The 60,948-nt window shown below is 35.9% G+C and overlaps 1 protein-coding gene across 2 annotated transcripts; it reads right to left on the minus strand.

Moving 5' to 3' along the window:
• Positions 1–30,192: 30,192 nt before the first annotated feature.
• Positions 30,193–58,336, minus strand: LOC128225104 (calcyphosin-like protein). 2 transcript variants are annotated; one of them, XM_052935136.1, is made up of 4 exons: positions 58,299–58,336; positions 43,695–43,763; positions 42,711–43,092; positions 30,193–30,749 (listed from the first exon to the last, which is right to left on the minus strand). In XM_052935136.1, exons 3-4 carry the CDS (start codon positions 43,069–43,071, stop codon positions 30,505–30,507), a joined length of 606 nt encoding a protein of 201 aa, XP_052791096.1. In that variant the 5' UTR covers positions 43,072–43,092; positions 43,695–43,763; positions 58,299–58,336; the 3' UTR covers positions 30,193–30,504. The 2 variants fall into 2 exon arrangements, with proteins under 2 accessions (XP_052791096.1, XP_052791095.1); XM_052935135.1 differs by lacking the exons at positions 42,711–43,092; positions 43,695–43,763; positions 58,299–58,336 and adding an exon at positions 34,623–35,029.
• Positions 58,337–60,948: the final 2,612 nt, after the last annotated feature.

Genomic DNA, 60,948 nt, shown 5'->3' on the forward strand with positions numbered 1-60,948 from the left:
CTCCATTAAATATATCACACATCCTTTTCAACAGGCAATAAATCGTTTAGGATGGGTAGTAACTAACTAACTTATCACAGTGATGTATACGGTTAGGTAATCTAGCCAGGCATTGTAACGATAAAGATCAATAATTTTTGTCTGTGAGACTTAGTAACTGTAAGTTACAATCGATGTCCTTTGGGTGTCCGAAAATTAGGTACCTAAAATAAATTATTTTTGAAAATAATAATGGATGTCCGAATTTTTAGATTGTCCGAACTCAAAAGTGAATAACGGGAAGTTTGTGCTTGTGTGGCAGGTATATTTCAATTCTTGAACTAAATTTTCTTGTCAGATACAAATGTGTCAGATACTGACTTTTGGATTGATATGTCAGACTTAAGTGTGCAATTTTGGCAATAAAACCTGCATGTTACTTGTTCTTCAAACCTGAACCCCAGGTCCTCTTGACAGCATTGAGGTTTCCTTGGCTGATGGCTTATATGGTAAATTTGCTGTCCCACTCTTCATGTAATTATGTTACAGGGAGGTTAGCTTTCTACAGAGGGTGATTAACAGCAAAAGGGTGCATAAGGAAAAGTAAAACCGTTCCTGGAAAGTCTTAAATAATAGCAGAGTGATGTACCATAACTTAGTTGAAATCCAACCATTATTGTCAAAGTATTTAACCAGACAAATAAAGAATGTTTCCTTTGAAGCATGGAACATGTTTAAAAACTACTGATGAACCTGAAAATTGATGACTTTTATTTTTGTTACTTTCTGAGTCAACAGTTACTGAAATCAATTTATAAAAAAAAATATAAAAATATTCCGACCTACCTACCCTATTTTTTTTAGCAGCGTTACCTGAAATGCACCTATTTTTTATTTGGCCTAAAGAGACCGGAAATATGTTTAGACAAATAAAATGCATAGAAAGATCTATACCTCTGACACATGGTAATGCTTTAGTCCTCTCATTGTCTGTTTATGGTTAAGACTGAGACTTACAGTATCTTTTATAGTGAAGACTTAAATTTGTATGGCAACTTAAAGCCATATATATATATATATATGGAGATTAAATGCCAGAAACATTGTGAAGTCTCCCAAAATACTCAATGCACTTAAAAGGGCTTGGCACAGAAATGAAAGTAAAAATGGGAGCAATCAATAATTTTACATTGGATTGCATACAGATGGCTCTGTTATTGCTTGACTAATATTAAAAATAAAATTAAGGGACATGTTGATCAAAATTGTAATTATTCTTGTTTGCATTTTATGGAGTTGGACATTTAAGAGTCATTGTGTGAAGGATGATCTAAAGGCTAATTATTCGAAATAGATTAAGTATTAATGAAAAAAGGTCTGGTATACACTGCCGAAAAGCTTAGTAACAAGGCTAAATATTTGGTCAAAAAAATCAATTGAGTATCTTATCAGTTACTGTTTTGGTGTTGTTGTTTTTAATAAAAAATGACAATTTACTCAACGATATTGAGACTTATAATTATTGATAAAGACATATAGAATGTGTAAAGAAACTTTTAATGAGTGGGTTTCTCCAAAGCCTAGGAGGTAAAGTGGAGCATGAGACCTGCCGTGAACAAATACTATTTGAAGACAAGTTTTGTCAACTTAGTGCACCAGTCAATTGTACCCCCCCCCCCGGACCCCATGTCCGGGGGTATACTGGGGTTAAACGAGGAAATGGGCCGTGTTTTTACCTATCAGGTGGCCCTGTAGTGCTGGGTGAATGCGGTGGTTTTGTCTTCGCTTAAAATATAGAGGAGAATAGGCCTTAACTAGTGTCCCTGGGGTGTGGGGGCATTTTGCAGGGATTTTACCATTTTATCATCCGCCCATGGCGGCGATTTTAGCCGGGGTTGGCTGTACTGAAAGTCAAAGTCCCCGCTATTCCCCGGACCGAAGGGGGGGAGGCCATGGTTACAATTGACTGGTGCATTGCCACATGACCGTTGTATGGTACTACCAATTGAGCTTACTGGGTGGCTAGTCACCGCCCAACCCCAACCTCACACTGGCCACAGAACTGTTTAGACAAAAACATTCACTTTGCAGCCCAAACACAATACTGCTGAAGTAATGGCATGCATGGCTATCAGCTGGTAAACCTGACTGGGTGCCAAGCTCACACCCACCCATAATCCACAACACTCAATGATTATACAGAATAGTAATGTTGTTAGAATGGCAAAGCATGGTGTGAAAAATAGCACAAGCAAAGTATGACTTAAAACTTAGATTTTAGAGGGTAATCGTATGGCTGTTGAGAAAATGCAGACATTTAGTCCATGCATGCATTTAATCCGATGTAATGATTCATGCATGCCATGAACCGTATGATCATTTCAATTACTGTCAAGTACATTTTCTGTGTGCTCATGATTTTTCTAGAGGAAACAGAGTGCTTCATGTATAAGGAAACATCTAAATATTCATAAAACGAACATTGTTTGAGGTTGCAATAAATATTTTCTCTTAAACAAGCACATTTAATTAAACACAATCCATTTCCTTGTTGTTACAATGGGCCTTCTTTACGCGGATTGAAAACTGTGTTAATCGCCGGTAGCCGCATCGCACTTTCGTATATCCTAACTACTATTTACGACGTCTATCTCGAAGCTTGCCGGAGATGGCCGAGTTGTTACGATTGGGCTTTGGAGTGAAAAACGCTCCCAAGTATTTATACTGGGATACAACTTCCAATTGAGTACCACGATAGTACCATTTTTCATAATGTCTTAAAATACCACCGTTTCGGAAAACCATAACTTTCGATTTGTCAGTATTAACTTCCATTTCAGTATCTGCACAGAATGATTCAATAAGTGTGATTTGTCTTTTTAAGTTTATAGCTGTGTCTGCGAAACTCGATACATCGTCGGCAAACATTAGAGCGTATAAATTACCTATTTTGTCGGTTACAAATATCCCATATATATAATTAGCCGTAAGGTAGTGAACTAAGTCATTCATAAACAATGAGAATATTACTGGTGATGACACACAGCCCTGCTTTGCCCCAATGGAGCACCGGATGTAGTCCGTAAAGCCGCCTGTTGCTGTGGACTGGATACCAGCGGTAGATAAACGAGCCTGGACGTTGGAACCTGGTATTTTCACGCAAGATTTTAATTGTTCGTACATAGATTGTAATATAACTAGAAGTTTACCACGGACTCCATTTCTGTACAGACATTGCCATAGTTTTTTATGTTGACGGCTATCAAACGCCTTTTTGAAGTCCACTTACAAGATGTAAAATCTCCCTCGTTGTCGTGAGATATGATTTTGAATCAATGATTGCAACGTGAATATATTGTCGAGCATTTACTTCTAAACCCTGCCTGAGCCTCATCTATGATCCCATTTTCTTCACACCATTTAGTGAGACGCTTTGTCATTATATTAACAAATATTTTGCTTATACTATTTGTAAGCAAAATTGCTCTATAACTATTGGTGTCCTTTAATGAGCCCTTTTTGTGAATAGGGGTGATAACATTTTCACTCTATCCAGATGGAAAGTTACCCGTGTTAAATATGTTATTAAATAGATTAGTCATTTACGGGGTAATCAATTGGAAGGTACTTTTGAACATTTCGATACAAATGCCATCAGTTCCGGGTGAACAGTTCCCTCGTAAGTGTGCTATACTGTCCCGTACTTCACTCTCTGTTATTACTTCATTCAATATGTCGGCGTTTACAGGTCGTGTAATATCATCAAAAACTGATCGATTATCCCAATTATCGTAATTATTGTGGTCGCAAAATAACTGTTTGAACCATTCGAACCATTCACTGTCTGATATACAATTGATACTCGGTTGTTTATTGTCCTTTATGCTTTTCAACGTACTCAAAAAGAGCTTTGGGTATTTTCTACAGCTAATGAGATCGTTTCGGCGCCTTTTTTGAAGTTCATATTGTTTTGATCTACACGCAGCTTTAAAAGCATTTTTTGCTATTAAATATTGCTCAAAATCCGCTTGGTTATTTCTAATACGAAACTTTCGCAGCCTGCTATATTTTTCATATTTCAACTGTGAACAATCAACGTCCCACCATTCAGGTTGTTCATTTACTTTTGTACGATAACTTTTGCAACGTTGCCTTTTCATAAGTGTCCCAGCTTCTTCATATACATGTATAAAATCAAATAGACTTTGATTTACGTTTAATAATGGTGAAGTACGTTCGAAAACACGAAAAAGGTCACCGAAAGTATTCACAAAGTCACCTCTCATCGACTCCTTCCATTTGTAATAGTACGCAGGATTTAATTTCTTGTATCTAAATCTGACTTTTTGAGTGTCATTTAGGGGCCACTTAATGGTACACATTAATGGAAAATGGTCTGAGAACAATTCGCAGCCAGCTGTAAAGTTAGAAACGTTGGCGAATAGTGACGTCGATGCAAGTATATAGTCTACAACGCTTCGCCCATTGTTTGCGGTACATGTGAATTCTCCGTTATTATCATGAAACAGACGTCCGTTCATTGTGTGAATATCAGGCGTGCAGCACAAATCTATCAGCGATGTCCCAAATGTATTCACTATTGTGTCTTTATTGGCGCCGCACTGAAGTGCGCGCCTATTATGGAATGGGAATTTATTTTAGTTAGTGGTAGGAGCGGTTTTTAAGTTGATTGACAGTTGGGTTTTACTGTTATTTTATTATGATTAAAAAATGCAAATGGATGGCGATTGCATGGATGTTAAAAATGCAATTTATGGTTGAATAGATTGTCTTCAATTTATCTTCAAAACATTATATCGGGAGAACGACAAATAAGTTTAATAACTGTTCCCGATTCGTTTACGTTTGGTTACCTGTAATATCATGTGCCGAAATGTAAACATTCGGAGGAGTTCCGAATGAAATGAAAAATGTGTGGACCGGTAATTATGTGAATGGGAATAATTATGTTTTATGTTGTTTTGTTATGTTTAATGCATTAATAAACCATGAGGTAAGCTGTTTTCTTTAATTTAATCGATATTGGGATTAAATGTTCACCTAACTTTATTTGTTAATGTGTTGAAGGTGACATTAGTAAAATTTTATTACGATAGCCCCCGAGTTGTTTTATTTTTAGAACACTACACATATCCGGATGTTGCTATTTTTAGAACCAGAAGGTATTTCCCCGCTATTCATAGGTCAATAATGGAATTTCTACATCGTCGATTAATAGATGGAAACTCGGTGAAGTTTTCTCATGAATGAATATACGTTTAAAATAAGTAAACACTAAAAGTGCACACTGACAGCTGATTACGATACATCTAACAATTTGAGTCATTACAGTATAACATGGATTATAAGGGAATTATACGCTTAAGAGAAGATTTTCTGTCGAAAAAAACTAATGTCAACAATCAGCATGGAACTGGGATATACGTATCAAAGGGTTATTCATGTAAGTATCCTTGAGTAGTTGTGTACGTTTATGTGTTCAAAAATGTTTGTTTTTTAATTTATTTTTGGAATTCTTAAATCATTATTATTTGCTTAATGTTAAGACAGCGTTTTAATATTTCTACATATACTATAAATAATAAAATATACATGTTACATACTTTACATCTACTTATAATGCACCAGTCAATTGTAACCACGCCCCCCCCCCCCCCAGGTCCGAGGAATAGCTGGGACTTTGACTATCGGTCAAGCCAACCCCGGGTAAAATCCTCGTCCTGCGGGGACAAACTGATGGTCAAATCCTCACCATATGCCCCCGTATCTCAGGGAGCCTAGGTAAGGCATATTCCCTGCTATATTTTGCTCAAAGACAAAACCACCGCATTCACCCAGCACTGCGAGGCCACCTGAAAGGTAAAAACACAGCCCATTTCCCCGGCTATCCCCGGCATATCCCCAGACCTGGGGGGGGGGACGTGGTTACAATTGACTGGTGCATTATGGACATGTTACATATTTTTAAATGTACTTATGTACATCAATTATGTATATGATATGAGTATGTAATCTTTTATTCGATTGTTTTATCTTAGAAAAATATTAGACTTAAAAATACCCATTATTTGTTTACAAACTGCATATTTTCAAAATAATCCTGTATTAAAAGATGTACATGGTTTCGGGCTGGAAGCCACGACAGCTTGGACACAAGCGACATTCATTTGCTTGGTGTAGGTCTCGTTGAACGCCATACTCTTGTGAATCATTATCAACCATATGCCAAATAACTACATATTTGTGCCTACCAACCCTTACTCTTGGCTAAAACGGATATTAGTGCAGAATGTATAATTAATACATGTGCATTTGTATTTTACGGTTGTAGTTTCTGTTGGTTGATAATCAGAAGTCTAATTTCTTTCAGGCAGGAGAATGACTGAATATTACTATTATATGAAGAATTCCAGCCTGCATTAAATACTTTGTTGGATCATTGAGACAGATTTGACATCCATGTCTATCCACAAGGCAGTCACATCTGATAGAGATGATGTGAGTATTTCATATAAAACATATTTAAGTTGGTGTTTGTTGCTTTATAAACTCACTGTATTCAATAATCCAGTGGTGGTGGTGGTGGTGGTGGTGGTGGTGATGGTTCCGGTGTTGATGAATTTTATTGATAAATTTAGTAATTTTCTTTATATTATATACATGTATGTATCAGCTTATTGTTGTTGTTTTTAAATAATGTTGAGAAATATTAAACTGTTTATATTTTATTTCGTATATGTATGGCAGTATTATTATCTATACAAATTTATTAGAAAGTACTTTGTTTTCTTTTACAGCACTAAACATTCTAGATGGGTAAAGAACCTGAAGGGGCATGAAAACTAAATCAGCATTAACTCAGCATTGAGTAATTATCATCTGTGCACACACAACAAGTACAAACGCATGGGAACAAACCAAACTTCAAATGTTCAAGAGTGAAGAATTGTTGTGAAAAAATCTAATTGTTAGAATACCATTGACTAAATAAAACAAAAAGACATCGATTACCAACAGAGACTGTTTACATGTTATAATAATAAAAGACATTAGTTGAGAACTTTCACTCTGACATTTTTGGAGGGGCATTACCGCTTACTTAGTGTTCTTGTTTCTTTACATATTTTAATTTAAAAGTACATTCACTGTTTTTAAATCTGAATTCTGAGTTAGTATCATAAGTAAAATTCATTTATTTGAAAGATTACATTTTATGAATAAGTCCAAGTCCAAGCTTTATCAATTTTTACAAGAAAAAGGTTGATTTTTAAGCATTTTATTATTTATAAAAATGTATAGTTACATGACATTATGTATATTTTCTTTAAAACTGAACGGTAAACTATCATAAATTGTCTTTTAAACTGTTCATTAGACATCATAGAAAATATTTAAAATGATTTCAGCAGGCTGTCTTATTATTAACTATTTTTTATGATTTTATAAAACTGCTATATATTTTCAAACATTGCAATACTGCTCTGTTTCGAAGACTCACAAGATCAATCAAAATGATTGTGTATCGATAATATGTTCGGTTGAACTTAATTTTTCTGTTAACTGAAGTTTATTTTACCAGAAACTGTTGTGTTTATTTCATAGTCTCTAATAATGTGAAAAAAAAATATAATATATAAAAGTACAAGGACTGGTAGAATGTTATGATAAATGTGGAAAACTCATAATATGGATTCGAAGCGCGTGCTATTATTGCAATGTTATGTTGACTTTTTTTAAGCGAAAGAAATTCTTGAAAAAATGGATATTGTTTTTCAAAAAATTTGTCTCGGTTGTCAAAGTGATAGTTTATCACAAACGGACCATACCTGCGTATACATGACTAAAAACAACAGCTTGACTTATACTTTGAGGAGGTTCTCGCAGAAGTGGATGTATTTAACATTCTGATTAAATGGAACGATGCGGTGTCCGTCCTCGATATACCTCGTTAAGAAGTCGATATGCATAAACTGAAAATTTACTGTCGACATTGGCGTGATTCGCACATGAAAACGTTAGAGTGGAAAACAAAAATGAAAAATATGGTTATTCAGTTGACGTTGTTGGAAAATAGATTTAGTTAACTTTGAACATCACATTGTGTTGTTTACGATAAATATGTATATTCATTTATGAACTGTATGCTGATTCTTTTTCTATATTTGATATTATGTTCTTTATATAAACTTGTATTGATGTAATATTTAGTTGGTGTTGGTATGAATAAACTGCTTTAAACGTTCATTGAATTGTTTTTACCCGTTTCCAAAATACTTAGAGGTATACTTTAAGCGTTGTCAGTTTTATTTGCCTGTTGTTACGGTATATAGTCAAGCATTACCCCCCCCCCCCCCTCAATGCAGGGGTATAAATTCAAAGATTATCCGTTAATAGAGATCATATTGATATATATCACAATATGGACAGTGTCGTTCAACTTGAAACGGATTCTACGGCGCAAGTTATTGGTTAGTAAATAAAACAATTAAAACATGTTTATGTATTGTTTGTTAAACAACTGGTTAGATTATTTTTGTTAAATAAATTCATGAATAAATAATATAACAAAAATATATACTCTCCGTATGAGCTACGTATAAAAAATGTTACCTTTGTAAATGACAATGGGTGTTTAATTGTTTTTAGGACCTAGCAATGTTGGAAAGAGTAGTTTCGTGTTTCAACTACTAAAGCAGGCAAATGGGGCGTTTACTAAACCGATAAAAGCTATCTACTTTTGCTATAGCGTTGATCAGCCGCTGTTCGCGGAAATCAAATCAACCATTCCCACCGTGAACTTTGTCGAAGGGCTGCCTACAAAGGCTGACTTAGAAACCTGCCATATGAATGAACCGGCGGAAAAAGTGTTAGTCATTGATGATATGATGACCTAAAGCGCTAAAAGCAAAGCTGTGGTGGACATTTATTGCAAATACGCTCACCATTTAAAAAAATTCTGCATTCTCATTTGTCAAAATGCGTTTTGTCCCAGTCGGGAATTCCGCACCATTAGTTTGAATACGCATTACTTCCTTTTGTTTTAAAAACCGTGATGAACAACAAATACAAACGTTAGGTCGACAGATTTTCCCGGGTCAAGTGAAGTTTTTTATGGACGCGTATAAAAAGGCTACTGAGGGAAAATACAACTATCTTCTGGTTGATTTATCCCCTCATTCTGATCCTAAATATAAGCTTAGAACCGACGTATTACCCGATCAGTTGATGAAAGTGTACCTTCCTGATAAAGCAGCATGAACCATTTAATTAAGACACAATCGGATTTTTTGCGTTTGATTCTCAGTGCGTCTGATAAGCTTAAGAAGATTTTAATACAAAATATCAAAAAACAACAGCTTACTGCTATCGTGCAGATTGTTTACAATGTGATGTTAGGTAATCGTGTATTGACAGAAACGATAAAATAACAGGAAAAGTGTCATTCGTCAATTTATAAGCAAAGGCATTTCGCTGAAAAAAAAGGAAAGAATTGCTCATGAAATATTTCAAATACATGTTACCTTTTATCGAAACCATCAAAAACGAACTTTATTAAATATGGCACGCGAACTGGTACTCGTGCCGAAAATCAAATATGAACATTTACTGAAAAGTAAGGACATTTCCGAGCAAAGAGAGCATAGTGTGCAAGTGGGTGGCGAGCAAGTAGAAAAGTACAAAACCCCGACAACATCCGATCATACCATTCAGGGACAAAGTATTTCAGATGAGGAATACCTCAAAACTGTTAGCAATGGTGGTAATAAAAATAACAGTATTGTCGATATTAAAAACAGTGATGACAATACAGACAAACCGCGTCTGAACGTAGATAAACCATTATCAAAAATGCATTTTGAAAGAGTTAAACCGACATCGTCAAGAAGTAAACGGAAAAAAAGGACTCCGAGACCAAAAGAAATCAACGGACAAAGAAAGGCGCCATGTTACAATGGATTAATTTCACTATTTAACAGGTCAGTTTATCATATGTTTTCCTCTTAAATACGTTTAAACATACTGTCATTTATCATTGCTTAACCATTATAATTATGAACCATTTTAATATATGAGCATAATAAATAAACATTCATGGGTTTAATTACGTGAATGTTATCTGATATGTTTTATGATGAGCGTAAAATAGCATAACATATCCGATACAATTATACTCTTAAATATTCAAAGAACAAACAATCACCCGAGTTGATAAAGATTAAAGATGTACGTGATAAAACAGCCTACGCAAATTGATATCATTAAACATTTTTTCATCACCACACAAAGGAATAACCCGCCCTCGGAGTTTATCCGCAAAAATGCGCTGATGTATAGAAATACCTGAATCACCTTAGGCGTGCCTTATCAATCGCGCATGCGCAAACTATGCAAAAGCGGTATACTTAACCGTCAGTATGAGTTTAGAAGTGAAACGGTGTTAAAGCTTATGAAATGTGAATATCATAAAGTTTCAAAGCTATTTTTTGGATGTAGCGTTTGTTAATACGTATTAATGCAGGGATTAGAGTGTTGAGAGTATAATGAAGAGGAAACGTGATAAATCAAGCGATAAAAGCGAAGATGAAGAGGAATTAAATAATGGGGACAAAAAAGGAAATGGTTCATCATGGAAATGCGACAATTGTTCTAATGAATACACGACCAAGAACATCCTACAACGCCATATGAAAAGTCATATATCTCGATTTGTATGCGATGTCTGCGGGATATTTTACGTAGGCATAAAATTAAAGTTCACAGCTATAATGATAAAAGAAAAGAAAAATCGACTTCTTTTACGTGTGCAGGATGTAACAAATCGTATAGTAGAATATATCATCTACATCGACATCAGGCAAAAGTTCATAATACTTCGACCACGAACCGGGAGCGAACTCAGTTTTCGTGTAGACACTGCTATTGTATTTTCCCTGGATATACCGAACTATTTGCTCATATAGCTGAAAACCATCCGCTAAATCAACAAGGCGGACGCAAGGCAGTAAAAGAACGCACTTCATTACAAGGAAGAACCGCTTCAGTTGCTCCATCATCGAACGATGTAAGTGATAAACCAGACGATACTGTTGTTGAAGATGATGAAGATACACGGGACAAAAATAGGGTTGTTGAAGATAATGTTGATATACGAGACAACAATAGAATTGTTGAAGGCAGTGTCGATATACGAGACGATATTGAGACTGCTGAAGATGATGATCGTAATGATCAGCGGTTGTCCCAGAACAATGAGACCAACGCTAACGACGAATCAGCATTAAGGCGGGGTGTAGTAAACAGAAATATATATCCCACAGATGGCGAACAATACGATGTGTTGGCATTCTTTGGAAACGTAAGGGATCAAGTGAGAGCCTTTTTACGGTCTCGTTTGAACGAAATACCAGGAATAAAATGGAACCTTTGTGTACAGGTAGAAATGCATAGAGACGATGGAGAAGTAGCAATCGCAGAGCCATATTTCAGGAGTCGAACTTACATTTTACTTTCCGAAGATGATACGCTAGAACACGATTTGAATGAGGCCATGCAAAAAAATGTTTGCGAGTTTAGAAGAGTTCTTGCGAGAAGGTACAGGGTGGTATGTGAAAAAAGTGCTGAAGCTCGAAATGCATACGGTGGTGTACACACCTACGTCAGGATCGATGTACATCCCCTTACCGATAACGCTGACACGTTCAAACAGTATCCTTAATATCGAAAATCGAGATGATAAATGTTTCCTTTACTGTTTGCTAGCGTCTCTACACCCTATTGATGAGGGATCGGAACTGGTAGATCACTACCAACAGTACGAAAACGAAATCAACATGACCGGCATCTGCTACCCAGTCGCATTATCTCAGATTCGTAAAGTAGAACATCAAAACGAAATCATTTACATCAACGTGTTTACGTATGAAGATGGTTCGATTCTTCCATTGAGAATCACTGAACAACGTCATCGCCAGCATCATATCAATTTGCTCTGGTTGAAATAGGGAGATATTTCCCACTACTGCCTTATTACGAACCTAAATCGTTTCTTATCTCGGATCAAATTTCATCGCTCGCAGATGCATTTCTGCTCTTATTGTTTGCACGCATTTGTCAAAGAAAATTTATTGCTCGAACATCAGCAGTACTGCTCGCCTCATGGTGCGCAACGAGTAGAACTTCCGGAAGTCGGTCAAAATGACATCTTGGAGTTTAAGGATTACCAAAAGACGTTGAAAGTACCGTTTGTTATATACGCCGACTTTGAGACGGTCAACAGGAAACATGCGAACATTTGGGTGACTTCAAAGACCGCAAGCTACAATGTATAGCTTCAGATGCGGAGCGTTTTGTCAGTTTTTCTTTAGATGAAGATTTATTGATAGCTTTCAATTTCTCCCCGCTTCATTGGAGGCTTTGGTAGATAATTTAGCTCAAGAGGGATTGAGAGGTTTCTCGCAATTACTATCTGAAAGCGCATCGAGCGAAGAAGCCCTGCTCCTACTCCGCAAAGGCGTTTATCCGTACGAGTACATGGATTCCTTCGATAAATTTGAGAAAAGAGAATTACCCTCGAAAGAACAATTGTATTCTACCATCAAGAAGGAGCACATTTCGAATGAAGATTATCAACACGCGCAGACCGTTTTTCGAACGTTTGAAATATTTTCGATGGCAGATTATCACGATCTATTCCTGAAAACGGATGTTTTATTACTTAGCGACATTTTCGAGTCCTTTCGAAATTTATGTCTTCAGCAGTATGAATTAGACCCGTGTCATTTTTACACTTCACCGGGTCTCTCTTGGTCTGCTAGCATGAAAATGACGCGTGTCCGATTGGAGTTGCTGACAGATATTGATAAAATAGTAAAATACTGATGGTTGAATCTGGTATTCGTGGAGGCGTGTCACAGATCTCTCATCGTTATCTAAAAGCAAACAATCCGTACTTGATCAATCCCAACCGAGAACATTTCTACAATATCTAGACGCGAATAATCTTTACGGATGGGCCATGGTTCAACCCCTACCGATAAGTGACTTTGCATTTATGAAAGAGATAGAGATTGAAACTTTCGATGTTATGTCGATCCCGGAAAATGGAGACAGCGGTTTAGAGTATCCCGAAGACCTCCATAATGAGCATAACTGCCTTCCCCTAGCTCCCGAGCAGAAAACCATTTCCGACGAACAACTGTCACCGTACGCCCGACAACTACTGAGAAAATTAAATGGACTGTCTGAAAATGAGCCCGTTCCTAATCGAGGCGAGGTGGAGAAACTGCTGACCACTCTGGACAATAAAGACCATAATGCCTTACATTATAGAAACTTACAACTTTATCTCAGTTTGGGCATGAAATTGAAAAAAGTACACAGAATACTAAAAATCAGACAAGAGCCGTGGATGAAAACGTATATCGATCTTAACACGGAAATGCGAAAAGAGGCCACTTCAACTTTTCAGAGCTAATGAACGTCTCTGTATTTGGCAAAGTGAGTCGATCGAATTTGTAAAGAATTATTTCCTACCATCTAGACTTATTTCATTCTACACACATAACATTGTTTTTGTTTTTTGTTGTAATCGCTCGTGTGTTTGTGTGTGTGTATGTGCATGCGTGCGTGCGTGCGTATGTGTGTGTGTGTGTGTGTGTTTCTTTTTTTTAAATTGGAAAATATATTGCAGACCATGGAGAACGTCAGACTTTGAACTGGTTCATACAGAAAAGAGACTACAAAAGGTTACTGCCAAAGCTACCTATAAGCACACCATCATCTTCAGCGAGAATCTAGTCGCGGTAGAGCTACATAAGGAAAAGGTTGCCTTATTTAAACCGATTTACTCAGGTTTTTGCATACTTGGTACGTGTTCCCTCTGAATATTTAGTTTACATAAACATCTTTTTTTTCAAATTTTAACTTAAAAGTCGATAGGCTTTTATGAAGACGATTATTTTTATATATATTGAACTTTTTCTTTTTTTCAGACCTGAGCAAAAGCCTGATGTACGACTTTTGGTATAATTATATCAAACGAAGGTATGGGAACGCGAAATTATGTTTAAACGACACAGACAGCCTTTTATTCTCATGCCAAACGGAAGACCTATATCATGACATGAAGACGTCGGCGGAGTATTTCGACACTTCGGACTATCCCGAGGAGCATTTCCTCCATAGTGATCGTAATAAAAAAGCCTTAGGAAAAATGAAGGACGAGACGAATGGGAAACCTATTGCGGAATTTGTCGGACTTCGATCTAAGATGTATAGTTTCACATGTGATGGAGATGAATTGAAAAGAGCGAAGGGTATTTCCAAAGTGACAGTGAAAATGGACTTAAAACACGAATTTTATAAGAATACTCTTTTCAATGAAACGTCAATGATCTCTTCCATGACTGCTCTTAGGAGCCATAAACATAAACTGTTTGGTGAGACGATTCAGAAAAAGGGACTTTCCGCTTTCGATGATAAACGGTATCTATTAAACGCGATAGACAGTTACGCCTTACAAAATTAAGCACGATACATCGAACGATAACAATAGTGCTAGTGCGGAGGATGAATGCGAACAGATATTTAATATTGCTGAGGAAATCGAACACGAGTTCTGCGATAATTTTAATGTATTGTCTGAACGTGCATTCACGCTTAATGACATGAAAATTACACCCTTTCGTAAAAAGTAATGTCTACACATTTATTAAAGTGGTACAATTATCCGTAAACAGTCTTTAAATAACTAAACACAATGGTTGAATTTATAAATGTTACGTTTAACAAGGGATTTCGTACTTTTTTTTAAAAATCAATCATGGGCGCATTTAATAAAAAGTTAAGGTTTTACAGATAAACTTTTGGTGTGTTATGTTAATGAATGCGTATCAATTAAATTGTAATAGATGTATATACCGTAATAAATTGTATTAAAATAACTTTTTTTCTGTTTACACTCCCCCATGCTTAAATACAACGAGTCAATGTTGTTTTCAATTTATTATTAAATAATATGTTAACATATTGTTATGAAGTTCATATACAATATCATCTACTTAAAAAACATTGAATAGCGGAAACACACATCTGATTACAGCATAGTTCATTACTGGTACACTGATCATAGGCTTTAGTCATACTAACCACTACAAAGTGATCATTCGAATCCAAATTGATAGAATCAAATACATTTAGAAATTCGTGAAACGAATAGCCTTGAAGTCTTCGATGAAGAAACAAAATACAATAGAGACCGACTTTGGCCGAGCTATCACTTTGAATGTGATTACGATTTATCCGTAAATCAACATTACGATTGGATAACCAACGTCGGAAATATTCGCTATTCTGATCCGGTGATTTACCATAACTATCAAAAAAATCCAACTGTCCACTTTTGCCACTGAAAAAAGCGCACCAATGTCGTCCTTGTTTAGAGTGGATGTCAGTGTTAGCTATAAATCCAAACGGTGATTGAGGAATGTCTCTAGGAAGTCTGTCGGCGGCGTAACACCAATGATCCTCCCATTTAAAACAGAATCGCACTGTATCATACACTTGAGCTGCGATGTATCCATTATGGGATGATAATATCTCGCTCTCTGTTGATTTCAAAATACCCCGGACCTTCGCTGTATGCAATGCAGCTCATCGGTTCTGTATAAGCAGTTAATAAATAACAACTCAATAAAATTATATATTCGTCATAAAAGAGTCTTTAAAATACCAATATATGTGCATTTAATGTAAAGACAATACATTGTATAAGTATAATAAATAAAACTCACCACTGAACGGAGTCACAAGGGACAAATACTCCCCGTGGTGGGAAAAGTCGGGTTCAATCTGGAATACGAACAATGCTGAACCGCATTCAAAATGCTCTCTGCTTAATTGATTACCCTCATCGTGTCTCCACTTTCCGTTTGAAAGTAGTAAGTTGTCATAGGCACGTATGAACGACGCTCCTTTCGTGAGGTCAAAGTTTAACTTAAGCGGATTTCCTCCTACGGGTAAACCATCGCAATACACGGCTATTTGCTGAATAGAACAGTTCTCAAAATTGAACGGATTAGTCTTATAATCCCCGCTCACCGCCTTACTCTTCACAAACCCTATGATCAGCTTGTTTGGACGTCTCCATTGAAACATGCTATCCCAGCTGTACGTGGTAGATCCGGTTGCGATGCTTACGCTTTTTACTTCAACCTTATCATCTGGATAAAGCGCATTTTGATTCTCAAGAATCTTAGAGTGGCCGTATATAACGGTGGGATTCACCCTTATCTTTCTGGCGAGAATGCAAATGTCTTCTACCGACACGCGATATTCCGTAGCATCTCCGGCCACTATACAGAAATTATTAGAACTTCTGTATAGCTTAATTTTTACGTCTACCTGGTTTATTAGACATTTCGACATGGAAAATATGTCGTGGAATATAGGCCCTTGTAGATCGACAGACTTGGAAGACACGGTCAGCGTGGCTCTTTCAAAAGGTCCGGGGTTGAACCCTTTCGGGATCTGTGACATCGGCAAACTGAATAATATATCTTACATGAATATTGTATAGAATGGAAAAATTATTATTTAGCATGAAGTCGTTATAATATAATTTCAAATAGATACTATAAAAAACACTTGCTAACCTTGGCAGTGTCCATCGCGAAAAATTGCGAAGTGAGCTGACTCGTTGCAGTGTCTGATCCATAATTTGTTATTGTTTGTATGTACGCTCTGTAGGGATTATAGTTGCAAGTAAACGTGGCTTTGTTTTGAAGAGTTACTTCTACCGTCGAAAACAGCGCTTGAAGAAACAAATTGGCGGGTCCCACTTTATCTACCGTGAGCTCCCCGGTGGACGTCCCGTCTAACTTCTCTAGCTTAAAATTCACATAGATCTGCGAATTTTTCAGGTCAAGATAATCCATAGAACTTTGCCCGCTGATTCTAAACTCAAAGGGGCTATCGCCGGGGGTCTGTGACATAGGCCGAATTTCATCATTATTAACATTTGTTACGCTTGTTTGCGTGCTTGCGAGATCAAATAAGGACAATACCGACTCGTCTCGTCCTTCATTTTTCCTTCTCTAAATTTCTCTTCATTAAACACAGACATTCTCAATTTATTTCAAATATATCCTTTCCGCCAAATCGACGCTTTGATCCCTTCTTTGATAATTTCTTTCTCGAATGCGACTTTGTTTTGCCTGTCTTACGTCGTTGACGTTTGGCTCCTTTATGAGCTTTTTTACTTGTTTTCTTGCGCTTAAGCCCGCGACGTCGTGACCCCGCTGAAGACTGAATCATTTCTGCCACACTCGCCGGATTTTTATCCTCCCTCTCAAGCTCGGACTTAGCCTGTGCTGTGCTTTGCTCTGCCGGTAATACCGCTTTAATAGTATACGGTTCACGGCTTTTCGTTTTCGATTCGTCTATAGGAATAACTGATGCACTCCTTCCATCCCCTATCTGATTCAATGATGCTTTCCCACTACTCACACGATTAAAAAAATCCAACCACTTTTGCGGATTTGGAACGTATAATTTCATTATGAGCGCTATTGTTTCATAAAAACGGATACTGCTTTAAATGAAGCGTTAGGTGTAACGGCGATGCTATGTCAGTCGCATGCGATCCATCTCCTAGCTTTATGTAGATTTGAAATTCTCTCAATTCCGTTCGAGATACATATAAATAATACGGCGCATCAAACGTATATTCCCATCCGTTCTTCACGTTTTTTTCTAGCCGCCTCAACAGGGGTTGCTCCGCACCAAAAACAATACTTTCTTTGCAAATATCGGAGTAAACGTAAATCGCTTTCGCTAGCTACCTTTCAAAGATAAAGGTAAATTCAAATGAACTTTGAATCGATATGCCTGGTTATCCGAAAAGTATGTATCACTATCATTACTTTGTATGTATAAATATCGCTCCATGATGTTTATGTCGTATCAGCGGTGACGTCTTTAACATCATCCGCATCTACCCAGCTGTTAAATGTTTTTGGGAAACCTTGCCACTCTACAAAATACTGGTTTCCTGTTCTTTTTTTTTTCTGGATACGTTCAATGAACAACAAACTGTTTTCGTTTTTGTTTACCTTTAGAAGTTCGCTAGTGTAAAACAATCCTTTAATACTATCATCTTTCAAGTCTTTTAGCCTATACATGGGGATACCTTGTTTAAGAATCGCTCCGGTGACTTTAAACACCTCTGATGTGTACTGCTCCTGATAGGCTCGTTGAAAAGGTTGTTTGGTAAAACTAATTCGCACGAGTTCTCCTTTTTTCAGCTGAAAACTAAGTTTCGGTATTGGCTTGCGCGACTTTTTCAAATAGATACGCGCCCACACATCAGCCTCGTCGTCTTTGTTAACATCATTCGGCGATAAACCCTTCAATCCACGATGGGGGTAGTATTATAACTCGCGACAACATTCTTCAAATCATCAATGTATCTATAGGATCTGTTATGTCTCATCATCCGATACAATTTTTCTTTTAACGTCCGTTGGACCCTCTCTACATTACTTTTGGGAGGGTTATTTGTGGTAAAAAGGTATATGTTTTCCTTTTTCATGGCCTTTCCAAACCATTGGTTAAAAAACTCACTCCCTTTGTCCGCGCGAGTCTTTCCAATTTTAGCTGGAGAAATATCCTTCAAAATTTCCTCCATAGCGCTTAAAACCTCTTTTGCAGTCTTCCTTTTTAGCGGTTGCGATAAAAGCCTTCTCGATAGTATGTCAATTGCACAAAGCAGATATCGAACGTCATCATTCTGCTCGGCTAGGTTAAACACCGACAAAAAATCTATATCTAACTGCTCATCGATGGCTGACACACGTACATTTGCTGTCTTAAATTGATGACGTCTCGGCCTCTGGAGAGAATAGGCGTCCTGATCATTTTAACCATTGTTTAACGTACTTCTTCGTAAAAATTCCAGGATGCTTTTGCTCAACCGCATCAAACAGCTTCTGAGGTCCAGCAAATGCGGCAGGGTTTCTACTGTTAAAATAATACCGTCGTAAAATATCACTCCTTTCTGTGTCACCCATGTTCAACGGTACAATGATGATATTGCTGACTTATATCTCAGTTATATACAGAATCAATGACCAGCAGAGCTCGTAAGGTATGTATCTAAGATAAGCGACTCTATCGCGCATAAAGCGAAATCGGAGTACGCAGTTGCCTCCCCTGGTATAGCGCTCGTCATGTATGACAATATACACCCCACCTCAAGGGTTAAGGTCGAGGTTAAGGACTCCAGTAAAATGTTGAAAATTGCTTCAAAGTAGGGATGGAAGCGAATATCCGAGTATCCGGATATCACGCAAGTATTCGGATACCAAAATGGGTATTCGAATATTCGTTAAGAATTAAAATTTCAATGAAATAGCTTAGCAGAGACATAGCAATTGCTACAAAAAAATTCAGATGAAATATTTCAGGTGATCAACAGTGTCTGTCGCGAAGTGGGTATGTGTCACAAATCGTCTGCTAATTTGGTATTTGTACAAAGCGTGATATTGTGTCCTTGTCCAGCACCCTGTGAAGTTCTATGACCTTGTTTACAATGGCAAGTGTTGTTTTATGATATCAGATGTGCTTAATTGACACTAATTGGCACTAGTTGATATTAAACGGATTGATCATTAATCCGCAGGAATTGATCGTCCAACCACAAGATAAGGGTCGTGCAATAAAAGCTATTAATGACCAATCGTATTTTTGATGAATATGCATGAAGAAATTATTGCTATCTGAACAATAAATATAAAAACAAATTTGTTTATCTTTTCACTTTTCAATCAAATTTCGATCATTTTGCATCTTGTAATTGTGTTTTGAATTATTAATCGTTATTCCTGTATCATGACAACGGAAATATGCCTCCAACATTGACTTCAAGTTTTTGGAAGTATTTCACAAAATCCGAGGATGGTAAAAGTGTTGTGTGTCAACTGTGTAATGTTAAACTGGTATATTGTGGTGGAACTTCAAATCTTAGAAATCACATGAAAAAACACCCCGTATGCAGTCCACCGACTACGCCTTCAAAGTCCACCATGAGGCAGAAAACTCTTGACGTCACCAAGTCCACTATTTTTTTTTATACGATATGTAAACATGTTTAGTTTATTGATAAATAAAAAAGTACACGCATGTAAATAAAGAAAAATCAGATCGTCTTTTTATCTTCTTATCTTTTCCGCAATTATATCCTTCATCAAAAAACACCGCAGAAATTGTAGGTATTGCATTAAATCAAACAATATAATGAAATAAAATTACAATCGACCAATCAAATAATCAAAGCGTCATTTAACATGAAACCTGCTGATAAATAACAAACTCGAAAGCACGTGGCAGTAACCAAGCAACCACCTCGGCCGAAGTGACTATCAAATTCGCGAGGTGTTTATGTGGTATTCATCATGAGTTTTATGACGTAAAATGAGTTGTTTAGCTTTGATTAATACATTATAAATTATTAAGACTGAGAAAGAATGAATGAAAAAGTGAAATTGCAATATGACGAATTATAAATTAAGTGGACACTTGTGTCAAATAACAGAAGGTGGGTGACATATAATAGGAAATTTACATATTATGAAAACAATTTGATACGAGTATCCGGATAGTATTCGAATACGTGATACGAATATCCGGATACCGATTTGGTATCCGGTTTCCATCCCTACTTCAGAGTGATAATTTGTGCATTTAAACAGTTAAAATATCATTGTTTTAGAGAAATGCATGTATACATGCTTTGAAATAGAAAACCATTTTAGGCCGCTAGGCCGCCAGGCCGCTAACTTCACGCCGCTAGGCCGCTAGGCCGCTGAAGTGCTTGATCGACTTTTTGGGGAAAAAAGTTGAAAGACGCTTCATAGTGATAATTTGTGCATCAAATAAGTAAATATATCATTGTTTTAGAAGAACAGGCATGCTTTGAATTAGCTGACTGCTTGATCGACTTTTTGGGAAAAAAATGTTGATAATCGCTTTAAAGTGTTAATTTTTGCATAAAAACAGTTAATATGTCATTGTTTTAGAAGAAATGCATGTATACATGCTTTGAAATAGGATTCAATTTTAGGCCGCTAGGCCGCCAGGCCGCTAACTTCACGCTGCTAGGCCGCTAGGCCGCTGAAGTGTTTGATCGACTTTTTTGGAAAACAAAGTCGAAAAACGTTTCAGAGTGAAAAATTGTGCATAACAACAGTAAATATGTCATTGTTTTAGAAAAACAGGCATGTTAACATGCTTTGAAATAGCTGACTGCTTGATCGCCAGGCAGCTAGGCCGCTTACTTCACGCCGCTAGGCCGCCAGGCCGCTAACTTCACGCCGCTAGGCCGCTAACTTGACGTACATCTTTATACTGGCAAAGAAGACTTAAGGTTACGAAATAGTAGGAATACGTCAAATACGATTTTGTATTTAATTTCTATATCTCAAATAGATATGAAAAATTAAGTGGAAGTTATTTAGCATGCATGCTGAAACATTTGACGGCCTTGTTGCAACAATCGTCTATCGAAACCAAACAAAACAATATTCATTTGTTTAGGAGTCGTGGAAGGCAACAGCTAAAAAGCATTCAGTTTAATATTATAGTTCACTTTAAATTGTATATGCAAATAATTCCCAGGACTATAACTTTCATATATGAAATAGGGATTTAGGTTTTTGCTACATACAAGACGATCTTATCCCGTATTTCGAAAGTAATAAGTCTATTTTGTTGTTCACGTTATTAGAATGCCTAAGCGATAATATTTCCTGCGTTTGCTCGTACCATGGGTCGTTAGAATACAACATGTACAGCCAATGAAATTGCAGGTATGCAATCATGAAGTATCAGGCTTTATAATCATTAATAATTTCAACTGTCGCGGGTGTTTAAAGGTTCGCCCACTGCAACTCATCCGATACAAATCCCTGCGTCCGATTTTGCAATGACAATGTGTTAGCCAATAGGGTTGTTTTCTAAGTAAGTTAGATGACCTGAATTAAAATCTTTATGATTAATAAGTGCTCGTTCGCTACGCTCAGTCTGCCCATTTTTAATAATTAATATTTAATTTCATGTCATCTTAAAATTAATTATCGCCTCCGGTGTATTAACATATACGGGATTATTATTTTGCATAGGCCATGATAAAAAATGTTTGTTTTAGTTTGCAGACGTACCCTCAAAAATTTCCCCGACCATTAAATCGTAACACCAACACATAAGTTGTCAGTTTAGTAGTTCAAAGGAATAATGATATTCATATATTGAAAAGAATTGACTTTATTTTACAAGAATTGATTTTATGATGTCGGTTTTTTTTTCTTTCAAGACCGAAGTCTGGGTTGCAGGGACGAGTTAAATCGAGGATGACATCAAAAACGACGACACACATACGGTGGAAAAGGGCATGGTCGCGGACGTTAACTATTCCATTGTGACTACGGGGTTGAAGGTAGAAGTGAAATCCAGGATGTCAGCAACAACAACAATAATAATAACAACAACAATGAGAATCAAACATTGTATAAGAGCTTTAACGTTATTGTAACTTGTTCCATTTGTGAATCGGTATGTTCTTATAATATAATAATAATAACGACTTTATTCAACGAAGGTTAAATGCTAAGTGTACAATCATTACAGACATACTACTTATTTCCAGCATGGCCTTCACACAAAAAGTATTACAAAAACACATATACTAACTTACATATTAAGCAACATACAAAACATACAATCACACTATCACTATCATACTTTTCTCATGTAATTCAACATAATTATACATGTATTCATCATTTCCTCGACAAACACAACTCAGTTTAATAATTTATGATGATTATAGATTACAATAATTTCATCCTGTAAATAATGTAGATAAATTCAGTAAAACCACATTCAATCAATATATTTTCAACATTTACACATTTGGTAGTATCCATTACAAGTTGTTGCAAGAATGTCATATACGTCTATTAACTCAATTCATGCAAACAATGAACTATTTATTATAATGAGAATTAAATAAAGTGTCAAGATTTTTTTTCATAAGTGATAATATTATTCTGCCAATACGTAGCCTTTTAATGCATGTTTAAAGGCTGGTAGCTTATCTTGACATTTAATGTATGTAGGAAGAGAATTCTTCGAAGAGAGCATTTGGACGACATGTAAATACTCATTCTAAAGGCCAAAATTGCCGCTTTTCTTTGAAAACATTTTCGATAAGTACGAACTGAAACAACATGAAGACACACTTTCAAGAGAAACCATTCATGTGTTCATGTGATATATCGCTCAAGACACGAGGGAGTTTAAAAACGCACAAAAAGGAACTACATGGACAGTTTAAGTACATTTGTGAAAACTGTGGTAAATGTTTCAACTATAAATCACATTTTAAAGGGAATAAAGCATCCCATTCAAAGAAAAATACATTCAACTGTAATTCCTGCGACCGTGCTTTTTCATATCAAACTAATCTCGCAAGACATAAGTGCGGTCAAACTGTTGACCGAGTTTCGTGTGAACATTGTGGAAAGAACTTTAAAACCCAGCGCTATTTGAAGGAGCATGAAATGGGACATACTGAACCCGGAACGCTACCAGTGTGCAATATCCGGTACACTTTAAAAATATAGAGGGTCATTTTACAAGCATATGAAAAAGGACATAACTAATTGACAGGAGTTTGACTTAATTTTCAAGAGTATTTTGTTATGACCAATCGAATTAAACGCTGTGGTTTAGGTTACATGCTGAAAAAAAGGGCTAGGGAGTGAAATCAAATTATTTTAGGAATTCATTTTCATTGTGTTATAAGTACATTATGTTTTGTTTGCGTCCATGCAATGATCATACCGATGGTGGGTGGGGTAACTGGAACCACAACATTAATTATGTTACGCCTAGGCGAACCAGTAAGGAAACGGAAACAAATCCTTCATCTATTGCAGCAATCTTATATGTTTCCCTTTATTATTTCCCTTTAGAGAAGTGCCTCGGTGGTATCATGTAAAAAGATTTTGAGTTAATGTTGATTCCTCTTTTCACTGTTAAATTATGTTTGTTTTTAGATACATTTTGAAACCACATGATGTGTGAAACGTTTTATACGTATGTTTTTATGTGTTTACTTATGTTTTTAGAACATAACATTGACACATACATGTACTTGTAAATGCACGACTATTTGTTCAACAAGAATGATATCTTTGAATTATATTTTCAAATACAGTAAAGTCGGTTAAACCGAAATGAAAATTAAGAACTATAAATTGTTTAATTTTTATCTCATCAAAAGAGACGGACTATGGCACAGCTTTGGCATCGTTGGTTTCTGTGCTGTGCAAAAATTTTAACCTTGGCATAATAAAAAACAGTGAGAGACAATCAAATTAAACTTAGTTCACATATTGCCACATAAATTGAAATGGACTGGTTTAATTTTACATTGGGCAAAACTTCAAAACTATTTACATACAACTTGGTACACACGTTTCTAGAGACAATACCCACATGAAAAGCCATACTATTGACATTACAAGTTACCATATTATTGTATATATTTATTTTCCAGCTAGATGAAAAAAAACAATCGTTTGAGGTATAAATTGTATTAGTTAAGGTAAAGTTTCAAACTTTCACTTTAAATATGATCACATTGGAATAGTTTTCAGACGCAACCTCGGGTGGTGTCTGTGATAAACGCAACTTCGGGTGGTGTCTGTGATAAATGCAACTTCGGGTGGTTAGTTGCGTGGTGTCTGTGATAGACGCAACTTCGGGTGGTGTCTGTGATAATCGCAACTTCGGATGGTGTCTGTGATAATCGCAACTTCGGATGATGTCTGTGATAGACGCAACTTCGGGTGGTGTCTGTGATAAACGCAACTTCGGGTGGTGTCTGAGATAAACGCAACTTCGGGTGGTTTCTGTGATAGACGCAACTTCGGGTGGTGTCTGTGATAAACGCAACTCCGGGTGGTGTCTGTGATAAACGCAACTTTGGGTGGTGTCTGTGATAGACACAACTTCGAGTGGTGTCTGTGATAGACGCAACTTCGGATGATGTCTGTGATAGACGCAACTTCGGGTGGTGTCTGTGATAAACGCAACTTCGGGTGGTGTCTGAGATAAACGCAACTTCGGGTGGTTTCTGTGATAGACGCAACTTCGGGTGGTGTCTGTGATAATCGCAACTTCGGGTGGTGTCTGTGATAAACGCAACTTTGGGTGGTGTCTGTGATAAACGCAACTTCGGGTGGTGTCTGTGATAGACGCAACTTCGGGTGGTGTCTGTGATAAACGCAACTTCGGGTGGTGTCTGTGATAAACGCAACTTCGGGTGGTTAGTTGCGTGGTGCCTGTGATAGACGCAACTTCGGGTGGTGTCTGTGATAATCGCAACTTCGGGTGGTGTCTGTGATAATCGCAACTTCGGATGGTGTCTGTGATTAACGCAACTTCGGGTGGTGTCTGTGATAATCGCACCTTCGGGTGGTGTCTGTTATAGACGCAACTTCGAGTGGTGTCTGTGATAAACGCAACTTCGAGTGGTGTCTGAGATAGACGCAACTTCGGGTGGTGTCTGTGATAATCGCAACTTCGGGTGGTGTCTGAGATAAACGCAACTTCGAGTGGTGACTGTGATAGACGCAACTTCGAGTGGTGTCTGTGATAGACGCAACTTCGGGTGGTATCTGTGATAAACCCAACTTCGGGTGGTGTTTGTGATTAACGCAACTTCGGGTGGTGTCTGTGATAAACGCAACTTCGGGTGGTGTCTGTGATAAACGCAACTTCGGGTGGTTAGTTGCGTGGTGCCTGTGATAGACGCAACTTCGGGTGGTGTCTGTGATAATCGCAACTTCGGGTGGTGTCTGTGATAATCGCAACTTCGGGTGGTGTCTGTGATAAACGCAACTTCGGGTGGTGTCTGTGATAATCGCACCTTCGGGTGGTGTCTGTTATAGACGCAACTTCGAGTGGTGTCTGTGATAAACGCAACTTCGAGTGGTGTCTGAGATAGACGCAACTTCGGGTGGTGTCTGTGATAATCGCAACTTCGGGTGGTGTCTGAGATAAACGCAACTTCGAGTGGTGACTGTGATAGACGCAACTTCGAGTGGTGTCTGTGATAGACGCAACTTCGGGTGGTATCTGTGATAAACCCAACTTCGGGTGGTGTTTGTGATTAACGCAACTTCGGGTGGTGTCTGTGATAAACGCAACTTCGGGTGGTGTCTGTGATAGACGCAACTTTGGGTGGTATCTGCGATAAACCCAACTTCGGGTGGTATCTGTGATTAACGCAACTTCGGGTGGTGTCTGTGATAAACGCAACTTCGGGTGGTGTCTTTGATAAATGCAACTTCGGGTGGTGTCTGTGATAATCGCAACTTCGGGTGGTGTCTGTGATAATCGCAACTTCGGGTGGTGTCTGTGATAATCGCAACTTCGGGTGGTGTCTGTGATAAATGCAACTTCGGTTGGTAAGTTGCGTGGTGTCTGTGATGGACGCAACTTCGGGTGGTGTCTGCGATAATCGCAACTTCGGGTGGTGTCTGCGATAATCGCAACTTCGGTTGGTGTCTGTGATAGACGCAACGTCTGTTGGTGTCTGTGATAAACGCAGCTTCGGGTGGTGTCTACGTTAATATTATGTAAAATAATATTGCAAAACGGGTTTTAATTGGGCTCATGGCAAGAAGAAGAGAGGTCGGCAATTGTTCCTCCAAAAACTGCTTTTCGTTATAATCAAATAGTTTTTACTTTTCGTCATAACATAATAAAAACATTTAATATTTCTGTGTAGTGTGTGCCTCATTTGTAGGTATGAATGTATCCTATAGATAGACTATGCATTCCGACACTTCCGTTTTAAGGCAAACATGGTGAATATATATATAAACAACTTTTGGACCAAAAACGTAATTTACTTTTCGTCATAACAAACACTATTTTGTACATTATCAGCATTTGCCAACGATTTTTGAAAAAAAACTATAAAGTGCTCAACATATCGCTCAGTTACCGAGGGTAGTGTACATTTTTCCGCTTAGCCTCCGCTATGTTTTATAAAAATTGATATGAAAATAACAAACTTACAGCGATAATCAGTTCCGAATCGGGCCGTATTTAGCTTCACGTTCACAATGTGACGTCACAAACCACGTGGTATGTCCACACTGCGTTTCATCGTTTTATTTCTTATACTTGTTTCAAAGGGAAAAATGAGCGGACATTTTAGATTTGATAAAGTACACGGACGTTTTCCAACCTTTTCCAACCTTCAGTGCATATCCTTACTATTTCACAGACTGGTGCTAAAATGTATTATTATAAAGTTATTACTACTCTGCACAACTCGTAAATGAACGTTGGTCTCTGTTCGAAGCAGACCCATTGTAATGGAGTGGCAATCAAAGAATGGACGCGTTTAAACATTCAGATCGACAGAGTCATGAACACTTGATGAGCTATTTTCCTGAATCAATGAAAAATGTGTTATCACAGTAAAACCCAGTCGTGTATTTCAACAATATAATCGCAATGAATTTAGGTAAGGCTTTTAATTTGTTGTGATGTATGTTCCACGTGCCCGTCGTTTGAATATCCCAATGTCGTCGTATGTATCTCCGACACAGTAAGGACACTGGTACCGTGATTTTAATCTGAAAGCAAAAGCGTTTTGGAAGTTGACACTTTACGATACAATCATTTATAATACATTTCGAAGAAAAAAATTGATTCGTGAAAAAACTTCCATAGTGGGGTACCTAAATATCCTTGATAAACATACCTAGATTTTTGTATATACATGTAGTATATATATGCGCTGTGCTGTTTGTGGAGTTTTGTGCTGTTGTTTCTTGTTTCTAGTTTGTGATTTTTTTGTTTTTGTGTTCTATGTCTTTGGTGTTTACCCTGTGCCATTAAATGGGGTTTTTGTTTAAACTTTTGGCTACTGAGCTTGTTTCTGTAGTTTTTCACATAAGTATTCAACCTTTCATTTGATGACCTGACTCAGAGTGACTTATTCTAAACAATTCCGTGGATTTTTATTTACATCCCAGAAAAAGCAGTTATACATGTCACACAGCCTGAACGAAAAAGTGGACAATCAGGCAAACGGACGGGCAATGCATTATATATTTTTGATTCAATTGGGAAAGCTGTCAGTCGCATGCATTGAAACCGAGAACAGCACTGGCTATGGAGCCCAGGTAGACTCTGTAAGGACTGACAACGCCCTTTATTGACTTATATTAACCTGCGCTAAGTCAATAAACCTAGTATCCAAAACAATACAAAAGGTACATTTTTGCTTTCCATTTGAGGAATGAAATACTTGATAGTAAATGAATCATATATTACAAGATCCGTTTAATGAAGTTATTTTTATGGACCTCTTTTTTGCTTACATTAGAATATGTTAATGCCTGACACAATCAATATACTTCTTTCTATTTTACACTATTTTCTATTAAACGGATATACCCAGTACTCAATTTTTATACCCAGTATATTTAATGTGAACAAATCTTTACAGACAAAATATGGAATATAATCCACTTTTGAGAATATTAATTATTCGTAAATTAAGAAATTTATGTAAGTGTACAGTTCGATATGTTGAACACGTGTGTAACTTTGAACGAGCGGTTTGGTGTCAAAACGACTTTTAGCTTTCACCCAAATCTCGGAGCTATCGCATGTTTACTGGTTGGGTAAAACATCTGACGATTATAATCAATATTTATTATCAATAAAAATAACAATAAGCAGAAATATCATGTTACATTTTACCTGTTGTATGCATTAAACATGGCCATATCGCGTGTCTTATTTCACGCTAGTTTTGTGCCGTGTGGACGACTCTTAATGACTCCTTCCCGAGATCTAAAAAGGATCAAGAATTGTGTCTATTTCCTCGTTTTATTATGAGATGAAACACTTCGAAGTCAACAGTAAAAGTGTCTCGAGCGAGGAAAGACACAACTTTTAGAGAATTGCCTAAACTATCATCATCCAATGACAAAGGATGTTACAAAAAGTCATGCCAAATACATGGCCAATGAAATTGAGACAATTAATCCAGACGCAGGGGACACTAGGGGCTGGGCCCTAAAAATGTCATTGTCTGACTTAATCTCAATTATCAGTTAAGCCGGGCATTCTGTTTATATTACAATCTAAAGTTTCGCAACAATCTTTAGACTTAGTGATAGGTTGTCAAGAAAAATAATTACACAGCGCTATACGCTGTGTATACTATAATATAAAGTTTGACAACTATGTTTGAATAGAGTAATAAATGTCATGAAATAATTTGGCTATTATCAAAAATTCTGTTTTACTTTAAGCACCAAAAATGTATGTTTCTTACAGACAAAATATTCTAAAATTATGAAACATGAAAAGTACTAATGACATTTCGTAAAACTTCATTACACAAAAGTACTCGAAATTTTACAGCATAACACTAGGGCTACTATATCCGGTGTACAGTGATCCTCTGGGAAAATGCTACATGAAATCGCTTAGTTGTAACCCCTCCTTCTTACAATCGTCGTAAACCGTCAAAGTAATCTGCCTTTGGCATATGTTAAAAGAGACTACTAGATATATTTCCTGCATATTCTATAGTCAATTGACCAATTTGAACGCAAAATAAGACTGGTTGCTGGTGTTTAACGGCGCCTACATAATTATTGGGTGAGTTCAACTTGTGTACATAACATTTAACAACGTTTAAAAAAACTTGACGAACAAAAGCAATATGGTCATCATGTTATATCACCATCGATAACTTTTTTAGACATTGATATTGACGGGGTAATACTTGCCAATGGGTATTTCTATCCCGCTGAGATTGCAATAACACCCATAACACATATTCTAATGCTAATGAATTTTACCAAGTAGAGGCATTGATTTTAAACATTTGTTCTAGAAGGACCAACCACTATTATAATTATAACCAATGAAAGATGGAGAGCGTGTGCCTACTGTGCCGTTGAAAGATTAGCGATCGAAAATAACATAAAAAAAACGCAGAGCAAATTGTAAACCGGCAATGGTCATATCGATTTAACGCTTTGTTATTTTTTCCTTCTCTTATTCATCAGCGGATATTTATATTCAATCAAATGGGTGTTGGTGTATTTATTAAAGAACAATACAACTGCACATTATATCCGTGATGTATAGACATAAATATATAATTATTTACTACTTAAACTAGTTTAATGTACTAATATGCAATTTGCTTTCAGATAAAAGTATATTTTGTCATACAAGCTACACTTTGCTAAACATCGAATGAAGAAGTTCAATGAAAACTAGAGCACATCCTTTTTCACTGTCATTGTAGGAATTATACCCATAATGTTACAGGAACAATGTTTTACATTGAAACATAAACAGGTGCGCGATCGGTTATCAAAATGTATTTTGCGAGCACTATTTTGTTTTTTCGCCTTTGTTTGGAAGACCATAACATGCTCTCATCATGAGGTCAAAGTAGCTGTCATCGTCGACTGTAGCACTGACTCCGGCGTAGTAATTCAAGAACTCCTCGCGCGTGACCTTTCCATCCGGGTTACCGGGAGTATCGATACTGTCCAAAAAGTTCCGAAGTACTTGCTCCTCCGTCCATTCACCGGACATATATTTCGGATGTTTCCTCGCGTTTGAAGAATATACAACTGAAAAGTACACAAATATATTAATACTTTAAGTGTTTATTATAATACTGTTGTTGTTGGTGGTGGTGGTGGTGGTGGTGGTGGTGGTTGTTGTTGTTATTGTTGTTGCTTAGTTCAGTTTTTAAACTGGAAATATGTCGAGTATTGCATAAAATACGCAATAAAATACGCAATAAATATGCTTTTTTTTCTAAATAAACCTTGCTTACATAAGTTTTGTATCGATTGATGAACGCAATTGCCGAAAGGCAGTTCATTTAAGGAATGGAAGTTGAGGTGTAAATATTAGAGCGTAAAACGTTTGTTTCAATAAATAATGGAAATTTACGTTATTATTTCGTTTGATTACGCCATCATATACGTTGTACAGAATACGTATAAAATTTAATTACATTTTCTATGGTGAAAAAGTCCACATTTCAGACGGTTAACGATATTATTTTTTGTTGATAACTATAAATAAGCACCCTCTTCTCAGTGCCATCGCGGCCGTCTTATGCGAGTCAATTTGGTAATGCATAAACGTGAAGAGGCATTTCATAAATGGCACAATTAACGACCGTGTCCGCCTCATATCATACCAGAGATACATAAAAATCCTTTCAAGCTAGTGAATTACATTGTATGCAGCGACTTAACCACTATATACGTATTCTTTTGTAAAAATATTTTAAATTTATTGTGCATTTTTCCCCTAGCACAATGCATTATTTCACAATTATTGTCTTCCTATTCAATCGAGAAATTACACCAGCTAAAACTAGAATTCGATATTACTTTTCAGATCATCCGTCTCAAGCACATTGTTGTCATTTGCATCCAATTTGTCAAACACCTCATTGGCAACATGGTTTCGTGCAGTATTCATAGGTGGGCGCAGCTTGGCGACAAACTCAAAAAAGTATATTTCCCCTTCATGATCAGTGTCAAAGGCATGGAAGTGCAAGCACATGTTATAACCGAGACTCTTGAAGTCAACATGCCTTAAGTCCTTCCTGGTAACACAAACGCTTATTAAAATCCAAGTCCATGTGTCTAAATGCTACACTCATCTCCTTGATTCCTCCGACTCCATGATACTTATTTCTCAGAGCCAACACCAACTCTGCAACTGCGTTGTTCCATCATTGTAGCATGTTTTTATGCTGTTTTAAGGAAACCTCTACATTTTCAAGATAGTATTCTTTAAGAGCTATGCATCGATATCATAATCTCGTTCATAACTGCAATACAGGAAATAATAGAAATACTGATGAATAATATATCATATGTAGAGTTTGCTAAGACGTGTTAATGGATTCTTTGTATGAAACCGTGTCTGCTCTGTTATCAAGATTTTTCTTTGTTTGTTAACCCGCGCGTTTCTCCTGCGCTTATTTAAACATAAATTGGAAACATTAAACAGATGAAGAGTAAATGTTAGCTAAGTTTATTCTTATTATTGTACCTTTATTATAAGAAAAATAAAGACCAAAATGGTATCTGGGTTTGCAACAAATAAGAAATTAAATGCGATAGATATTATTTTTAGACCTTACTTCTTTTGTCATAGTTGTTTTAAAATATATTTCAAATCAAAGTTTACGACTTTGCGTCAAGACCAAATATTTTAAAGGTTGGCAAACCGTAGGCTGTGGTTAATGTTAAAATGTGATAGAACGCCCCCACATTCTTAACTTTATGGGTTGTGATCCATTAAAACATCTGCTTTGATTACGAAAAATTAAAAAAAATCTAACAAAACTAATTGTTTACACTCCGCTAACATGTTAACATTTGTTTACGGTTTACCGTGGATATTGTGTCCTGCGTTTTACTGTCACGTACACTTCTTAAAGACTGTTTTGATGTCATATAAAAACAAATGTCAATGTGATTATTTAAAGATATAAAAAAAAATTATATAAAATAAAGAAAAACACATTATAAAATAATAGTGGTGTCGCCAGTAGCAGAAATCGAGCCCGGATCAACTAGGTCTGCAAGCGGGGGCTATGATATCCATTACATTATTGTAGAAAGATAGTATATGAGGGTTCTATTTAAACTTTACATTATAAACAAACTTTTCATTTTGGGCTGCAATGGACTTACTTTAGGACAAAGCTAACACTTCTGTTTTGGAAGTAGGGTAATAAGAATTTTAAGTCGCTTTTTCAACCTGCTATTTATTTCTTAATTGGTTTAAGACAATAAACAATTGTGCTCGCCGAACTACAGTAAGCACATACTTGCAACACTTAAGAGTTACAAGAACACAACTTATTCATGCCACTGTTTTACAAAGTCAAGGGGCATAACACCTGTTAGTGCGATGAAAATGTCAGACAAGTCGAAGAAGCACAACAGCCCGTGCTAACCAACAGTCCTATGAAGTCATATAAGTGTAGGTGCAATATTTGTTGGAGCTACATGCAACACACTTTTTATATAACCCCTAGTAATTTCTTTCTGTGCGTATAATGATAATTTAATGGGAAAACTAATACCACACTTCTTAATTGGCAGTGTGGTAAAAAACGAAAGCAGAATCAAAAGCTTCTATGTATAAAAATAAAATACAAAACGTTTGGATTGATACAATGTTAGATAATAAGCTAGCCTCAACTATGTTAACAACAAATCAATGTTATTATGGATTTTATGCCACGACAAACGTTATTTTAAGGGCCTGTCACACCTAGCCAATTTGGTATCACGTCGCTAAGAACGGCAGTACATCGACAGAACATCGGCGAAAAAAGAGCCAAGGCATACGACGGTATAAATTTTTGTTTGAACATGCTCAAAATGTTCTGTCCTTGCGCTACCGGTCGGGTCTTCGATTAACGGAATGAGTTAGAATTAACTTCTGTAAGATTTTCTTAAATGAAATGAAGTATTTTAAACAAAGAAATAATGAGCTATTGGTGTAAATATAAGTAAAGAATAACGAGATTGATGTCATTACCGTGGATATGAACGCAAATGGGCTGGTTGAAGTACACGTGGACTCCACACACTTTAACCAGTCCAACTGCAGTCATTACCCTGATACTGACATCAACCTCACAATTCGCTCCTTTATTAATGCAATTATATTTCTATAAGTACAATCTATGGCACATGAATTGCTTTAAATAAAAATCAACCCAAGCGAAGTGACTTTAGTCTGGCTCTAAAACATCTTAAACATAACAAGGTTTAGTATCTTATTTTATTTAATAAATGTACTTGCTTATACTTCATTTTACAAAGTAATCTTTAAAAATTTCAGAACTCTTTGAATAAACAAATTTACCCCCCTCCCCCCCCCCCCCAAAAAAAAAAAAATAAAAAAAAATAAAAAAAATAGTAAGCTTAGCTTGATCCTGTCATAAGGGACTTACGTGTGTTCGAACAATTAGGGGCTTGTCAGCCATCTTCGTTTGAATTTGATTATAATACTTCAAGCAGTGTACTTGTTGTGTTTATGTATGGATGTGTTTGCACTTAGATTCAGACAGCAGGAGTAGGATTTACAGCAATATGTAAAAACATAGTTCTTTATGGTTACTCAATACGTTCCAGCAAGCATCGAACACATATTTGAACGTGTAATTGTTCGTTAGTTTAGTTTAAACCAATTTATTATAACCCGATTGTGATGAACGCTTATATAATTATACTCGAGTCCATTTCATTGGTAGAGACCTTCATTGGTGTCCGTTTTGAGAGGTCATGAAAAATGTCTCTATTACTGGGTGCGAGCTTATAACCACGTGGGTGAATGGCTGACACCTATACCAACAGACCATCCTTACCATCAAATGTGCTTGACCTGCATTCTCAATATTCGGATTCCATGTTTAGTTTAATTAATGACTATTTACGAACAACATATGCATCTCTTACTCTTGAGGTCTTCCAGTTCCAGAATGCCATTTTGATTGGCGTCTAGTCTATCAAAGGACTGGTTGACAACATTCTTCCTCGCCTGGCACATAGGTGGTCGCAGTTTGGCAACCAACTCCAAAAAGTCAATTTGCCGGTTTTTATTTGTATCAAACGTATTGAACAGTAAATCAATATCTTCGTTTGTCATTATCAGCTCGTAGGCTTTCACGCCTTCCTCGAACTCTTGGTAACACAGCCGCTTAGAAAAGTCAACATCCATCCGTCTAAATACCACACTAAGTTCCCTAATGCCGCCGACTCCTCTTTTTAAACATTGACCCCTTAGGTTATCGATCAGGCTGCGTACTTTATCCTCCATTGTGGCTTTCTCTGTTGAAAATCCGCGGTACATGGTACTATCGTTATTTCCAGTTAGATGTTTTCACTGGTGGAAGGCAAAATACGATGTCAATGTCGTAAGTTCAACCCTTCCAATATTCAAATCGTAAAATGCTGTCGCTTCAGCTTGTATCTTGCGGAACAGTTATTGATTGGTGAGCATCATTAATTCCAAGGAAACAGTAAGGGAGCAATCGATGTGAATTATGAAACGGTAAAAGACACCGCGATTCCCTGGCCTGTTAAACTATGCTCATTAAGCCACATGGTTGTATAAGTCTAGAATATTTAATAAAATTCGCTCCCTTCATATCATCGAGTTCACTATTTGCGCTTTTTATTAGCTTTTTGAAAAGCCAATATAAACAGTTGTTCCACTGTTTACACTCGTGTTTAATTACATACAGTAAACAGTGTTTGAATAATTACATACAGTAAACAGTGTTTGAATAATTACATACAGTAAACAGTGTTTGAATAATTACATACAGTAAACAGTGTTTGAATAATTACATACAGTAAACAGTGTTTGAATAATTACATACAGTAAACAGTGTTTGAATAATTACATACAGTAAACAGTGTTTGAATAATTACATACAGTAAACAGTGTTTGAATAATGAAACGTTAACAAAACAACCATACTATCTATCAGCAACTAGAAATATTTCCACATGTATTGATATTTTACCGCAGTACGTACTGATCCCCGGGTACCTGGAAAACATTTACCTTGTATTTTAGCAGTGCGAATAACTTTCTAGAAAGGTGCGGCGGGCAGCCGACAATGGCTTTTATATGACTGCTGAAATCGGTTTATGTTCGCAGTGCACAATTACCTCTCTGTCGTTGGTTATAATTGATGGAACCTCTTTCATGCAAATGAGATCCCGAATAGTTCCTTTTCTATGACAGCGTAACCTATTTCAGTCTGCGTTAATGACTTACTTGTGTACGCGATGGTTTTTTCGTCTTGCATGAGACAACAACATAGCCCATTATCTGCTTGCATCAGTTTCGACAACAAGCGGCTTTTAGGGGTCATGATAACCTATCACTGGGGCCTGTGTTATTATTTATCTTGACCTTTGAGAATGCTTACCCTATGGGGCGTCCGACAGAAACTCTACGTCCTTTTAAGAAGGTCTCTTATGGGCGCGGTAGCCTCGGGGATTATACCTACGACCTTGAATACGTCACTGTATTCGGACATTTTTTGTTAATTGGTTGGCCATGTTCTCGGTAAATTGCGAAAGTCTGCTTTATCAAAAATAAATCTACATATTTCGGTAGCCCATTCAAACTGCTAACAAAGATGGATTTCACTAAGACCATGGCTGACTGAACAACTCATGAATTATTTAGTGGGGGCAAGAACGCTCTGCTGCTGATAAGCCCCCAGTAGTAAATTCAATACATTGGTGTTTGTATGGTCAGTTTATACATGTTTTCTGTTAGTAAAATTTGTGAAATGGTAAATAGTGTATTTGTTGTTGGGTGTGCAAATAGACAAAACAAAGAAAAGGGAATATCTTTGCACAGATTTCCTAAATAGCCATTGAGTACACACATTGAATACATATGTAGGCTGTTGCAGACAATACAGAAAAAAAAAGATTCTGAAGTAACATATGACAATATAGACAACACCAAGGTGACATTTTTTACAGGTATATCCCGTGATTTTGTGGATACATACTCCGATAGAACCCTATGTATTTAAAGTTGCACTCTCTCTCCCAAATAAGATTTACCAGAATTAGTATAAATGTTTTGATATAAAAAAGGAGATAAATGCATGTCGAAAACAATGGTTCTTATGAAGAATACCGAGTTGAGTTTGAAAGAAAGGTGCAGAAAACACGGGATTTCTACCTATTTAGACAAAAGAAGATCGCAGTGAATCTTTCAGCACTCACAAATCATTTATCTTGCGTTTTCAGATATTAAATACACGATTACAATCTTGTTATCAGTTATGAATAGTTTTCATAAAGCATGATTAAGTTACAAGTTAAAGGTTAATCACTCAAAATTTAAGTTTGTTATACATGTGCATGTATTGATTTTGAATCAGAGTGTCACTTTAAAAAAAGACTGGCAAGACTTTCATTTAAAGACCACCTCTTGATTGTCCTAATGAAAATTGGATTATGTCTCAAAGACATATCATATAGATTAACACTTTCGGGGGCAACAGTTCCTCGAATTTGGAACACATGGGTACCAATTTTAGCTAAATGTTTGAAACAATTAATTGTTTGGCCAGAGAGGGATGTGGCACGATCAAATATACATGAGGCATTTGAACCTGGTTACAACAAAGTTATTTCAATAATCTATTATTTTGTATTTTTTATTAAACGCCCGCATAATCTTACTCCGGCACTGTACTTAGGATTCCTTCATTCACCGGGCAAAAAAACAACTTTCTTGCAATGAACCGTCCAGAAAATTTTCACACGTGAGAATACATGTTAAGCGTGTCATAGGGAGAATGAGGAAGTTTCTTATACTGGACTCAAGTATTCCTGTTAATCAACTTACTTTATTGAATAACAATTTGATGCCTTCAATCATTACATAGAACTAGGTGTTTACATCTAACAAGAAACGCAAAGCAATTTGTGGTCTTAATTGTTTATTTTATGTTTATCGCTATAAACTGCCAAAATTATTATTATTTTCACTCTTTTCTGTTTATATACTGTATGAAAATACAAATACTGAAAATAGTTTAAGTTTGACTCAATTTTCTTTATTATCTCTGGGATAATATCTGACACAAACACTTTTAGTAGTTTTATTGTTAATCTTTTCAAGAAAGTCTCTCTGAACATGAACTGTTAAACTGTTTGATTTACTCCCTAATACTTGCAGTTATTTTGTAAGGATCAGGTAAAGATCCTGCTCCAACAGAATATATATTGGCATTGCTACATTACTGAAGGATAATTTCCTTGCATAATCTGATAAATCAACTTGTTTAAATAACTCAATTCATTGATGTCTGACATAACGTTCTATCATGTAAACTAGACCATTGAACTATATTGTACTATAACATGTATTAACCTGGAGGGGCTTATCAGTAATGTTTTGCCCCCAGCTTGTACACGTGGTCAGTTAATGATATGCAGAATCTATTTTTAGGTTATCTGAAATCCATCTGTTTCCACTGTTTCGGAAAGACGCGAAACACGCGAGGCTGATTTTACCGTCGACTTGTATATTATATCCAGAGTATGACGTTAGGTTGGAGTCGGGGCCTCCATTTGCCATTGACCTTTTCAAATTGGCGTTTGGGTAAAGTATTCACGCTGCCTCCTTTTTCGAGTTTTAAACTAATGTTTTGAAAAGGTTAACCAATTCCTAAATTTACAAAATGCGCGATCAGGGGCGGCCGTTTTCAGGTGATTCAATGCATATATATATTACAAACCAAACAATAAAATTAAACTAAAGATCTAATAAGCATAAACATCAACTGCATAAGGTAAGTAAATTAAAATATTTCATAATGCTATCTATTACTTAAATTAACATGTGAATAACTGTATATGTATAATCACTCAAGTGGAAATAAAGAGTACATCTGTAACTGCCTACATAGGACATACACCTATACAAAGCGAAACTATATGTAGCCGGCCTAAGCGAAATCACTAAAATCCTGAATCAGGTTAGATTAGTTTAAAAACTGTTTTGGTGATACACTACATAGGTTCATAGTGTATATAAAGACTTTAATTATAGGTGTTGGTGAATGCCCTGATTTGTGAGACTTTTAAATCAATGATTTTAATTAGTTGTTCAAAACTTCATGGTTGACACGTCGAGACTTTGTGCATTGTTTTACATATTATTTTTGTTCAGTTTGATTAAACTGTGAAAATATTGAGATGTTTAGGGTGTTTTTGAGCAAATAGAGTTATCATAATCAGTATTGAAACTGAAAGACGTATAGATATATTTTTTAAATGATTCGCCCATCTTGCAACCTTCAAGAAGATGAGTTCCACTTCTTTTTGAATGTAACATGCATTTTACTAAGATACTTCCTTGATATTAGTGTCGGTATCCTCGCTGTAACTTTAAAATAAATCAGAAAACAACGTAAAGATGGTATTGTTCTATTGGACTTGTGTAAATCGTTCTGATTTTATATAAATCCGAAATCAAAATAAGTGTTGAATGTCGTTTGAATACGTTATAGTTATTGACATATCAAGGTTGTATTTTACATGTATATGTTTTATCTAATTTGTCCACATTTATGTTCCCGTTTAAAAAAGCCATATTGTGCTCGTTTCTGAAACAGCAAATATTAACATCATGGAAAACTGACTATCTGACTATCAGAAATACGTATTAAACTAACCGTAATTCTACGTACTTATTTTATATGTAAGTGTTATGAACAGACATACAATAGAAGGAACAGACCATTATTTATCAGTTGTGCCGAATTCTAGCTGAAAGTGGCAGACTAAAGATAAATCAAAGTGCTGAAAGCACTGATGGACTAGGGCTTCATTTAGGGGAATGTTGACAACCATGTTCTAAGCATTAAAAAAATCGGCTCACATCACAAGGGATCACTGTTTAATGGGCTTGCTTAAACTTTTGACTTAAATTGCTTGCAAGCTGCAAAGGAAATTTGAAAAATCTCGTTAAGTGTGTGTAGAGTGAGGGGGGCGGGGTGTGGGGCTAAACCGTTAAATCAGATAAAGTCATAGTTCTTTTGAATTTCTCAAAGTCGTTTAATCAGACTTGTACAAATTAATGTACGTTTTTGTCGTATGTTAACCAAAGTACACATACTTCTTTAATTTGATCAAATCTTTTATATCAAAGGTCTGTTATTTGCAGTTTCAGAGAAGATTTTCAATGATGTAATTATTTTCTATATAGCGAACTTGTAAAGTATGCACCTGTCAATTGTAACCACGCCCCCCCCCCACCGGTGGTAAAATTCCGTGAATAACCCCGCACCCCGGAGATCTAAGGGGTAAGTGCAATTCCCTGATATAATTTGCGGGAAGACAAAACCACCGCAATCTCCCGGCATTGCGAGGACACTAGTTCCGGCTTCCATACTTTTAATGTTGATATTTTTTTATGTTTACAACACATTGAACAAGTCCAAAATGTAATATATAATGTGTTCGGTGAAGTTCTTTAGCTACGAGGATACCTGAAAGGTTAAAACACAGCCCTTCCCCCTGGTATATCCCCAAGGGGCCGTGATAACAATTGACTGGTGCATTATACGAGAGGAAATCAAAATTGAGCAGGCAAGATTGTTTTACCTACGGCGATGGTTTATCACAATGTCATTGAACAAAATGTACTTACACTGAGAGTGGCTCCAAGACTTTTCTATGCACATAGGTTAACAATCGTCTTATTTATAAGCCAGATGATGTGCACATATTCATACATTTGGCTTCATTTAGAATGAAACTTCATAAATAAGTATGCGCATATTTGATATTTTTTATCTCCATTTTGCAAAATTGAAATCACATGATTTTATCAAACGAACTTGTATTGCTTGAAAATTTACGTGTCAAATTAAAAATGCTAACCACGGTAAGATGAAAATAAATCCGTTTGATGGTGGTAATCATTCAATGGCGGCTTTATTGATAAATTTCTTCAATAAAACACGTATGAAATTCACATCATCAGCATCCGGAAGTAGTGATAACATACATGTCTGAATCATTCGGCCGCTCTGATCAGAGTTAAAGAGGTCAATACAGTAGACTGGTACCCTGATTTACTTTTCCTCAAAAATATAAAGTTATACAGGTACGCGGCATATGGGTTTTAGTTAACATTAATAGTATTTGAACAATAAATACCAAAAATCATTTTGTGTTTGAAAAAGTGCTTAGTGCCATGCAATGATTAGTTAAAAAATAAACTTTGTATCGAAAAGAAAATATCACGGAAACATGCAAATTATGTCGAAAAAAAGAACAGGGACCGACTTCGGATTTTTTTTATTAACATTGATATCGTGTTTATAAATAAATACCAACATTCTATACAAAGGATATTAACAATACTATTTTTAAACAAACTTTCCTGGTTGTTTTCTATTTAGACCGCACACTTTAGTCGCTTTACGTATGAATTCACAAGACATTTCGAATGCGCGATGGGCACCGCGGTTATCTGATACTGGTTTCTTTTCGGATAAAGGGTACTAGTCTATCAATACAGAGCATTGAACGGGAAAATTTGGATGCGTACTTTTCCAATATGTTCATATTCTTATTGCATGTAATCTGACCGTATGCAAGAACATTCATGTAGTTAACCCGATTAACTCACTCGCTACGTATGAAATTCTTTTGCTTCATTAAAAGAACATACGGTTAGCTTGAATTGTTAGGAGAACTATTTTTATTGGATTTTTTCATTGTAATCAGTTCTGGTACTACTTTGATTATTCAAATTCGCTAACGGCAATCCAATCAAAATACAGCGTATGAATACATTACGTCAGTGAACCCCCAGATGCGGCTTGAGAATTCAGATTTCGCGAGTATCGCTATGAACTAGGCCACAAGTGCCCTAGTCCAAAAAATATAGATACAGTGCATTTGACTTAACTCTTGTACAGACGTTTGAATATATTGTTCGTATGCCTTGATTATCATATTATCTACCTCTAATTCCGACTTTATAGTTTGGACAAATGAGATTTCATATCCTTTAGTAACTACAGACAGAATAAAGTTTTGTTTGATATATATCTCATATAATTTACCTTTATGACATCAGTAACAGTTGTGAGTAAGTCAGCTTTACAAGTATACATCATCGTTAAGATACCCTTATAGTAAAGTGCCATGTGGGCTCAAGTCGGGAGATAGAGCTGGCCTATCATAATCTGTCTGAAATGAAATTAAGTGATGAGGAGGTGTTGTAATCAATAAATGACATCCTTGTCTGTATGGGCCCGCTCAGTCTTGCTGTTTGTACATAAATAGATTTCCTTCCTAATCCTGGTAAGAATGTATTCTTCAAAACACTTAGGTAACGACATGTATAATTGGTGTCCACGTCGCCATTGTCATCCTCTAAAAAAGAAAGGTCCAATAAATCCTTTAAAACTCATTTCACACGGACCATGTACACCCAGTTTTGTTGTGTCGCATGTCTTCTACCGACCCTGTATCTTCAAACCTTTGAATAAGTCTGCATTTTTGGTACAAGTTCCCTATAAGCCTTGGTGCTGCCTTTTTAACAATCGGTTATGGATGGTTTGCTTTTCGACCCACTTCTGACCACTGTTATCTGGAAGACACTATCTTGAAAACATTTCCTACAGGAAATGAAGTCATTACTGACGTCATGACGTCAACGTTTTCTCGTACCTTTATGTCATCCCTCTACTTTGTATTGGTGCATATATGAACTAAGTGCTTTAAGAAATACAAAAGGGTGAACAAGTTTCTAATGGGGTCATATATGAAACTTCTATATGTTAAAGCTGTTTCATATAATGTAACATTATGGTGAATATTAATATGAAAAGTCTTTTTAAAGGAAAGAGACATTTTAGATTTAGTGAAAATTCTTAGTCCAAAACATGTTTATTAGTGGTGAATTCATTTTTAATTTAGTATCGATGATAAAACATAACGAATCATAACCAAAAGTTTTGCGACTACATAATGACTTCTTACCATTTAAGTCATCTAGACAGATTGCGCCGTCTTTATTGACATCAAGAACGTCAAACGCCTCATTTATAATGTCTATACGACACTGACGCATGGGTGGGCGCAACTTATGCATGAACTCACAGAAGTCAATCCCACCACTGTTATTGACGTCAAGAGCATCAAAAAGCGTCTTCAGGTAACCGTCAGACATTTTGATACCAAAGCGTTCCAGCGCGTCCTTGAGCTCTTCCAAGACAATCCGTTTTGAGTAATCAATATCCATCGCACGGAACACGACGCTGAGCCCCTTTATTCCTTGACAGCCGCCTTGCAGACAGCGTGCCCGTAGACATTCAATCAATGACTCTGCAGTCTCAGACATTTCGCTTCTGGGTCGAATATACTACAAAATTAAACAACACAGGGTTTATCAACAGTAAAATTAGTGATGACCTTGTTCATTTATAAACAGATGATGCGAAAACTTAAGCATATGCTCCTCGCCCAATTTTCTCGAACAATCTTTAGTCCAATATTAAAGGATCAAGCTAACTTTTAACTTAATTTCTATTTCAATGAAAACAATAATTTCGTGCTTAAAACAATCATGTCACTCAGATTGAGTGTGAGGTAGCAGATACACAATAAATATTGTATTTGTGCATTGTTTCGAACAAGAAACCAAGACGAAAAACAAAACAAACGTGAAAAATAGTCTCTGCTTGCGCAAGTGGCTTTACGAAGCAAATTTATATCTATGACAATCAAATAGAAAACTGCCTATTACATGTGATATATTAGTATATATCTAAGTTACGTTTGAGACTAGTGAGCAGGAAAGTACAGTGTATAATATAATTGTATGAAGGTCGAACATATGACAATAGCTTAAAATATGATCAATGTATTGTATATATCAGAAATATAGGATCATAACAAAGGATCATTAATTCCTATAAGTCTATAAAACATTTTATCTATGTGCACAATGATTTAATCACCCACCTTAACTCCTTAACTATCTGTCGGTGTTAATCCGTAACTGGGACCTCTCTTTGCATGCCACCAAGCGTCCTTAAAGTTAATAGTTGTCATACATAATTCAGTCTGCATGTGATGCCACAGCACTATTCCGCTAATGTATATTGATTGTATATGATCACATCGCTTCTGTTTTAACTTATTTCTACGTAATGGAAGCGTTTCGTTAACTCAACAAGCAGTGCAAATTATGTATTTGAAAACATGACCTAATTGAAACTCACTAAATAGTGAAATAGCGTTTAAGTCCACAAAAAGTAAAAAAAAAAAAATTGATTATAAACAAGATAACAACAGCAACTTCGTATATCAATATGATAATGAACTTTCGATAGCATCATTAATAAAATAAACAATACTGTTACAACATTGAAAAAGGCAAAGGTCACACTGTCTGGAGGATTCAGAACAAGCGAAGGGTTCAACTTTGCGATATAATCCTGTACAATATCCGAGGTACAAACATTAATATGTAACATCGCCTGCAGAAACAGGTACAAAGTCGGCAAAGTATTGCTGAGTTTTAAGTTTAACGCATTAGCATATTAATAAATATCTACATGTTCACTAGCTATTTTTTGTGACAGTGGGTAAGCCGAGAATGATGAAGCTCATTATAGCAAGTGTGGTATCAATTACATATCAAGTATGAATAAAGTGCTAAATCACACACATTCGTTTCGTTTAGTGTTGTGCCGATGATCGATTATAATCGATAATTGATCGGAAAGGCCCACGTCGACGACAATCGATAGTGAAATTTGAACAATCGATTATAGAAACAAGGGACGTAACCGCTACCGACTAATTTTTTCTCTAGTTAATGCTAGTTCATGTTGAAAAGTTAAGGTGTTACTATGTAAAGTTATTTAGTCATATTCTTATCAAGTCAGTATGTTACTGCAGTACTTTATTACATATTTTCTTTGTAATTTAACTGCTAAAATATTGGTTCTCAACGTCTCATGTTTGTGATTTAAAAGTGATTTTTAAAAATGTTCCCGTTTACTTCTTACCATGTAATAATTTAGTTTTCTCAGTTTTCTGAAAGGATATGTTCTTGAAAATATATAGAATGATCAACTGCTTGTTGTACTTGTTACTAACTGATTATTAAAAACAAATTGATATCTTTCTTCGATATTATTTTACACAAAAATTAGAGCCTGTGGTCTCATGTTCTGTAATAGTAACTTGTAAACACTAAAGGACAGTTGCGTTTTGAATAAAAAATGCAATTTATACAAAGAAATGTACACACAATATTGTAAGGGAACATTGGTGCTTTAAACTGGTGCATGTACTGTATCCGCATGCCTTAAATGACCAAAGAAAATTAAATAATAATTAAATCGATTAATAATCGATTATCGATAGTTTTTTTTCTGTCCGATTCCCAACACTAGTGTCGTTCCTGTTAACGCGTTAGCATCGTATTGGAGCAATGCCGATTGCCTAATTGTCGCTGTCGGACCTTCCGGTATACCATAAGCTGTGTCTAGTCGGAAAGGGGTTGAGATCACTGCACTCACTTATGGGGCTAGTTCTTAATATGAAAGTTCCAATTAATAGCATGTTTAACCTCTTTGACTCCTATTTGTTATTTGTTTTAAACTACGATTCTGAAGTGTGGGGTTTTATGAATGCGGAGGTCTCAAAGAGAGTGCATAAGAAATTTTGTAAATTGGTTTTAGATGTTAACAATCCACTAACACTTTGGCCTTGTATGGAGAATTGGGTAGATTCCCATTGTACATTGAACGCCATATTAGAATGGTGAAATACGTTTTAAGCTCCACTTAGTAAAGCAAGACAACTGTATTTTAAATGCTATATTACTTGATAAAATTTATAATGTAGATAACAACGTATCCACCACAAACTGGGTGTCAAGAGGTCGTGAGATCCTTCAATCATCGGGTCTCAATGAAGTATGACTTTATCCTGGTTCTGTGAAAATTGAATGTGTTGTGTCTGTTCTTCGGAGTAGACTTCGAGATATATATATATATATATATATATATATATATATATATATATATATATATATATATATATATATATATATATATAAGAAATTGGAGATCTGGGTTAGATTTATCCTCTGCTCTAGATGTATTCCGTGAAATTAAAACTGGTTTTGAACAATCAGCGTATCTCAGTCTGGTAGAAAATACAAAATATAGAAATTATCTGGCTAAATTAAGTTTGACTTCGCATAAATTAAATATAGAGATAGGTCGACAAAATAAAATTCCTAGACATGGAAGAAAATGATATTGAGGACGAATTCCATTTTGTTCTCAAATGCCCTGTGTATGCAGACCTAGACGCCAGTATATTCCTAAGTACTTTTATACTCACACTAGTTTGATGAAATATATTTTATTGATGCAAAGTAATAATATAATACTCATTAGAAAATTAGCAATGTATTGTGATAAGGCGTTTAAACTTCGTGATTCGCTGAAATAATTTATGTGTCATTGATGTTTTCTATCTTTCTATTACGATATTACGATATTTTGTTGGTTGTATTTTTCCCTATGTTTTGTTATTTTTGTACCTGTTTGCATCATTTTCCTTGTCCTTACGATGTAATCTAATGCACTTTTATGACCCATTATACGCAGTCATATGTGGTTATATACATAACCAATACATGATTACTGTTTGGTCAATCTTAAATAACGCCCGACTGTATTTAATATTCAATAAAAATATATGATATAATATAAATTAATTCTCACCATTTAAATACCAGAAACAATTAAATCAAATGAATTATTCGTATAATTTGCTGTGTTTAAATTGTTGCATGCCATATATATGTTTTTGTATGTATATGTGTTATTATGACGATAAGCTTGTTATGCTTAAGTCGAATAAATATTCTGTTCTGTTCTGTTTCGTGTTCTCTGCATAACGGTTGCCGGGAAGACAATTGCACACCATTTGTCTGTCGTGTAATGTCTTTCGCAACCGTACTTTCCGATGCCCGAAACTGGGTAGGTTTTACGGTCTGATCAGTTTAAGAGTCAGAATAATCCACGTATTTATGGCAAAACGGTCTGAAGTCCTCCGAATTACAACTAATATTGTCCGGCTCTCACGCTGTATCTGCCCACGATAAGTAATTATTTTGTTTAGTTTCCCTTATCTCGTTTTCTTGTTGTTCTTTCGAAACCCATTTTCTAGATGTGATGCCATCCGGCCAAAAGAGATCTATCTTCATCAATAATGTGTTCGACACATGAACGTCGTTTAATTCGCTTAAGCATAAATATCAGACTACGTTACATCAAGGTCAATGTTTCCGATAAAACATGCCACAAATCTTCTTTTTAGTCTCTTGTCCTTGTCCTCAGCCTTCCAAATGTTCAAAATGAAGGCATTTATTTAGCCAAATTTTTGAAAAAGGAATTGCATACCTTGAATTTCTGACCTAATTATATAAGTGAGTTTAAATAGTATCATCCCCATATAATTGATCATATATTTATTTTACTATATAAAACATCTATTTAAAGGTGCAATGGATGCAAACACAATAAGTTCAAACTAGGCATAATATAGCAGTCTTCATTGAATCATGTTTTTATGTGAAACTCTCATCAGATGTGAGTTCTGTTTTGCCATATAAAAAACATTCCGATTAGTTTGACTTACATAATGCTAATTTTATTTTATTCTCAGTTCCGCGTGCCGAATTGGTTAAAATATTATCTCGTTGTATGTTCAGTGTCTATGTTTCGAAATGTTAGTTCGAAAATGAAATAATAGCTGATAATTGTTTAATTCCACAGACATGTATAAAATAAACTACATAATTTTTTATATTTATTTTTTAAACGGCATACATTGAACTTGTTATATTATAAATAACGGAGTTAGTGGGAGCTCTCATCCGTTCTGGTTTCCATTGCTCAGTATATCCCATATCGTGTCACATACCAGACACGTAACCTATATCCCATATCGTGTCACATACCAGACACGTAACCTATATATCATGTCGACAACCTGTTTGCAGTGATCAAGACGCCAGCACTATCTGAGAAATGTTTCATATATTCATCGAAATCAGAAAATAGACGCCATTTTGGCAAGCTATAAAGATTAGTGACCCATTATGGAACAATATGGGAATACCTCGTGACCAGTCATGGACCGATGACGTTGCGTTATTCATGTTGGAGGCGTGATAATATACGTTACGGGGTTAGTAGGTGACTCGATGTGGGATATACAGGGCAAAGGAAACCATGTCGGATGAGAGCGAAGCTCGAACCCGAATATGGTTTCCTGCGCCCCGTAACGTATATATCAGGCCGACAATGTAACATGTTTAAATGTTTCATTTATTCATAGAAATATTCATCAGAATCGGAAAATACCTTATTGGTACGATATCAATTCGGTGACCCAATATGAAAAATATGGCGTCACCAGTCCTGGACTAAAGGCATTGCGTCATTTACGTTGTAGGCGTGATATATATACATATTTATGATCGTACAGTGAGCTGCCATCTAATACAGTCTTTTATGCAACGGGTTATATATTACACATACCGTAACGAAATTCATAAACGTAATCGTAAGTGACGAAATTTAAAAAAAAATCTTGGTAAAGTAACTAGTGTTATAACTGACGTAACGCCATACATGAGTACCGTAGGAAATATTCGCGCTAAAATGCTATCTACGTTCCATGTTTCATGTACTTTGCGCTGGAAATCATCGAAAGAGTATTTATGATATAAAGATAATACATTGTTTTAGTGTATGATCGAAATATATTTTACCAAGTGAACACCAAACACTGAATTTACTTTATGTGTTAACGAGGTGAAATTTGTTGCGATCTAACACTAAAACTCACATTTTATTATTTTAATTATATGTCTAAAATGGATATAAATTGAAACTTTATTGTATGCTTTCAGAGAAGCGTGCCAGATTTCAGAAAAGCGAGCCTTAAGTCATTTCGGAAATGACGTCGTTAAAATTGTGTCCAGCCATGTGCGTGCTGAGTTTGATTTCGACGTGAGAAATGTTTGAAACAGTGAAATTATACTTTACTTTTTAAAATATGGATTTCTTATTAAAAATATTTCGATTTAAAAACGTCATTCATAGTGACTCATAGTTTGTTTTAAAATAATGTTTATTCGACGTCAATTATCTGTTAAACGCATTTAAACAATAACCTTTACATAAACCTATTTCCAAGCTCGTTTATAAATAATGAGTATCATAGGAAATCGTATGCGTGACGAACCATCTCCTCAGTCCAAAGTGGATTATCTTGTCCGATTGCACAGGTTATAAGACCGCTATAAGAAAGTACTGTCGTGCAACCCTAGTAATCATAATCCGTAACCCTTCTTGTACCATCTGAGCAAGCGCGCGGCCATTATTAATAGTAATTTCAGCGATGCATAATGAACTCATGGATACTCATAAATATCTAGAAAATGCATTTCCATTAATAATTTACAAAAACAATAATCACAATAAATCGCTTGTGCTATTTTACGATCCCAGAACATGTTGGTAAGAATGAATAAAAACAAATGCTGGCATCAATGTGACGAGTTTGCATTAGAAATAATCAATTGTGATAAAGTGATCACAGAGTACGTGTTATTATATAGATAAATAGGTTTTTTTGTTTTAATTCAGGTTGCATTATTCACAACAGTCAAGCTAAGTTGCTGCAAAAAGAATGGCTCCCATGTCATGTACCACTACAATGGAATGGGTTAAGTGTTCCATGTACATGTATTAGCTACATTATAATAGAAATTAAACATGAACATAGGTAGATATTTTGAGAAAATTAAAAAAAGACTTTGAGTTTGCTATATTGAATTAGATGTCGCTTGAATATCCATAAACAGATAATTAATTCGATTGCATTATATGTGTCGTTCGTCTGGTCAAATGATTTTTTTTAAGTTTGAATGTTTATGTTAAAAGTATTTGTTGTAAATGTTTATATTTTTCAGATCATCGGATATGACTAAACGGATAATAACCAATTTTCTGTGCTTGGCCATCCCTAGTTCAAGGGACATCGAGATAACAAATTCCCTATGCTTGACCATCTTGAGCTTGAACGTCCCCTGCTTAAGGGGCATTAAGATAACTCATTCCCTGTAGTTTAAGGGTCATCCAGATAACCAATTTCCTGTTCTTGACTTTGTTTTGTTTAAGTGGCATCCAGATAACCAATTACCTAAAATTTACCGTTCCCAGTTTAAGGGACATCCTGATAACCAATTACCTAAAATTGACCGTTCCCAGTTTAAGGGACATCCAGATCACCAATTCAACAAGCTTGACCATCCCTAGTTTAAGGGGCATCCATATAACAAACTCCCTGTACTTGACGATTCCTTGTTTAAGTGGCATCCATGTAACCAATTCCCCAAGCTAGACATTCCAGTTAAGGGGGTATAAAGACAAACTTTTCCCTGTATTTGATCATACCTTGTTTAAGGGACACCAAGATAATAAATTTCCTGTGCTCAACCAACCCTAGTTAAAGGGGCGTCCAGATTACCATTTCCCTTTGCTTGGCCTCTCCCTTGATTCAGAGGTATCCACATAAGTACTGGCCTGTACTTGACCATCCCTTGTTTAAGGGGTATCCAGAAAACCTATTCCCTGTAATTGACCATTCTTAGTTTAAGTGACATCCAAATAACCAATTACCTGTGCTTGACCATCCCTAGGTATCTGGACATCCAGATAACGAATTCATTGTGCTTGACCCTCCCTTGTTTCAGGGGTAATCCAGATAACGAATTCCCTGTACCTGACCATCCTTAGTTTAAGGGACATCCAGATTATAAGTATCTTCCATGGCCGAGAGTGTAAGATAGGTTCATTCCGACCCGAGCGTAGGGTGTTTTGCGGAAACTCGGTAAACCTCGTTTCCGCAAGACATCCAGATTATAAGTATCTTCCATGGCCGAGAGTGTAAGATAGGTTCATTCCGACCCGAGCGTAGGGTGTTTTGCGGAAACGAGGTTTACCGAGTTTCCGCAAAACACCCTGCGCGAGGGTCTGGATGAACCTATCTTATACGAGCGGCTATGGTAGATGCTTTTTCTCCAACCTCAGTTAAACAAAATTAAGTAAAAATGTATTTTTTGCTGGACCTCTTTTTTGCTTAGTGAAAATAATGTCATGGATATACGCGCAGTGATCCAGTTAATGTTAATAGTCAAATCGGTCTTTTTAAATAGTTCTAAGGAGAATGAAGCATTATTTCTTGAATGGTGCCTGAACACTGTTTTATGGTGACATTTGAAGCGAGAAATAATTAATAAGCGTTCTAAATATTACCATAAGACAAGATTTCCTTGATGCTACTGACGACAGTCTTCAACAAGGAAGGTAATTACAATGTGGTAAAAGGAGTTCCATTCGGGCATTTTATCTTCGACCGTGGGCAAGATAAGAATATAAACATGGTTAAATAATTGGATCTACTTATCTGAGGTGGGAGAAAACCAATTCCCTGTGCTTGACCATCCCTTGTTTCAGGGGTAATCCAGATAACGAATTCCCTGTACTTGACCATCCTTAGTTTAAGGGACATCCAGATAACGAATTCCCTGTAACTGACCATCCCTTGTTTCAGGGGTATCCAGATAACGAATTCCCTGTAACTGACCATCCCTTGTTTCAGGGGTATCCAGATAACCAATTCCCTGTAATTGACCATCCCTTGTTTTAGAGGTATCCAGATAACGAATTTCGTGTAATTGACCATCCCTTGTTTCAGGGACATCCAGATAACCAATTCCCTGTGCTTAACCATCCCTTGTTTCAGGGGTATCCAGATAACCAATTCCCTGAAATTGGACATCCCTTGTTTAAGAGGTATCCAGATAACGAATTACCTGTAATTGGCCATCCCTTGTTTCAGGGACATCCAGATAACCAATTCCCTGTGCTTTACCATCCCTTGTTTCAGGGGTATCCAGATAACGAATTCCCTGTATTTGACCATCCCTTGTTTTAGAGGTATCCAGATAACAAATTCCCTGTAATTGACCATCCCTTGTTTCAGGGACATCCAGATAACCAATTCCCTGTGCTTTACCATCCCTTGTTTCAGGGGTATCCAGATAACGAATTCCCTGTTATTGACCATCCCCTGTTTTAGAGGAATCCAGATAACGAATTCCCTGTAATTGACCATCCCTTGTTTCAGGGACATCCAGATAACCAATGCTCTGTAATTGACAACCCCTTGTTTCAGAGATATCCAGATAACGAATTCCCTGTAATTGACCATCCCTTGTTTCAGGGACATCCAGATAACCAATGCTCTGTAATTGACCAGCTGTAATTTCAGGAGTATCCAGCTAACCAATTCTATTTAATTGACTATCCGTAGTTAAAGGACCATCCAGATAATAAGTTACTGTAAGTATGCACCTGTGACAGTTATAATAAATACGTCAAAGCATAAGTTATATATCCGGAGTGTGCCATAATTGTTAAGCACTTCAGTTTAATATTATTTTTTTTAACATAAAAGTTATACACTCATTTATCATTGAGGACTTAACAATATAGAAGCATGGTTACATGTTAGGTTTGATCAAATGGCATTGCGAAGTTTAGAAAGAAAATTCAAAATATAGCATTGAGAATTTAATGAATAGATCATTCATGTAGTTGTTCTTTCACTTTCACTTTAATTTTCAGTAGGTGACAATTGGGCAAAATAAATCTCACAAAAGATTCGAAAGAGTTTTAAAGAGTGCTCACCTTCTCACGGCTTAACTGTTAAAGATTAAAAGCTTAGATATCATAGCCATAAGTTTGAAAGAGATCGAAAATCTGTGACAACCACTGTACCCGTAGTTGACTTGTTCTTGTGTACAGTTATAGTCGTATGATCGAATGAATAGAAACAAAAAAGTGAAAAAAGTGTTCCTAAGTTTCTTGTCGAGCGGGATCAGAGCAGTTAAACAGTGATCATAGTCGTCTTTTTACTGTGATTTTATACTTATGATGACAGTATAAATTAACATTGTGCTGGTGCAATCAACATGTTTCTTCCGATGCAATCCCATTAACAGTGTAATTCAATGTGTATTACTTGTTTGCGGTTGTATTTAATTTTAAAAACCAACAACTACAAGACCGTAATATTGTGGTGGCGTTGAAACGATCAACATCATGAATAAAATGTTGCAATGGGAAGAATACTTTCAATGAGGCTAGATGCAAAGGTAGAGCTTTATTTGCACCTGAGCATATGTGCCATATTTTGTTCCTGCAATTGATATTTTGATATGTTATGGTTGTGGCATAACCCTTAGGTGTGTACGAGGTCACATGTAAGTAAAATACTACATCTTGATAGTGTTACCATAAGGTACACTTTGCTATACAAAATAAATCAAAAGTGTTTTATAAAGCTACATAAAGCTGCTAAAGTATAAATTCACTAAACAGGCTATATGTTTAAATTGTATATTATGTAGTTTAGAACGGTAAAAATAAAGCTACATACCACTTTTACTTTAAGTTATATACCACTGTAGCCTTTTTGAATACCTTGAATATTTTGAAGCATTTTGAGTATGGATAGATAGATAGATAGATATTTTATTTCCTCCATATGTGAAGAGTATAACAAATGTACAAGAAAATGAGCAATTTCAACGATGCATATAAAACAGATACATGAATACACTTAAACACACAAAAATGGACCATCACATTGTACAAATGCAATGAAGCACATACTATAACCATATACGACTGTTTATATTACATACTCTCGCAGAATATATATGAAAATCACCCGTAAGTAAAGAGAAAGACTTTTTGTATCAAAAGAAACAAAAAATGAGTTTATAACTATAGAGTCCAAAGCTAGATAAAAGACAACTCTAGATTTCAATTTGCATCATATTAATGTAGCAACGACCTAAGTTATTGAATTATTATCTATAGTAGATTGCAAAATTAGAAAGCTAGACGAAAGAGAAATTCTAGGTTTCAATTTGCATCCACGAATGTGTTATATGATATCACTTTAGGGAAAAACTATATGAAGATTTTAATTTATGTCTACAGAGTGCACATCGATTGGAAATATATGACAAATTATAATAAATAAATCATACGAATATATGAATAAACAACCATGGCAAAAGATCAGTATTACAGACAAACCATTATTATATGCGCAAATATGCTGCTATTGGCATTTTCGACACTCTAATGCTAACATATTTTACATACTGCACGAGCCAGAAAGAGACAACTAGACGGAGTCGTGCATAGTTCACCAGCAACAACACGAATTATCATAATGCATTGTTCAAGGGGTGTACAATTCAGAAATGTCATGTATTCAATGATTCCAAATGTTTTATACAAATACTGCCATATTTTATTTTGAAGATCGCTAAATTGTGGACAATAGCACAGGCGATGAACAACAAAGTTGTCGTTAATGCAGTGACACTTTGAGCACTGATGTTGAAAAGTTCGCGATGATAATTTCCCCACTATATGAAGTACTCTTTTAGATAATTCAGCAATATTTTTTGTCGTTGACTCTCGCAATTTTCCATAGCAGTGAATGTTGTTTTTCATTCAACACGTATGGGAGTAACTGTTGTAATCGCGGTTGGCTAAAGAGTCTCGTCGCACGTTCACGTTTCTCACACAAAGTCACACACGAGTGCAATATGTGCTTAGACGTGCTTAGTAGGAAATGTTCCTTGTCTAATATGTCCAGATATTCAAGCAATCTATACTTTTGTAAGAGTCTGTATAACTCGGGGATATAACCCTAAGACTGGTGTTCATAGTTCATATATCTTATGAGCCTATTATTAAACACTGTATTTGGTAAATAATTGTTCGAAAGGTGACAAGGCTGGCCAAAAAACTGAAGTTTCTTATAATCGATACAAGTTTCAATGGAATTAAATGAAATTGAACATAATGCAAAATCCGTACTTATCCATAAACCAAACGATTGAATAAATTTTATGCAAAACATGTGCGCTCGTTCTAGTTTTGATATGTCTGTTTTACATAGGTGTGTCCATAGCTTACAGCCATACAAACTTTTAGGTAACACTATGCTGTTATATATTGTTTTCAATGTAAATGGATTACAAGCTCATTAATTAATCCATTAATAAAGAGGAGATACAAAATCGGCGAAGTTTTTCCTCCCTGTCGCGTTCCTTGGCGTACGTCGAACCCGGACGACGTCATTCCTTGATATTTCACACAACTCCTCATGTTCTTGTACATGGCAGAGAACGCGAGTATACTTGTTTGTTCTATTTTACATTCATTAATCATTTTATACAAAAGACCATCGTGCCATACCGAATCAAAGGCTTTTCTACCGTCCATATAGCACACATATGTTTTTGAATTTAGTTCATGAGCAAGAAAAACTATTTCGCGTAGTATAAATGACGTCATTAGACACCCCATGTTATCTTGGAAGCCACATTGCTGCTTATTTATCACTGACATTATATCCGCTTTGAAGCTTTAAAACAATCATTTCAAAGAGTTTAAAATAACCGAAGAAAGAGCAATCACCCTGTAATTGTCAGGAGTATTCTCCATTTGTTGCCACCTTTGTGTCAGGTAATAATAACTGCCCTTTTCAAAGGTTCTGGGACATAGGCAAAACGTAACATTGAAGTGAATATGTTAGCAATAATAGAAGAAAGTGTAGTCTTAGCGTATATCATGTGTTCATATTACAAATCATTTCGCGTAAGGAGTTGCCTAGCATGGAAGACAAGGTTCGTTTCCACTGGTCGTCAAATTCGATGTTTTCAGATGGCGCATACAAGATTTTAAAATACAATCCCCACTGCGTGGTTATATGTTCACGGTCTCTAACAACAGACCCGTTAAAGTTCATTCCCGATCCTAATTGGTTAGTAGCTTTGCGTCTTCTATTTACAATGTTCCAGAAACGATTGCTGTCAATTTCGGCTGTCAAATTTAATTCCTCATCTTGTTTCCTGAGATATGTTTTAACACATATTCTATGCAACTTGCGGAATTTTCGTTTTGCCGCTTTATACTGTTTATAAGCAAAGTGGTCACTGGAGCGTGGACGTCCTTCGTAGCACCACACGCGCCGCCGTTCCACCATGTCCGCGTGCGCTGCTGTTAGCTCGGTATTCCAATATGGTTTCAAATGTTCTACATATTTCTTCTTTGGTATCGCTTGAAACGAGTAGTCCTTTAACTTACTAGTTAGTATAGCATATGCGTTATCAATATCAGAAATACTCATGTTACAATGTTCAAAATATGACATTTCTAAATCACTACTTATAAAATCATTATATCTTATCATGTCATGTTCTACAATTTTTCGCATATTCAGCGTATTACCCATTTCATAATGTTCGCAGTTATCATAACCAATGTTCAATGGTACATGCAAAATTGCAAATACTGGCCTATGTCTAGAAACATTAAGACAATGATCATCAATTATTTCACAATTTGTGCACATATCAACAGTCTTAATAGGCATGCAAATAAAGTCAATCAGGGTTTGATATTTATCATCATATGAAACGTACGAAAACAAAACACCTGTACAAAGTGGTAACGTGTTCAAAGGAAGCACATTTGTATCATTAAAGAACTAACACAATACTTTGTCTCTAGGATTTAAACTCTCAAAATCATATTTTGCATTGAAATCGCCTAAGAAGGACACCACACCCCTCAAAAACAGAATCCATAAAATGCACATTGTGAGGAAAAAGCCAATGTTCTGAAATACCACATATTTCTGATTTTAAAACATATCATATTGGTTTCTGTGTGACTAAAACGAACTGCGAGGACCACACCACGTATCTTCTGCATTCACCCGACCAACGCCGCTCCACTTATATAAGCAACTAGACAAAATAGTACCAAGAAAACATGTACAATACAAACTATGAATGGCGTATGAATATAAACAATTCACGCGACATTGTGTGACGCCCGTTATGAATTGACGAAAACGAAAGTAAACGTCCGCCATTTTAAAACAAGTAAACGGTTGAACTGATAAATGTGAGTTTTATACATGTAACTAATAACTTGGAGCACTCAATCACTGTCACTTATCCATTACACGAATCTGTCTACGTTTGTTTTTATGTGGCGATCTGTCGTCGAGGTTGATAGTGATGTATCAGTTGAGTAGCCGAGCATTTTGAAGTGGTTGTGAAAATTACTTCGGACATGTGGTTTGCGAAAATGGATTGAGATTTCATCCAATCTAGCCGGTACTGCCAATCTTTTATTGCTAAATATTTCTTTATTAAGAATTGCTGTCATATACCACTGAACAATAATACCATTTCAACGATTTATTTATATCATAAGTAAACCGGCAGGTCAATCTTAAAATAAAATCGGAAATTACCGAACATGTACGATCGAAAAAAGTAGCCCCGGTCTAGTGTGTTATAAGGAAACAGAAGATTGCAGTGTGTGATACGGGATTTTTTGTCCGATCATTTGTATGTTTCAGTTAAAAAATGCAGTATTTTTGACAGAATATTAAAAGGTATATAATAAACAAATTTATTCACCTCGTCTGAGTAAGGTCGAAAAAGGCTTGTTTTCTAAAAATTGCTTGAACTCGTTGAATAAATGTGTGTATTATATGACGTCTTGCGAGGGATCCTCTTTATTGACAAATACAAAAATAGAACAGTATATTCAGTATTGTATATTGTAGGGAAAATCAAAAGTAAATGTTATTATGAAATTGAACAAAGACTATTTTAGATGGGGGGTTTTCAATTCCATACGTTCACAATAATACAGTAGAAACTAACACGTACACGAAAATGCAAATATAATTTTCATTATGAAGCTATGGTCTATATATTAATACAGGCTCAATAGGCCACATGGCTCAAAATTGTACATTAGCAGATGGAGCATTTGAAAATTTTAAGATATACTAGCTTTTAGATTTGTTTTGATTTTTCGCGAAAGCTTTCACAGGTAAGGAAAGACATGATTAAAGAGAACGTGAAAGGCCACATCATAGACGGAGGTGTTAATTTACCTACACATACATACAGTGCAAACATAGTGCACCATCGAAATCCAAGTTAAGATTTAACACACATTTAACGGAGTTCAGCTTATAAATAACATTATATCACAAAGTGGTTATCGCCTTCCAGTAGTTTGCATGTTAAATACTTCGTATCTTCACGACGGATACAGTGTGAACGATGCCATCTACCGGTTTCAAAAGATAGATTCTGAGATGAAAGATGTAACCTCGACATTGCTACAGTTAAATTATTACATAGGTTACATTTTAAATAATTCTGAAAGCCAAAGGAAACAAGGGATTCAAAGAACATGTTGCGTGGTGATTTTTCACAGAAAATAGTCCGAACTTTAATAGCTTCGATAGTGGAAATATCAAAGATTTTCGCTGATTAATGTCACCAAAACATTAGAAAACAAAATTATACAAATGCTGCAATATGGTTAAGGAAAGTATTACCTGGTATACACGTTATCCGAACAACTCTCTTCTCTAGGCAGGCAGAACGTTCCGGCGTCTTAATGATGTTTTCTCTTGAAGCAAAATTAAGGGTACTTGAACATTCCGACAACTCAAAACTCTCGATAAAACCAGTCATAACCATACACTTAAATCAGCTTACGGTCTTCCATTAAGCTTCATTTATTGCACACTTAATACCACCAGAGAAATGATTTCTAAGCATTCCTTGTATTAAAACGTTTAAAAAAAATATTGATATATTGTAAAGATAATCTCCATTTCCATCTAAAATCGTACTGCATAGTGTCTGCAATAGAAAGCAACGTTAATAATCACCGAATATACATATGCGCCGACAATATCGATTTACATGCATCATATGGAGATCTCAAAAGAATAATCACACACTATTACAAACTCTCTTATTCAGAGAACCTCTTGGGGACGCTAGTTGCCATTATTGTTCACATGTCTTGTCTCATTTAGGCGGCTAGATCAAGTTTGTTTATAGAGTTACCTTCGAAGTACATGGAACAAAACCTACGAACAAAAACTACAACTAGGCTTGAAGCATTCTTTCAGACTTTGAGTGAAAATAACAACAATATGCGTGCAGGAAGTCAAAATCAATTAAATTGAACACGTCAATGTAGCAAAAAAACGTTGTTGTTTTTTTTGTTTTTGTTTTAATTTAGAACACATTACAATGCCTTACCGTCCTAGCAATAATTCAAAGTGCTGAAGGCACTGATGGACTAGGGCTTCATATAGTGGCAAGTTGACAACTGTGTGATACTGATTGAACAAAACAACATAAATGGAGCTGTGTTGAATGAGCTAGTTTCAACCAGTGAACCGTAACTGGCAGAAGCGCCGAAAATTCGTGCGAGGTGAATGGCAAATGGTAAAATTCTCTTTAAAACTGGGAAGTGGGGACCTCTTTATAGTTCTTTTCATATGGACACACGCCTATAAATGACCTTAAAAGTTTTGATTGGGCGCTGTCCCTACCTAAACCTTTAAAGTAATGTGGCAATTTAATGGTATTTTATGAACGAATTTCTATGTATAAAGCTGTTCTTATGTTTCTTCCCAGATCCGAAGCTTCATTTTCTGTCTGAAATGTGAGATCAAGAAATAATTCCCAGCGATGAGGAGCCAATTTATAACAAGCCAATTCATGGGCCAATATGCTGTACTGTGTGGCAAACGGGAAAACACATGCAGTCAGGAATGTGCATAAAATAAAATGCAAATAAAAAGTGACATTTAATAAACTTAAAGGTTGTAAAAGCATTTTTACATGTGAAATGTATTCAATGTGCAGTGCAAAAATGCTTATGCTCTCATAATTATACTAATTTAAAATTTAAATTGGTAGGAGGAAAAATCAGACTGTAAAGTTTCAAGTTTATTATCAGATCAAAACCAATGTACATGAGAAAAATGAGCATGTGGACATACCAGTATAATATGTCATGTTGTATCATTGACAGTATGTAGTGTAATTTGACATAATTAACAAAGCGTATTTAAACATTTTGAAAACAAAATGTTAACCAATACATTTAAAACAAAAAGGCCTAATGCTTTGATTAACGTAGTACATTTAGTTTTGCAGTCTCAAAATAGCACATAAAACTCAAAGTCGTATTCAGTGACCCAGCTATTTAAAAACAATCTTTCAGAAAAGTGTTATATAGCTCTTAATGCTTAGATTATTGACTTATGTCTATCTTTGCAGTCAGAAAATAGCTCACTGCCTATTTTTCTTGTTATTATCTACCCGACTAAATACGTCAATAATCTGGTAAATTGCAGTAAATTGATTATATGCGATATTCACATAATATCAAAATGGACGTTGCATGTTTATAACTTTTTTTTCTTTTGATCCAACAGAAAGCGTAACAAGGGACTATTTCATGGTTATTAAAATGCACTTTTTACGGATTTTTTATTATAAATAAGTAAATAAAGTGTGGCAAATCCTAAGTAGTGATAAAACCAAGATACTGACAGCTTAATCCCTTCAACAATTGTTGATATATGCTCAAATATTGTCTATTTGGTTCATAGTTTTCAGTAACGTGAGTAACTCGATTCAGCAAAAGGCTGTAGCGTGATTGGTTAATTGGCATTATCACGTGATGCTACCAAAGTATTTAATAAAGGTTAAAATATATGTCAGCTTGTGGATGAGTCCTTATGGGCTAATTGATATGGTAAGAGTTTTATGTTGTGGATGTTTTCTGGACTGTACCAGCGTGGTCTCGCTCCCCACTTCAACCAGGTTTTTTCGTACTTTAATTGTATGTTTTTCTGCAATTTCGGCATCAAAGAGTAAATCAAATATTTTATAAGTGTTTTCAGATGCATTCCCGGGAAAAGTCTTTTTTGGTGCCAAAGCATGAGCAGGTCCCTTAAAATTATATATTTTCTGAACCTCACATGCTCATAAATATTCAAAACATTTCAACTGATAGGTTGCTTGCTGCATATATGTGAACTCTGTTGACAGAAGAAAGTCTGAATGGCAGATGCAGCCATTGAAAGAGCATATTAAAAGACATATTGTCATTTTGTTACTTGGATGTGTTGTATTTTGCAACATATGTTACGAGGTGTATCATGAATGCACCGTGCC

Source organism: Mya arenaria, chromosome 2 (genome assembly GCF_026914265.1).
Source record: "Mya arenaria isolate MELC-2E11 chromosome 2, ASM2691426v1".
NCBI lineage: Eukaryota > Metazoa > Mollusca > Bivalvia > Myida > Myidae > Mya > Mya arenaria.

Coding starts and splice junctions, on each gene's coding strand:
- LOC128225104 (XM_052935135.1), bottom strand. CDS start 35,016: ATGTACCGCGGATTTTCAACAGAGAAAGCCACAATGGAGGATAAAGTA. Junction 30,750..34,622: donor GGAACTGGAAGACCTCAAGA/GTAAGAGATGCA, acceptor TGTACTTTTCAG/TTGTATATTCTTCAAACGCG.